The following is a 69,531-nucleotide window of genomic DNA, read 5'->3' as shown; positions in this document are numbered from 1 at the left end:
GCAGGTGGCACCTGGGCCACAAAACACACACACACACCCCACACACATGCACAGGTTTAGACGGTGCAGACACACAGACACACAGACAGAGGTACAGATGTTACATGATTCTCATATATAGCTCTTTATTTTCAGGCACACAGAGAGACACATTCAGCAGTAGAGGGAAGTCTCCTGATTCTGCCTCTTACTGGTGATCTGACTTTGGGTCAATTATCGGATCTCTCCAACCCTATGGCCCTAGCTGTAAAATGGGGATAGCTAGAATATCTTTCTTAAAGGATTGTCCTGAGGATTAAAGGAAACAACACCTGGAAAGTACATTGAAATAATAAATGGTAGCTATGATGATCTCCCCCACAGATATATCCACACACACACAGGCATGGACACATGCAGATTTACACACACACAAAACCTCAGACATCAATACATGTATAGGAGCAGGCACATATCAACACAGGTGTATTTGCACAAAGATACAAAGACACAAACAGACCCCCCCCACCCCCACCACAAAGGAAAACAACCCCCGCAACAACCATGAAAGCAAGTTTTACTGCCCAGGGTGTGATGGGAGCAGGCAGCCCAGCTGGGTTGGGGGTGGAGGCCTCCGCGTTGGGCGGTGCCCTCCCTGCTCAGGTTCCCACTCAGCCCCAGGGACAGGACGCCTTCATTCTTCCAACACGCCACTCTCTGTCCCCAAGAGCAGTCACCCCATCGTTTCTCCACTGTCACCTGAAATCAGACCCTACCCTCTCCCAACAGCATGAGCTCCAGGGTGGGGGCCCCCAGGGTGGTTGTGGTTGGTGGGAGGGCACAGTGGTCTGGTTCTCCAGGGACGGTTAGGGGGTCAGCAGGGGCGGTGGTCCTCTGAGTTGGTGGATTCCAGTTTTGGGGATTTGGCTGCTTGGCCTGGGAAGTAGCCCGAGGGGGACCGCCAGCCCCTGGGAATGGCCCTCTGGGCCCTGGACAGTTTTAGGCAGCTCTGCTCTATTTTGCCTTGTGCAGCTCCCCAGCTCTTGCCTGATCTCCTCCCTGGAGCTGGGGGCATTTGGAAATGGTGCTCTAGAGTCAGGGAGAGCTAGAAGACATCCCTGCTCCTGACCCTGGCAGTAAGAATCTTTTCCTGTTCAATGACCGCCACAACAGCCTGGTCTTCCAAGTAGTGTTTTCCCATTGCCCTGGTGTTTCCCCTGACAATGAACCCTCGGTTACTAGATAATCCTAGTATCAGAGACTGCAAAGGACCCCCAAGGCTACTGGGTCTAGATTCGAGGTTGAAAATTTCACATCTGAGGTCACACGGTGATTCTGTAGCAGCAGCAGCGGGATTGAACCTGGGGCTCCTGCCTCCCCATCCAGAGAAGCCCCGAGTCTCAGGGCTCCCACCACCTCCCCCACTGCCCATTTTCACAGGGAGCAGGTTTGCGCCCCTCCCGTGGACTATGTGGTCCTAAGGGCTTTTGTTGGAGACCAGAGCAAGGAGACGCTTGGGCCCTGGCCTCTGGGACTCCCAGCCTGATAGGGGAAGAGAGTGTCAGATCCAGGCAACAGTGGAGTACCTGAACACACCAGGCCAGGAGGCTGGCACAGATTCTGGGAGGTTTATCACGCAGTTGCCTGCAGAAAAGTTTTGAGGGAGAGGAAGGGCATGGACAGGCCTCTGGACTGTGGGGCGAGGGGTCGTGAGGGAAGGTGCCTGAGGCTTGCTCTGTCCCCTTCATAGAGTAAACTTGCTGCTTCCAGTTCCGGGGACTATATTCTGGGGGTTGGCCATAAGATACCAGGTGACTCTTTGCTTAGAATGTTGAGTACAACTGAAATGGCCCAAATGTTTCACCCAAGCCTGGACCTGATATAATGTCCTGTAGTATGACCTCCAGGGCTGACCCTGGCCAAGCTCAGGGGCTGGTCTCCTCGGGGGAGCTGGGGAAAGCGGTGATTTCTCTGATGCCTTGCCAACCTCCATTCTCTTGCTCTGAATCAACTCAGTCCAAGCTTCCCAGGGGCCAACTGACTCTCAAATATGACCACGTCCTTCCTGAGGGTCCTCCAGAGGACTGGGAAGCCTTCTCAAATGCCCAGGCTTTCAACAACCCCCTTCCTGACTCTCAGATTTCGTGCCCCCACTCCTGCCCCCAGGGCCTGGATGAGTCAGAATGGTGGGGCTCCCAGTTGGCAGGACTCAATTTTGCTGGCTGGGAGTTTTTTCAGGGTGCTAATTAAAAGGAGCCACCCAGAGAGAATGACTTCACTTGTTCACACACACACCCTTCTGCCCTGCCCTCCCTTCTGCCCCCATTCACACGCTGAGCCAAGGCAGGGGCGGTGGGTGGAGGGAACCCAATGGCAAAAGCGTGAGCATCTGTGTATGTCAACAAGCAAACTGCAGGCTCAGAGCATTTTTGACGTTTTTTTTCCCCCTTAGTCAAATGTTGCAGTCGCTGCATTTCCCCTGCTGTTTCCCTCCCGGCTGAACTGGACAGGCAGAACTGCCTCTGGGTGGGAAGGGAACTAGGTATCTCCCAGTGGGCACCAAATAACGCCACTGTGGTGGGGAATCCCTCCCTGGCCTGACTTCAGTCCCACCAGCTGCAGTCTATTCCCACCGGCATCGTCCTCTGTGGATGGGACCCCAGCTGGAGAAACCTCGGTGGGTCCACCTTAAGTACAGGCTGCGTGAGGTTCTCTCCAGTCCTTCACAATCCTCTCTGTTCCCTAAATTCTTCCCCAAGTAAAATCACAATCCTTTCCAGTGCTGGGTGGCAGGATGGGGCTGTGGCACCCAGGGTAGGCGCTGGTGCAGGTCCAGTGGTATCTGGATGGTGTTGCTGATGGCCTAGAACCCCCAGATATTCCTGCTTTGACGCTTGGTACAACCCACATTGACCCCCTTTGTTTTAGCTAATTGAGGCAGCTGTGAGTTTCTGGATTCTATCTGGCCCGGGTCGGTGGACTGCCTTCAGACTTCAGGGTGCCAGGGAGCATAGGGCGTGTTGGAGGTAAAAGGGCCAGGCTGGTGCCACCCTAGGAGCTGGGGGGAGCCCGAGCTCACCTCTCCGCCTCCTCCCTCCATTCTAGGATTGCCCTGCAGGGGTCACCCTAAGCCAGGCTTCCAGGCGGCCAAAGCACCTACCCTCTTCAGACTCTGGGTCCTCCCTCAGGCTCCTTGACCCCCAAACTCGGGGTTCCCTTCTCTCTGTGGGGTCCCCTCAGCCCTCGGGAATCCAGGAAGGGACATGAGGAAGGGACAGAGACAATGTGTGACCCAGAGGCTCTGAAGCGACAGGAGTGACAAGTGTCAGAGCACATGCAAACGACATGCAAATGAGCCTGGCCAGTGCCAGAGGGTGTCTGGGCCCAGGCACTGTCTCCAGCAGCCCTGCAATTGTCTGCCTCTTCTCTACCCGTCTGTGTGCGTTAGGGTCCGTTTCTCTGCCCCTCCCCACAAGTAACCAACTGCGCCAGGCATGTGCTAAGTACTTGGAAACCTCAATTGTCACCATAACCCATGGCAGGGACCATTATCCTCATTTTTCATATGGTTTCTGTATGGTTCCTGTGGGGTTGGATTAGTATTTCCCAGTCTTCCTGCCCCCTACAAATTAATAGGTGTTCAGTGAGTCTGAAAATAATGTAACAGGGGCCCCACCCCCACCCCCTAGAGAGCAGAGTTCCTCTGAGAGGTCCCTGAGAATGGGGGCTCTGGGCTGTGGTTTGGCACAAAAAGACTGGGGCAGAGGGTCAAATGTGGGAGGGGGATCTAGAGAAGACATTTTGACTATTTCCCAGCTTCCATGGGGCCACCTCTCCCTGTCTGACCAGGGTCCCTGGACCTAGTCCTTCTGTATATTGACTTTGTCTTTTCAGAGATGGCTGTAGCCACCTAACTTCAGTCCCCTTTGTGGCAGCACCAGCCTATTACCCTGTGGTGGGTCAGGCTTGCCAAGAAACTTTTAAAGGGGGTTTGATGTAGTTCTGTGCCTCCCTCTTGCAAAAGGCCTTCATGAGGCCTGGGGGCTTCGAGTGACACTTGTCCCCTCTCCTTTCTGGAATAGAGCTCCAGAGACCTGGAAAGGGCTGTGAGAAACTGACACCCTGCTCCTCCTTGCATTTGACACCGCTTCTCCCTGGCACTTAGCAGGGCCTGGGGAAGCTGGGATGGGGCTGGGGGTGGTGGCCCTACGTGAGGTTTGCTCTGTCTCCTCCTCAAAGTGTTCTGCTCCAGCCCCAGTTGGCACTTTCATTCCAGTTTCCTCCTGGCACATTCTTCATTTCCCCTCCCCTGCTGTCTCTGCTGCTTTCCGCACCTTCCCTGGTCCCTGCCCATCTCCTGTCTCCTGAATCTCCAGCCAGGTGCCCCTCTTCTCTGTGTCTGCCCCTCTGGGAACCTTCTTGGCTGGTCACTCTGGAGTCCTACTGAGTTTCTCTTCCCTGGAGACCCTTGGGGCTTGAGCACTCCTCTCTGTGGCTGGGAATGAGGTGGCTCCAGGATTGAAACCCTGGCACGTTCCAGAGTTTAGAGGCTCTTGGTTGCCCAGGAAGCTCCCAGCATGTACACTCCTTGGGGTCTGAGGCCCCTGGCCCACCACTGGCTTTGAGGCAAATGGCCCAGGCCTCCCTGGGGCAGTGACAGCACAGGGAAGTAGGCACCTGGGCTCAGCCACAGGCCTCCTTTCCACCATCTCTGCACCCTATTCCCTCCCACACTGCATGCAACCATGCGCCTGACCTCTCAATCAGGTGGCACAGAGGCCTGGCCCCCCTCCTCATCCCTTCTTTCACTTAACAATCTCTCTCCCTTTCTTCCCGAGGCCCCTTACACTCCCCTTCACTGGAGCCTTCGCCAGCTGCCCAGCCCATGGCTCTGCTAGTTGCCCCATCTGGCCTGAGTGCATTCTCTCTTTGGATTCCTCCATCCCCTTTGGTGGAGGGGTGGCTATTCCGGCTGGAGAACAGACAGATGCAGGCATAGACCTGAGAAATGCTTTACAGATAGACCTGGGTTCAAATTCTTACTCTGCCACTATTGGTTGTGTGATCTAGGACAACCAAGCCTCAGTTTCCCCATCTATAACATGCGGTTAATCAGAGGTATGCTATGTAAAGCACCTAGCATGTAGTAGTTGCACATTAAGTGATAATTCTACTTCTTTTTTTTTTTGAGACAGGGTCTCCCTCAGTCTCCCAGGCTGAGTGCAGTGCAGTGGTGCGATCATGGCTTACTGCAGCCTCAAACTCTTGGGTTCAAGTGATCCTCCTGCCTCAGCCTTCCAAGTAGCTAGGACTATAGGCATGCATCACTACAGCCAGCAAATTTTCATTTTTTTTTTTGTAGAGACCGGTATGGGGGGGGTCTCACTTTGTTGCCCAGGCTGGTCTTGAATGCCTGGGCTCAAGTAGATTCACCTGCCCCGGCCTCCCAAAGTGCTGAGATTACTGGTGTAAGCCACTGCACCTGGCCTAATTATTCTTGATACATATAATACTACTGACAACTGAGACAACTTCCTGGAAGAATGGTCTTCTTTGGGACCCTTGAATGAAAGAAAGGGACATTCTTGACATTCAAACCCTGCCTCTAAGTGGCCCTTTCCTCCTGAGATGCCCTCCCCACCCAGCCCTCTTTCCTGATTTTGTCTTCTTGAAGAGACGCAGGGTGGGGTGGAGTGCCTGCCTCCCGGGAAGGGGGTTGGTTGTGTGCTCTGAAGCTGTCACCCCCTACCCCCCACCTCTCAGTTCCCCCTGGCAGGGAGTGGCCTGCTTGCCCCGGGGTAGTGCCTGCCTGGGCAGGTAGCAAAGTGCTCCCAAAGCCTGGAGAGGGGCTTAAACTTTTGTTGGTGGTTGGGAGCTGCCCTGGGCACCCTGAGTGGCTGGGGAGAGCATGTGGGCCCAAGCAGGGAGAGAGAAATGGGGGGCGTGGCATGCGTTCTGCTGGCATAGAGCATTCCCGGGCAGGGGTGGGGGTGCAGGGCGGGGGTGGCTGGTGCTGGTTTCCTTCCTTAGTTTCGATCAGAGAGGCGGGTTTAAGGCTGAGCTTGGTTGAGCTAGCAGCTCTTCTTCAGGAAACCTGAAAGCTTTGAAAGAGGAAAACATTGTTTGTTCCAGAGTCAGGAACACTGTCCTCTCAGCCTGGGGTACTTTTGTCTCTGATGAAGCCCCCTCACCAAGAGATATGTGTTTGGGGTGGAGGTGGGGAAGGTGAACATTCACACACAACCTTCACACATCCGCACCTGCACATTTATAACACACGCCCATACACACTCACATGCCTAGCTTCTGTCTTTCTCACACACACCCGTACACACTGATACATGCAAGCATCCACTATACCCATCCACAGAAGGTATACATTCCCACCCCACCCTTCCACATACACTGATGCCTGGCGCACTCATACATACTGTGTTACTTTCATAGCCCCTATGATTTTACTGGTCCGCACACGCCCCTGCATGATCACAGATGATCTCTGCACCTTTGTACTCATGCCCCCCCATTTATTTACACACATCCTACAAGCTCCCTGTATACCCTTGTCCCTACACATTTTCTTTCTTTCTCTCTGTCTCTTCCCCTCTCATCTCAGGGAGCCAGAAGGGATGGTTGTCCTCAGATGACAGTGAGAGCAAGAGGAGATCCAGGCAAGTTAGCATCTAGTAGGCCAAGCCTGGTGGGGAGTGGGGCTCAGAAGATAGTAATAATAATAATAATAATAATAATAATAATAATAATAATAAAATCGAGGCTGGGTGCGGTGGCTCACGCCTGTAATCCCAGCACTTTGGGAGGCCGAGGCGGACAGATCACGAGATCAGGAGACCGAGACCATCCTGGCTAACACGGTGAAACCCCATCTCTACTAAAATACAAAAAATTAGCCGGGCCTGGGGGTGGGCGCCCATAGTCCCAGCTACTCCGGAGGCTGAGGCAGGAGAATAGCATGAACCCAGGAGGCGGAGCTTGCAGTGAGCCGAGATAGCGCCACTGCACTCCAGCCTGGGTGACAGAGCGAGACTCTGTCTCAAAAAAAAAAAAAAAAAAAAAAAAAAAAAATCGAATAGTTGGTGGGCACTGCCGTGCTAAGCACTGTTCTGAGCACTCTGCATGTGTCATCTTGGTTAACACACACAGTAGCCCTAGGAAATAGGAATGATTATCCCTCCTTATTTATTTATTTTTTTTTGAGACCGAGTTTCGCTCTTGTTGCCCAGGCTGGAGTGCAATGGCTTGATCTCGGCTCACTGCAACCTCTGCTTCCCGGGTTCAAGCGATTCTCCTGTCTCAGCCTCCGGAGTAGCCAGGATTACAGGCATGCACCACCACGCCCAGCTAATTTTGTATTTTTAGTAGAGATGGGATTTCTCCATGTTGGTCAGGCTGGTCTCGAACTTCAGACCTTAGGTGATCCACCCGCCTCAGCCTCCCAAAGTACTGGGATTACAGGCATGAGCCACCATGCCCGGATTTTTTTTTTTTGTTGTTGTTTTTGTTTTTCTTTTAGACTGAGTCTTGCTCTATCGCCCAGGCTGGAGTGCAGTGGGGCGATCTTGGCTCACTGCAACCCGAGCCTCCCAGGTTCAAGTGATTCTTGTGCCTCAGTCTCCTGAATAGCTGGGATTACAGGTGCCTGCCACCATGCCTGGCTAATTTTTGTATTTGTAGTAGAGATGGGGTTTTGCCATGTTGGCCAGGCTGGTCTTGAACTCCTGACCTCAGGTAATCCACCTGCCTCAGCCTCCCAAAGTGCTGGGATTACAGGCATGAGCCACCGCGCCTGGCTGATTATCCCCTTATGATAGCTGGAAAATGGAGGAAGGCACAGAGAGGTTAAGTCGCTAGCTTGAGGCCACACGGCTAGGCCGTAGTGGAGACAGTGTCTGAACCCATGCAGTCAGACCCCTGACCTGATCTTGACCATCAGCCCCTAGGACCCCTCTCTCCCTGATTCTCAGCCTCATTTTGTGGTCTGCCCAAGGCATCTCCAGGATCCCAAGAGTTAGCTTCCAAGAGAGTCTATGCACTGTGAATTTTCCCAGGTTGGCCCAGGGCCTACTCGGACTTCTCAAGGTCCAGAAAAAGGCCTGGGAATCACCAGCGCTCTGAGTTCCCATATGGGGGCCTCTGGCCTTATCCCCACATCAGGCACCAGGGAGGTGGTGGCAGAGAAGAGGCTTCCAGGAAGATCATGAACTGCTCCTTGCTTCCATTCCAGGCGTCCAGCCCAGCTCTCAGGCATCTGGGTTGCAAGAATCCTGGCCACCTGCAGGGGGAGTCAAGAGTGGGAGAAACTGGCTCCTGCTCTGCTCCTGCTTGCAAGGGAATACCGGGAATGGGTCTGGGCCCTGGAAAATCCTGGACAGGTGTCTGAGAGCAGGACTGGATTAGACTGCGCTGCCTGGTGAGCCACCATCTGGCTCCTATGGACTCCAGCGTGTGTATGCATGATCGTGTGCCTGTGCGTGTGTGTGTCTGTGATCAGATGAGGCTTCTAGAGCAAGGCTCAGATCTCCTCTGGGAAAGAAATCAGGCGGTGGACTTGTGAAAACCCCTGAGAATCTTGCAAGAGAATATTCTGAGCCTTTCACAGTAATCTAAGGATGTGTTTATTGACAGAGATGGGGGAAAGCCTGCTTAAATTCATATGTGTAATATGATCCCACTTATGGGAAATATATATATATATATTTGAAACAGAGTCTCACTCTGTTGCCCAGGCTGGAATGCAGTGGCACAATCTTGGCTTACCGCAACCTCCGCCTCCTGGATTCAATCAATTCTCCTGCCTCAGCCTCCTGAGTAGCTGGGATTACAGGCGTGTGCCACCATGCCTGGCTAATTTTATATTTTTAGTAGATACAAAAAATATATTTTTATATTGTAGTAGGGTTTCACCATGTTGGTCAGGCTGGTCTTGAACTCCTGACCTCGTATTGTGATCCACCCATCCCAGCCTCCTAAAGTGTTGGGATTACAGGCGTGAGCCGCTGTGCCTGGCTTTTTTTTTTTTTTTTGAGATGGAGACTCACTCTGTCACCCAGGCTGGAGTGCAATGGCATGATCTCAGCTCACTGCAACCTCTGTCTCCCGGGTTCAAGTGATTCTCCTGCTTCAGCTTCCCCAGTAGCTGGGATTATAGGCACCCGTCACCATGTCTGGCTAATTTTTGTATTTTTAGTAGAGACAGGGTTTCACCATGTTGGCCATGCTGGCCTCGAACTCCTGACTTCAAGTGATCCACCTGCCTCGGCCTCCCAAAGTGTTGGGATTACAGGAGTGAGCCACCACACCGGGCCTGGAAATACGTATTAATATGAATAGATGATGCATCTATTGCAGCAGAATATACTGCTATACCAGACACATGAGTAATTGCATAACGAGGTCTCTGTTGTACATATGGTGCATATATGACAATGGTTCCATACATTATAATGGAACTGAAAAATTCCTTTTGCCTATTGACATCATAGCCATCATAATGTATCAAAAGGCATTACTCACGTGTTTGTGAAGATGCTGGTGTAAAAGACCTACTGTGCTGCCAATTGTATCAATATATAGCACATGAAATTACATACAGTACCTAATACTTGATCATGATAGTAAAGGACTATGTTACTGGCTTGCATATTTACTCTACTTTTTATCATTATTTTAGAATGTATTCCTTCTACTTTTTTTTTTTTTGAGATGGAGTCTCACTCTGTTGCCCAGGCCGGAATGCAATGGCGTGATCTCGGCTCACTGCAACCTCTGCCTCCCGGGTTCAAGCGATTCTCTTGCCTCAGCCTCCTGAGTAGCTGGCACTACAGGCATGTGCCACCATATCTGGCTAATTTTTTTGCATTTTTAGTAGAGATGGGGTTTCACTGTGTTAACCACGATGGTCTCGATCTCCTGACCTTGTGATCCGCCCACCTTGGCCTCCCAAAGCGCTGGGATTACAGGTGTGAGCCACTGCACCCGGCCTTTCTACTTATTTATGTTTTTTTTAGAGGCAGGGTCTCACTCTGCTGTCCAGGCTGGAGGGCAGTGGTGCAATCATAGCTCAGTGCAGCCTTGAAAGGGCTCAAGTGATCCTCCCACCTCAGTCTTGCAAGTAACTGGGGCTACAGGTGTGTGCCACCATGCCCAGCTAATTTTTGATTTTTTGTAGAGACAGAGTCTCAATATGTTGCTTAGGCCGGCCTCAAACTCTTGGACTCAAGCCATCCTCCTGCCTTGCCCTCCCAAAGTGCTGGGATTACAGGCATGAGCCACTGCACTCAGCAATGATCTGTTTTGTTTACTGCTATATCCCCGTTGTTAGAATAGTGCCTGACACATAGTAAGTGTCCAATAAATATGTGCTGACTGAATAAATTGAAAGATATTCGTATATAGAAACACTTGGAAGGTTAAACACTAAAATGTAAATAGTGGCTACTTCTAGGTGACAGTATTTTAGAAGAGTTTTATTTTTTTCTGATTTTATTTTATTGTCTGTTGATTTAACATTTTTAATTCTGAGTATTATTTATATAAAGAGAAGGAAGCACCACAAGGCTTAGGATCTTCTCCCTCTACATCTTTTTTTTTTTTTTTGAGATGGAGTCTCACTCTGTTACCCAGACTGGAGTGCAATGGTGCGATTTCGGCTCACTGCAAACTGCCTCCTGGGTTCAAGCAATTCTCCTGCCTCAGCCTCCTGAGTAGCTGGGAATAGGGGCGTGCACCACCACACCTGGCTAACTTTTTGGTATTTTTAGTAGAGACGGGGTTTCACCATATTGGTTAGGCTGGTCTTGAACTCCTGATCTCAGGTGATCCACCCACCTCGGCCTCCCAAAGTGCTGGGATTACAGGTGTGAACTGCTGTGCCAAGCCCCCTTCTACATCTTTAAAACTACAAACTTTCTGCCGGGAGTGGTGGCTCATGCTTGTAATCCCAGCACTTTGGGAGGCTGAGGTGGGCGGATCACCTGAGGTTGGGAGTTGAAGACCAGCCTGACCAACATGGAGAAACCCCATCTCTACTAAAAATACAAAATTAGCCGGGCGTGGTGGCACATGCCTGTAATCCCAGCTACACCAGAGGCTGAGGCAGGAGAATTGCTTGAACCCGGGAGACAGAGGTTGTGGGAAGCCGCGATCGTGTTATTGCACTCCAGCCTGGGCAACAAGAGCGAAAACTCCATCTCAAAACAGACAAACAACAACAGAAAAACAAAACAAAACAAAACAATAAAAAACCAACTAAACAACAAGAAAAAGCCCTATAAACTTTGACTTTAAGAAGCCAGGCAGTGGGTGAGACCTGCCTGTTCTATCCCCTCTCTTCCCCACCCAACATCAGCCTTCCTCAGTTCTCCCTCTCTCTGCCCCTTCTTCACTCACAAGCTTCAGCTGGCAGGGCTCGCTGGGCTTTCAAGCCACCTTAGCAGGCAGAGTCATTGGAACAATGGATCAGGCTGACTCAGGAGCTGGGAGAGGGCCCTGGGCCATACAAGCACCCTCCCCACCTGCCAGGTCAGGCCAGCAAGCAGTGCCTCTGGGGCCAAGGGGAACTGGGCTGATGTTGCAGCAGGAAGGAGTGAGGTTAGACCTGAGAGCTTCCTGATGGTAAAGGAGGCTGCAGCAGGTCAGCGAGGTCACAGAGCCCGTGTTCGTTCCTGGAGGGCAACAGGTGCACTCCACTCTCCCCTAGATGGGATTATTCGTTGCATCTGAAGCACCCAGCACAGTGCTTGGCACTGAGAAGTGCCCAGTCAATGTTGATGGGTGGATAATAGTATGAATGAGCTTGTCTGAAGTGGGGTGTTGAGGTCCCCCTCCCTGTGTCTCCATCCTAGTCTCAGGGTTTGTTCCAGGCTGTCCATATTGCAAGATGAAATGAGTCCTGGCCTAGTGGGCTCTAGTCCCATCTTTCTTATGTGCCCTTGGCCTGTTGCTCTTCCTCTCTGGGCTTCAGTTTCTTGTGCAGTGAAACAGCATGTTGGACGAGATGATCTGCAAGATCTCACTGCTCTGCCATTTTGCACTGGCAAGTGTTACGCCCCTGTGGGATGCTTTTGATGTTGGCGTGCTCTAGGTGTGTGTTACTTTGGTCTTTTTTTTTTTTTTGAGACAGAGTCTTGCTCTGTCACCCAGGGTGGAGTGCAATGGTGCGATCTTGGCTCATGCAACTTCCGCCTCCCGAGTTCAAGCGATTCTCCTGCCTCAGCCTCCCAAGTAGCTGGGACTACAGGCACATGCCACCACACCTGGCTAATTTTTGTATTTTTAGTAGAGATGGGCTTTCGCCATGTTGGCCAGGCTGGTCTCGAACTCCTGACCTCGTGATCCGTTCACCTTGGCCTCCCAAAGTGCTGGTATTATAGGCGTGAGCCACCGCACCCGGCCTACTTTGGTCTTCTTAACTACAGTCTACGTTTCCCAAGGACAGGCATGAATCTGGTATGGTTCTGTGTTGCCCCAGCACCTGCAGCATTGGGCCCTCCTGCCTGGCTGTGCCCAGCATGTTGCTGTCTGTGCCCCCGAGTCCAGCTCACTCCACCCTCCCTAGCCCCAACCAGCTGTGTCACTGTCATGACCCAGGAAAGGTGGTTACCTGGAGGAGGGACCTGTGGGTTTTCCTTTTGAGGAGTGGGTGGGCTTCAGGGAAGAGCACATCAGTGGGTTTAGGGATTAGATTAGATATTAAGAGAATTTCCTCTCCCTTCCAGGATAGATTGGGAGAGATGCCTCAGTTTCTTGTTTCCCCTTTCTAACTCTGCTTTTCATCACTTCTCTCCTTTGGAAAAGTTTCCCAGATTAAACCTCTATGTTCTATCCCCAAGTCCTGACACCTAACGCTGCTCCTGTTTCTGGTCTTATTTTCTTGGGTTTGTGTGTGTTTGGGTGTGGGTACCACTTCCTCTGTCAGGGAATTTCTGAAACTTTTTTTGAACAATGACCTCTAATAATAAATTCATTTTATATTACAGTTCTGCACATGCGTGCGCACACACACACACACACCGAACAAAATTTCGTGGTGCAATATTACCCTTACTACCTGTGATGCACACTCATGTGCTGGTAAAGACTCATGCAATTGATTTCACAATCCACTAGTGGGTTTAGCTTGCAGTTTTGAAAATACAGATCTCCTCTCAGATGGAAGTTCCTTGAAGACGGGCAGGACCTTACTTGCAACACCCAGGGCACAGCACTCAGATGGCCACAGGAGAGAAGCTGGTGAGATGGTTGAGGGGGAGGGAGCTGCTCCATGTAATCCCCCACCCTGTCTCTCATTCCAGGAGTTCCTGCTGCAGCTTTGACTGAACATCCCCAGGGTGTAGGAATCCTGGCAACTTTCCCCTGGAAGTTGCCCTTCACCCTCTGGGGTGTTGGGAGGCTGTCCTTAGTAACAGGCCTCATAATAGTTGCCAAATCAGGAGCCATTGCTAGCAGCAGGGCACCCAACTGGCTGAACCTGATTGGGTCAGGGTTGCAGTGGCTGGGTACTAAGCCCTGGACGGGCGTGTCTGGACTCTCAACTCAAGTTGTTATCTGAACACTTCCCTCTTCCCCTCTCAGGGGCCCCCAGAGTTGGAAGCTCTGTCCAATCCCCTTCTGCTCTCAGGCACCAGCAGTTTGTTCCTGGATATGTGTTCCTGACTCCCAGCCTGGGACAGTCTCCCTTTCTTTACCCCTGGCCCATGGTGTGCTGGGCCTGCTTGAGCAAACTCAGGAGACCTGATTGTGTGCATCTCTTCCCAGCTCTGCATTTAGTGACATCACGGTGGCAGCTTGAAATCAGCCATGGAATATTTGCACCATGGAAAATGGCAAACGCTACAGAACAGACTTATCTTCCCTCCCTGACAGAGATCCCCTTGTGTAACAATAACATGCCATTGCCCCATCCCTGAGCAGAGTGCTGTGTGTTGCAGCAGAGTGGGAGCGGGTGTCTTCTCCCTTGGGCTCTCCCCATAGCCCCCAGCACCAGGGAAGCTTCTGGTCTCTTTGTTATACAGGAAACACGTACATATACATACCACATGAAGGCTGTACAGTGTTCCTGGGAAGACTATTGGGGCAGTGTATGTTTAGAAGATCTGGGTTTTCATCCTAACTTGGCCTGTTTCCATCTTTGAGATCTTGGACAATTGCTTTGTTTCTGTGTCTGTAGAGCGAGGAAAAATAATACTCACATCTCAGATTGTGGTGAAGATAAAAGAAGATGAAGGATCTGCACAGGCCCAGCAGAGTGATTGGCACTCAGAGAGTTCCCAATAGTATTTTTATTTATTTATTTATTTGAGATGGAGTCTCACTCTGTTGCCCAGGCTGGAGTGCGGTGACATGATCTCTGCTCACCGCAACCTCCACCTCTGGGGTTCGAGTGATTCTCCCGCCTCAGCCTCCTGAATAGCTGGGATTACAGGTATGTGCCATCACACCCAGCTAATTTTGTGTTTTTAGTAGAGATGGGGTTTCACCATGTTGGCCATGTTGGTCTTGAACTCCTGGTCTCAAGTGATCTGCCCTCTTTGGCCTCCCAAAGTGCTGGGATAACAGGCGTGAACCACTGAGCCGGGCCCCCAGTAGTATTTTTCAAAGTGTGTTGTAGAACATGATCATGTTTAGCCACCATGGGTAAAAGGGCCATTATTATTCCAAAGTTTGGCATCATCCCTCACTCCCACCCTCAACTTGGAATTTGGAGACATATACTTCAGTTCTGGACTCCCAGGCAATGTTTTACTAATCCTTTCTCTCCAAGGTCTCTGCCTTAGGAATGCCCTCCTTGTGGGTTTCGGGGCCTCTCTACCTGGGCATGGGGGGGCTGCAGAGGCAGCAGCTTGGCTTACCTGTGGGGCACCCTTTCCCTGTTGCAGTGAACCCGTTGCCTGGGTGGGTGCCACTTTCCTTCACTGCCAGTTCAGTGAGGGGAGCGGGGGCTACCTGCTGCAGCCCAGCAGGCAGGAGGGTACCAGGGGCAGAGAATGCCAGAGTGTGCTTTGCCTGGGTATGGAATAGAGAAGGGGTGCACTCTGTAATCTGCTCCCTCCTTTCTCTCTTGCCCGACAGGCCAAGATTGGTGCTAGAAGTCAGGGAATAGCCACATTCATCTTTGCCCTTCCTGGCTTTGGAGGAACTTAGAGCCCTTCCTCAAGGGTTTTTAGTAGAGAGTACTCAAGGGTACTGTGTAAGCCACTGAAGAAACACAAGATGGACTCAGATGACACAAAGACAAACGTCTTACATTTTTTTTTTTTTTTGAGATGGAGTTTCGCTCTTGTTGCCCAGGCTGGAGTGCAATGGCATGATCTTGGCTCACTGCAAACTCTGCCTCCCGGGTTCAGGCGATTCTCCTGCCTCAGCCTCGCTAGTAGGTGGGATTACAGGCATGCTAATTATGTATTTTTTTTTAGTAGAGATGGGGTTTCTCCACGTTGGTCAGGCTGGTCTCGAACTCCTGACCTCAGGTGATCTGCCCGCCTCGGCCTCCCAAAGTGCTGGGATCACAGGCATGAGCCACCGCGCCGGGCCTTTTTTTTATTTTGAGATGGAGTTTTGCTCTGTTGCCCAGGCTGGATTGCAATGGCGTGATCTCTGCTCACCGCAACCTCTGCCTCCCGGGTTCAAGCAATTCTCCTGCCTCAGCCTCCTGAGGAGCTGGGATTACAGGCATGTGCCACCATGCCTGGCTAGTTTTGTATTTTTAGTAGAGACTAGGTTTCTCCATGTTGGTCAGACTGGTCTTGAACTCCCGACCTCAGGTGATCCACCCGCCTTGGCCTCCCAAAGTGTTGGGATTACAGGCGTGAGCCACCGCGCCCGGCCAAATGTCATACATTTTAATAGTTATGTTTTATTTGAATATGAATTAGAGCATTAAGAATTATCACACAGAAGCCAAGATTTCAAGGCTGTTATTGTTTAGGGTCAGGATAAGAAAAAAGTGAACTAATTTAGATTTGATTTAAAGAAAAATCTTAAGTACACCATAATACCTATGGAATGTCAATGCGGCTTGATGGTAAAGGTTGAATGCAAATGACTCATGTTCAGGATAGTCAGGATATCCTGGGTTAGAATTCGGCATGTACTTCTCAGCTGCAAAAGCCAAAACCTGAGAGAAGCTTCCATGGTGCCTGGATCAGGGAGGTCACCGGGGTGTCAATGGTGAGGGAGGGGAGGCTGACCAAAGACAGGGACAGGACACAGCAGCCTTTTCTGTGCAGTCCCTCTCAAACAACACAACAGTAGCCAAGCGCTTCATTGGCCTGTGAAAGCCAGGGGACCTGAACATGTGTGGGTGGGCCAGCCTCCCCTTCGCCCAGGCAGAACTCCATCCTCACCTCCCAGCCTGCACTCTTCTCCCTTTGTTCCTGGAGGCTCTAGACCCCAGGAGATGACTTTTGTTTTTTCTTGGAGCATGCCAAGAATAAGAATGCCTGCTGCTTCTGCTTCAAGAAAAACCGCTGCCTTCCGCAGTCTCTGAATTGGTACCTCCGACACTCTATTGCCCTTACTGGTTTTCATGTAGGTTCCCCAGTTCCCCAACCCTTCCTCTCCCTCACCAGACTGCAAGTTCCTCCAATGCAGAGACTTTGATTAATCTTCATTGAACCTGGGCTCCCATGGTGCCTGGCACCTGGTGGTGCTTACTAAATGTTGAGTGAATGATTGTTGAGGGATGAGTTTCAGTTTGGGATCTGCTGTGTGATCTTAGGTACATTGCTCCACTTCTCTGGGCTTCAGTTAGCTAAGGTATCCTTTAACACTGACATTCCTGGGTCTCTGAGAGGAGCACAGTGTGGTGGTGAAGTGCAAAGACTCTGAAGCCTGCAGCATGTGTCCAAATCCTGGCTCTGCCATTTACCATTATTGTTCTCTTTGTGCCCCTTTCTGTAAGTTTCTCCTTCTGTAAGATGGTGATGATAAAGTACCTACTTCATAGGGTTGTTAGCATTAAATGTTTTAAAGTTGGAATGTAAATGTAAACACTAAATGCTTATGATATGTAAGCTCTGAGAACTGGGCCTGTCGTAAATGCCCCGTTTATTGTTTGATCTTTGGATAAAATAGCTCACTGACAATGTTCTCTTTAAAAAATTTTTTTATTATTATACTTTATGTTCTAGGGTACATGTATACAATGTGCAGCTATGTTACACAGGTATACATGTGCCATGATGGTTTGATGCATCATCACCTCATCATTTACATGAGGTATTTCTCCTAAGGCTATCCCTCCCCCAGCCCCCATCCCGCAATAGGCCCCGGTGTGTGATGTTCCCCTCCCTGTGTCCATGTGTTCTCATTGTTCAACTCCCACTTATGAGTGAGAACATGTGGTGTTTGGTTTTCTGTCCTTGTGATATTTTGCTGAGAATGATGGTTTCCAGCTTCATCCATGTCCCTGCAAAGGATATGAACTCATCCTTTTTTATGGCTGCATAGTATTCTATGGTGTATATGTGCCACATTTTCTTTATCCAGGTCTATTATTGATGGACATTTGGGTTGGTTCCAAGTCTTTGCTATTGTGAATAGTGCCACAATAAACATATGTGTGCATGTGTCTTTATAGTAGCATGATTTGTAATCCTTTGGGTATATACCCAGTAATGGGATTGTTGGGTCAAATGGTATTTCTAGTTCTAGATCCTTGAGGAATCGCCACACTGTCTTCCACAATGGTTGAACTAGTTTACATTTCCACCAACAGTGTAAAAATGTTCCCATTTCTCCACATCCTCTCCAGCATCTGCTGTTTCCTGACTTTTTAATGATTGCCATCCTAACTGGCATGAGATGGTATCTCATTGTGGTTTTGATTTGCATTTCTCTGATGACCAGTGATGATGAGCATTTTTTCATGTGTCTGTTGGCTTCATAAATGTCTTCTTTTGAGAAGTGTTTGTTCATATCCTTTTCCCACTTTTTGATGGGGTTGTTTGTTTTTTTCTTGTAAATTTGTTTAAGTTCTTTGTAGATTCTGGATATTAGCCCTTTGTCAGATGGATAGATTGCAAAAATTTTCTCCCATTCTGTAGGTTGCCTGTTCACTCTGATGATAGTTTTTTTTTTTTTTTTTTTTTTTTGCTGTGCAGAAGCTCTTTAGTTTAATTAGATCCCATTTATCTATTTTGGCTTTTGTTGCCATTGCTTTTGGTGTTTCAGTCATGAAGTCTTTGCCCATGCCTATGTCCTGAATGGTATTGCTTAGTTTTTATTCTAGGGTTCTTATGGTTTTAGGTCTTACATTTAAGTATTTAATCCATCTTGAGTTAATTTTTGTGTAAGGCGTAAGGAAGGGATCCAGTTTCAGCTTTCTATATATGGCTAGCCAGTTTTCCCAGCACCATTTATTAAATAGGGAATCCTTTCCCCATTTCTTGTTTTTGTCAGGTTTGTCAAAAATCAGATGGTTTTAGATGTATGGTGTTATTTCTGAGGGCTCTGTTCTGTTCCATTGGTCTATATATCTGTTTTGGTACCAGTACCATGCTGTTTTGGTTACTGTAGCCTTGTAGTATAGTTTGAAGTCAGGTAGTGTGATGCCTCCAGCTTTGTTCTTTTTGGTTAGGATTGTCTTGGCTATGCAGGCTCTTTTTTGGTTCCATATGAAATTTAAAGTAGTTTTTTTTTTCCAATTCTGTGAAGAAAGTCAGTGGTAGCTTGATGGGGAGAGCATTGAATCTGTAAATTACCTTGGGCAGTATGGCCATTTTCATGATATTGATTCTTCCTATCCATGAGCATAGAATGTTTTTCCATTTGTTTGTGTCCTCTCTTATTTCCTTGAGCAGTGGTTTGTAGATCTCCTTGAAGAGGTCCTTCACCTCCCTTGTAAGTTGGATTCCTAGGTATTTTATTCTCTTTGTAGTAATTGTGAATGAGAGTTTACTCATGATTTGGCTGTTTGTCTGTTCTTGGTGTATAGGAATGCTTGTGATTTTTGTACATTGATTTTGTATCCTGAGACTTTGCTGAAGTTGCTTATCAGCTTAAGGAGATTTTGGGCTGAGACGATGGGGTTTTCTAAATATACAATCATGTCATCTGCAAACAGACAATTTGACTTCCTCTTTTCCTAATTGAATACCCTTTATTTCTTTCTCTTGCCTGATTGTCCTGGCCAGAACTTCCAATACTATGTTGAATAGGAGTGGTGAGAAAGGGCATCCTTGTCTTGTGCCAGTTTTCAAAGGGAATGCTTCCAGTTTTTGCCCATTCAGTACTGTTATTTTATTTTATTTTTTGACAGAGTCTAGCTCTGTGGCCCAGACTGGAGTGGAGTGGGGTGATCGTGGCTCACTGCAACCACCACTTCCTGGGCTCAAGCCATCCTTCCACCTCTATCTCCTTAGTAGCTGGAACTACAGGCGTGCGCCACCATGCCTGGCTAATTTTTGTATTTTTTGTAGGGATGGGGTTTTGCCATGTTGCCCAGGCTGGTCTTGAACTCCTGAGCTCAAGCGATCCACCTGCCTTGGCCTCCCAAAGTGCTGGGATTACAGTTGTGAGCCACGGTGCCCAGTGACAATGTTATCTTGATAGTTATTGTAGGTCAGAGAGAGGCTCTCTGGGATTCAATGAGACATTTGACAAATTTTCTGATGTTCTTGAAGGCAAGATGGGAAAAATGGGATCTGGAGAAGAGTACAGCTGGGTAGATTCCCAAACAGAGGGAGGTTTTTTAAGAAGAGTACACCACGGGGCCCTGTCCTTGCTCTTCTTCAAGACCAGGCCACTGGAGCAATAGGAACTCCCCCACCACACCAACATGCCAACTTGCAATCAGGACAGACCCACTCAGCTACTTCCTCCTCTTGGTTTCTGTGCTCATGTGTGTATCTGCCATGTGACTGGACACTCCTTCAGGTTGGGGAGGTGGCTTATGCATTGTGTATCTCCTGTATCACTTAGCTGAGTGTTCAGCCAATAGTAGATGCCCAATAACACACACTCATGTGCACATAGAGTAATGAAACCACATTTCCCAAATGAATTGGATGCTCCCAGCTTGGGTGGGCAGGTTGCGGGGGATGACTATTGTTTCAGAGAAGATAATTGAGAATCAGAAGGATCTCCAGAGATTGGCAGGAAATCACCAAGATGAAACTGAATGGGGACTCATTCATTCAACTAATATGTACTGAGCACCTACTGGCTGCCAGGCACCGTTCTTAAGTGCAGAGAAGACAGAGGTGAGCAAAAGCGACAAAATCTCTGCCCTCATGGAGCTCACATTCTAGTGCAGGAAAGCTGCCAAACAGAATGAGTGAGTAGTATACACGGTGTATGAGGAAGAGATCGATGCCAAGTAGAAAGAAAGCAGGGAAGGGGAGAAGAGTGGCAAAGGAGGGTTGGTCTCAAGGTTGCAGTTTTGGTTTGGGGCAGCCAGAGAAGGTGGATGAAGGCCAGAAGGAGATGGGGAGCAAGCTAGGAGGGTATCTGGGGAGGAGCATTCCAGGAAGAGGACACAGCGAGTGCCAAAGCCCTGAGGCTGGAGTGTTCTGGAGTGTTGGAGAATAAATTAGGGGATAAACGAGGTTAGCCTTATTTTGTGCCTTATACTTTTCTTTTCCTGTTGTAATTACAATTAAAGACTTGTTTTGTATCTGTTTCCCCAATAGACTCTAAGGTCTCTTAGTTCAGTGGCTGGGGCTTGGTCTCAGGTAAATTTCTGTTTTTTTTTTTGAGACAAAGTCTCCCTGTGTTGCCCAGGCTGGAGTGCAGTGGCGTCATCTCGGCTCACTGCAACTGCTGCCTCCTGGGTTCAAGCAATTCTCCTGCCTCAGCCTCCTGAGTAGCTGGGACTACAGGCACCTGCCACCACTCCCAGCTAATTTTTGTATTTTTAGTAGGGACAGCGTTTCACCATGTTGGCCAGGATAGCCTCCAACTCCTGACCTCAGGTGATCTGCCTGCCTTGGTCTCCAAAAGTGCTGGGATCACAGGCGTGAGCCACCGTGCCTGGCCTGGTCTCAGGTAAATTTCTTATTTTATTTTATTTTATTTTATTGTTATTATACTTAAAGTTTTAGGGTACATGTGCACAATGTGGAGGTTAGTTACATATGTATACATGTGCCATGCTGGTGTGCTGCACCAATTAACTCGCCATTTAGCATTAGGTATATCTCCTAATGCTATCCCTCCCACCTCCCCCCACCCCACAACAGTCCCCAGAGTGTGATGTTCCCCTTCCTGTGTCCATGTGTTCTCATTGTTCAATTCCCATCTATGAGTGAGAACATGCGGTGTTTGGTTTTTTGTCCTTGTGATAGTTTACTGAGAATGATGATTTCCAATTTCATCCATGTCCCTACAAAGGACATGAACTCATCATTTTTTATGGCTGCATAGTACTCCATGGTGTATATGTGCCACATTTTCTTAATCCAGTCTATCATTGTTGGACATTTGGGTTGGTTCCAAGTCTTTGCTATTGTGAATAGTGCCGCAATAAACATACGCGTGCATGTGTCTTTATAGCAGCATGATTTATAGTCCTTTGGGTATATACCCAGTAATGGGATGGCTGGGTCAAATGGTATTTCTAGTTCTAGATCCCTGAGGAATCGCCACACTGACTTCCACAATGGTTGAACTAGTTTACAGTCCCACCAACAGTGTAAAAGTGTTCCTATTTCTCCACATCCTCTCCAGCACCTGTTGTTTCCTGACTTTTTAATGATTGCCATTCTAACCGGTGTGAGATGGTATCTCATTGTGATTTTGATTTGCATTTCTCTGATGGCCAGTGATGATGAGCATTTTTTCATGTGTCTTTTGGCTGCATAAATGTCTTCTTTTGAGAAGTGTCTGTTCATATCCTTTGCCCACTTTTTGATGGGGTTGTTTTTTTCTTGTAAATTTGTTTGAGCTCATTGTAGATTCTGGATATTAGCCCTTTGTCAGATGAGTAGGTTGCGAAAATTTTCTCCCATTTTGTAAGTTGCCTGTTCACTCTGATGGTAGTTTCTTTTGCTGTGCAGAAGCTCTTTAGTTTAATTAGATCCCATTTGTCAATTTTGGCTTTTGTTGTCATTGCTTTTGGTGTTTTGGACGTGAAGTCCTTGCCCATGCCTATGTCCTGAATGGTAATGCCTAGGTTTTCTTCTAGGGTTTTTATGGTTTTAGGTCTAACGTTTAAGTCTTTAATCCACCTTGAATTAATTTTTGTATAAGGTGTAAGGAAGGGATCCAGTTTCAGCTTTCTACATATGGCTAGCCAGTTTTCCCAGCACCATTTATTAAATAGGGAATCCTTTCCCCATTGCTTGTTTTTGTCAGGTTTGTCAAAGATGAGATAGTTGTAGACATGAGGCGTTATTTCTGAGGGCTCTGTTCTGTTCCATTGATCTATATCTCTGTTTTGGTACCAGTACCATGCTGTTTTGGTTACTGTAGCCTTGTAGTATAGTTTGAAGTCAGGTAGCGTGATGCCTCCAGCTTTGTTCTTTTGGCTTAGGATTGACTTGGTGGTGTGGGCTCTTTTTTGGTTCCATATGAACTTTAAAGTAGTTTTTTCCAATTCTGTGAAGAAAGTCATTGGTAGCTTGATGGGGATGGCATTGAATCTATAAATTACCTTGGGCAGTATGGCCATTTTCACGATATTGATTCTTCCTACCCATGAGCATGGAATGTTCTTCCATTTGTTTGTATCCTCTTTTATTTCATTGAGCAGTGGTTTATAGTTCTCCTTGAAGAGGTCCTTCACGTCCCTTGTAAGTTGGGTTCCTAAGTATTTTATTCACTTTGAAGCAATTGTGAATGGGAGTTCACTCATGATTTGGCTCTCTGTTTGTCTGTTATTGGTGTATAAGAATGCTTGTGATTTTTGTACATAGATTTTGTATCCTGAGACTTTGCTGAAGTTGCTTATCAGCTTAAGGAGATTTTGGGCTGAGACGATGGGGTTTTCTGGATAGACAATCATGTCGTCTGCAAACAGGGACAATTTGATTTCCTCTTTTCCTAATTGAATACCCTTTATTTCCTTCTCCTGACTAATTGCCCTGGCCAGAACTTCCAACACTATGTTGAATAGGAGTGGTGAGAGAGGGCATCCCTTTCTTGTGCCAGTTTTCAAAGGGAATGCTCCCAGTTTTTGTCCATTCAGTATGATATTGGCTGTGGGTTTGTCATAGATAGCTCTTATTATTTTGAGATACGTCCCATCAATACCTAATTTATTGAGCGTTTTTAGCATGAAGGGTTGTTGAATTTTGTCAAAGGCCTTTTCTGCATCTATTGAGATAATCATGTGGTTTTTGTCTTTGGTTCTGTTTATATGCTGGATTACATTTATTGATTTGCTTATATTGAACCAGCCTTGCATCCCAGGGGTGAAGCCCACTTGATCATGGTGGATAAGCTTTTTGATGTGCTGCTGGATTCAGTTTTCCAGTATTTTATTGAGGATTTTTGCATCAATGTTCATCGAGGATATTGGTCTAAAATTCTCTTTTTTGGTTGTGTCTCTGCCCGGCTTTGGTATCAGGATGATGCTGGCCTCATAAAATGAGTTAGGGAGGATTCCCTCTTTTTCTATTGACTGGAATAGTTTCAGAAGGAATGGTACCAGTTCCTCCTTGTACCTCTGGTAGAATTCGGCTGTGAATCCATCTGGTCCCGGACTCTTTTTGGTTGGTAAGCTATTGATTATTGCCACAATTTGAGATCCTGTTATTGGTCTATTCAGAGATTCAACTTCTTCCTGGTTTAGTCTTGGCAGAGTGTATGTGTCGAGGAATTTATCCATTTCTTCTAGATTTTCTAGTTTATTTGCGTAGAGGTGTTTGTAGTATTCTCTGATGGTAGTTTGTATTTCTGTGGGATTGGTGGTGATATCCCCTTTATCATTTTTTATTGCATCTATTTGATTCTTCTCTCTTTTTTTCTTTATTAATCTTGCTAGCGGTCTATCAATTTTGTTGATCCTTTCAAAAAACCAGCTCCTGGATTCATTAATTTTTTGAAGGGTTTTTTTTTGTCTCTATTTCCCTCAGTTCTGCTCTGATTTTAGTTATTTCTTGCCTTCTGCTAGCTTTTGAATGTGTTTGCTCTTGCTTTTCTAGTTCTTTTAATTGTGATGTTAAGGTGTCAATTTTGGATCTTTCCTGCTTTCTCTTGTGGGCAGTTAGTGCTATAAAATTCCCTCTACACACTGATTTGAATGTGTCCCAGAGATTCTGGTATGTTGTGTCTTGGTTCTCGTTGGTTTCAAAGAACATCTTTATTTCTGCCTTCATTTCGTTATGTACCCAGTAGTCATTCAGGAGCAGGTTGTTCAGTTTCCATGTAGTTGAGCGGTTTTGAGTGAGTTTCTTAATCCTGAGTTCTAGTTTGATTGCACTGTGGTTTGAGAGACAGTTTGTTATAATTTCTGTTCTTTTACATTTGCTGAGGAGAGCTTTACTTCCAAGTATGTGGTCAATTTTGGAATAGGTGTGGTGTGGTGCTGAAAAAAATGTATATTCTGTTGATTTTGGGTGGAGAGTTCTGTAGATGTCTATTAGGTCTGCTTGGTGCAGAGCTGAGTTCAATTCCTGGGTATCCTTGTTAACTTTCTGTCTGGTTGATCTGTCTAATGTTGACAGTGGGGTGTTAAAGTCTCCCATTATTATTGTGTGGGAGTCTAAGTCTCTTTGTAGGTCACTGAGGACTTGCTTTTTAAATCTGGGTGCTCCTGTATTGGGTGCATATATATTTAGGATAGTTAGCTCTTCTTGTTGAATTGATCCTTTTACCATTATGTAATGGCCTTCTTTGTCTCTTTTGATCTCTGTTGGTTTAAAGTCTGTTTTATCAGAGACTAGGATTGCAACCTCTGCCTTTTTTTGTTTTCCATTTGCTTGGTAGATCTTCCTCCATCCTTTTATTTTGAGCCTATGTGTGTCTCTGCACGTGAGATGGGCTTCCTGAATACAGCACACTAATGGGTCTTGACTCTTTATCCAATTTGCCAGTCTGTGTCTTTTAATTGGAGCATTTAGTCCATTTACATTTAAAGTTAATATTGTTATGTGTGAATTTGATCCTGTCATTATGATGTTAACTGGTTATTTTGCTCGTTAGTTGATGCAGTCTCTTCCTAGTCTCCATGGTCTTTACGTTTTGGCATGATTTTGCAGCGGCTGGTACCGGTTGTGCCTTTCCATGTTTAGAGCTTCCTTCAGGAGCTCTTTTAGGGCAGGCCTGGTGGTGACAAAATCTCTCAGCATTTGCTTGTCTGTAAAGTATTTTATTTCTCCTTCACTTATGAAGTTTAGTTTGGCTGGATATGAAATTCTGGGTTGAAAATTCTTTTCTTTAAGAATGTTGAATATCGGCCCCCACTCTCTTCTGGCTTGTAGAGTTTCTGCCGAGAGATCCGCTTAGTCTGATGGGCTTCCCTTTGTGGGTAACCCAACCTTCCTCTCTAGCTGCCCTTAACATTTTTTCCTTCATTTCAACTTTGGTGAATCTGACAATTATGTGTCTTGGGGTTGCTCTTCTCGAGGAGTATCTTTGTGGTGTTCTCTGTATTTCCTGAATCTGAATGTTGGCCTGTCTTGCTAGATTGGGGAAGTTCTCCTGGATAATATCCTGCAGAGTGTTTTCCAACTTGGTTCCATTCTCCCCATCACTTTCAGGTACACCAATCAGACGCAGATTTGGTCTTTTCACATAGTCCCATATTTCTTGGAGGCTTTGTTCGTTTCTTTTTATTCTTTTTTCTCTAAACTTCCCTTCTTGCTTCATTTCATTCATTTCATCTTCCATCACTGATACCCTTTCTTCCAGTTGGTCGCATGAGCTCCTGAGGCTTCTGCATTCTTCACGTAGTTCTCGAGCCTTGGCTTTCAGCTCCATCAGCTCCTTTAAGCACTTCTCTGTATTGGTTATTCTAGTTATACATTCTTCTAAAGTTTTTTCAAAGTTTTCAACTTCTTTGCCTTTGGTTTGAATTTCCTCCTGTAGCTTGAAGTAGTTTGATCGTCTGAAGCCTTCTTCTCTCAACTTGTCAAAGTCATTCTCTGTCCAGCTTTGTTCCATTGCTGGTGAGGAACTGCATTCCTTTGGAGGAGGAGAGGTGGTCTGCTTTTTAGAATTTCCAGTTTTTCTGCTCTGTTTTTTCCCCATCTTTGTGGTTTTAACTACTTTTGGTCTTTGATGATGGTGTTGTACAGATGGGTTTTTGGTGTGGATGTCCTTTCTGTTTGTTAGTTTTCCTTCTAACAGACAGGACCCTCAGCTGCAGGTCTGTTGGAGTTTGCTAGAGGTCCACTCCAGACCCTTTTTGCCTGGGTATCAGCAGCAGTGTCTGCAGAACCACGGATTTTCGGGATCTGCGAATGCTGCTGTCTGATTGTTCCTCTGGAAGTTTTGTCTCAGAGGAGTACCCGGCCGTGTGAGGTGTCAGTCTGCCCCTACTGGGGGGTGCCTCCCGGTTATGCTGCTCGGGGGTCAGGGGTCAGGGACCCACTTGAGGAGGCAGTCTGCCTGTTCTCAGATCTCCAGCTGCGTGCTGGGAGAACCACTGCACTCCTCAATGCTGTCAGACAGGGATGTTTAAGTCTGCAGAGGTTACTGCTGTCTTTTTGTTTGTCTGTGCCCTGCCCCCAGAGGTGGAGCCTACAGAGGCAGGCAGGCCTCCTTGAGCTGTGGTGGGCTCCACCCAGTTCGAGCTTCCCCGCTGCTTTGTTTACCTAAGCGAGCCTGGGCAATGGCGGGTGCCCCTCCCCCAGCCTCGCTGCCGCCTTGCAGTTTGATCTTAGACTGCTGTGCTGTGCTAGGCGTAGGACCCTCTGAGCCAGGTGCGGGATATAATCTCCTGGTGCGCTGTTTTTTAAGCCCGTTGGAAAAGCGCAGTATTCGGGTGGGAGTGACCCAATTTTCCAGGTGCCATCTGTCACCCCTTTCTTTGACTAGGAAAGGGAATTCCCTGACCCCTTGCACTTTCCTAGTGAGGCAATGCCTCGCCCTGTTTCAGCTGGTGCACGGTGCGCTGCACTCACTGTCCTGCACCCACTGTCTGGCACTCCCTAGTGAGATGAACCCGGTACCTCAGATGGAAATGCAGAAATCACCCGTCTTCTGCGTCGCTCATGCTGGGAGCTGTAGACCCGAGCTGTTCCTATTCGGCCATCTTGGCTCCTCCTCCGGTCTCAGGTAAATTTCTAACTCTCAGCACAGGGCCTGAAATATGGTAAGTGCTCAAACATATGTTGTTGAATAAATGAATAAATGTGAATAAATGACTTTTGGGTGAAAAGATCGACTGCACAAGCAAGAACTGGCTTGACAGCAATTAGAGAGAAAGGTTGGGGAGTTGTAGCTGCAGCCAGTGGTGAACTTATGGTGGTAGAACGAGAGAAGGGGCCACAGGAAAGCCACAAGAAGTTGTGCTGAGATGCCGGGCATGGTGGCTCATGCCTGTAAACTCAGCACTTTGGGAGGCTGAGGTGGGCGGTTCACTTGAACCCAGGAGTTCAACATGGGCAACATGACGAAACCCCATCTCTACCAAAAATGCAAAAATTAACCAGATGCGGTGGTGTGTGGCTGTAGTCCCAGCTATTCGGGAGGCTGAGGTGGGAGGATAGATTGAGCCTGGGAAGTTGAGGCTGCAGTGAGTGGAGATTGTGCCACTGCACTCTAGCTTGGGCGACAGAGCAAGAACCTGTCAAAAAAAAAAAAAAAAAAAGCTGTGCTGGCAGGGGTTTTCCCATTGACAAGGGCCAAGGTTGGGAAAGGCTGCAGAGCATGAGGTGTGGTTGAGAAGGGTTAACCTGGAGCAGGGGAAACTGAGGAAATATATACCCATTAGAGCCTTGACACTGCAGGATTTAATATTAAGTCCATGATGTGAGCCAATTATACTTTTGCTGCTGCATGAATTGGGATCTCTGTGCACCTTTGTGTGCAAAACCAAGTCACTTGGCTGCTGAGGGGCCTGGTTCAATCTCCAGACTGTTTTGTCATTCTCTCCATCACTGCATGACCATCTTTCTAAGTAGGGGAATTATTTCTAAGTAGGGGCAGTATCTGTTACAGCAGCATTTGCAAATCTGGGGATTTTGCAAGGTCCCTGGGTATAATGGTCATGGATAAAAATTCATCTCTTTAAACAAATAGTTATTGATGCCTAGTGTATGCCAGACGCTGAGCTGGATAGAGGGGTGGACAGGACATACATCATGGCGCTGTGATTCAGTGTTTAGTGGTGCTGTCTTGGAAAGTTTGAAGGGCGGGCATGTGGAACAGGGAGGAGGTTCATTGTGCTCCATGGGGCAGTGGTCTGAGTTGCGTACAAGTGGTGCCTCCAGCCTGAGGAGCTCTGTGGTTGGCCTTGAGCAAGTCCCTAAGATCACAGAGGGATGGGCCAGAGCAGACTTAGAGGTCACCTGGCAACCTCTTAGGTTGCCCAAGGGTATATTCTCTATGCCCTGCTCCACACCTATGGGGACTCAGGGTCCTCGAGTGTAAAACAAAGGCATTGGCTCAGATGACCTTGAAGAGCCTTTCTGGCTCTATTATCTATAAAATTACAAATATGGGGAAGTTCCATGGAGGTGGATTGGGCCCCATCCCAAATGTGGCCTCTGTCCTCCACCCTTAATCCTGAGAGGGAGGGATGGTAGAGTTCAGTTCACGGAGATCTTTCTCAAGCACATTTGTGGGGTCTGGAAGGCAGGCACAGAACTTTGCCCCTGCACAGTGGTCCGCAGTGGGTAGGGCTTGGATTCCCCTGAGGAATCAGCAGAATTCAATGCATTTCCCAGCCCTCTTCTGGACTCTGGGGCTGCTCCGCATTGCCTCCTCTCTCATTGTTGCACCTAATTCTCCTCCTGGGTCTTTTCTCTCCTCTTCTCTTCCTTACCTGGTCTGTTGCTCCTTGAACTCCTTTGTTCTCCCCACTAAAGGCCCTGCCTCTTCTTCCTCTTGAGGTCACCTGCTATTCAGTTTCATTCAGGCGTGCTGCTGGTTGGGGCCAGGGGAAGGAGGAAGGGGCTTTTAATCCTCTGGAGGGAGGTGAGGCACACTCACTGCTATCTGGCCTTGGGGTGGAGTATCTGTGGGATTGTTCAAATTGCTAAGAGTGACTTCCTCATAGCTCATCTCTTGAGTGTTCAGTATTCTGAGCCCTCGTTTGTCCTAGCTTTGAGTTGCATTGTCAAAGACCCTGGTGTCCTTGCTTGAGAATGTGCCAGGCTGTAGAAAAGGGGAGGAGGACAGGGAGAAATAGCCCCCTTGCCATGTTAATAAGAAATTTAAATACTTCCCCAAATCGGAGTGGTCCAACTCTGCCGGCCAGTGGTGGAGGAGCTTAAGTGGAGGCTACTGGATGCCTTCCTTCCAAGAGTCCTGCCACTCAGGAGAGGTTGTACTGAAGTATCAGATGAACCCTAGAGTTCTCCTCCACCCACCAGACTTTCAGGCCAGAGGCAGAGGCTGTCCTGTGGGGAACCCCAAATGTCCTGTTTCTGCTCCCAGTCCATCAGGAGTATTTTTCCTTTTTTTTTTTTTTTTTGGAGACAGGGTCTCGCTCTACCACTCAGGCTGGAGTGTAGTGGCACGATCTCAGCTCACTGCAGCCGCTGCCTTCTGGGATCAAGCGATTCTCCTGCCTCATCCTCCTGATTAGCTGGGATTACAGGCGCCCGCCACCACGCGTGGCTAATTTTTCGTATTTTTAATAGAGATGGGGTTTCATGGTGTTAGCCAGGATGGTCTCGATCTCCTGACCTCGTGATCCGCCCGCCTTGGCCTCCCAAAGTGCTGGGATTACAGGCGTGAGCCACTGTGCCCGGTTTAGGAGTATTTTTCTAAATGCACCTTGCTTTTTTTTTGAGATGGGGTCTCGCTCTGTTGCCCAGGCTGGAGTGCAGTGGTACGATCTTGGCTCACTGCTCAACCCCTGCCTCCTGGGTTCAAGCAATTCTCCTGCCTCAGCCTTGTATGTAGCTGGGATTACAGGTGTGCACCATCACACCTGGCCAATTTTTGTATTTTTAGTAGAGATGGGGTTTCACCATGTTGGTCAGGTTGGTCTCAAACTCCTGACCTCCAATGATCCACCCACCTCGGTCTTCCAAAGTGCTGGGATTACAGGCATGAGCTACTGTGCCCGGCCCTAAATGCACATTTCATTTTAGAGCCTGGGTGGCTCTGATTTGTAACCTGAGGAAGCAGAGCCTGATGGCAGGTGGATGGGCCTGGCCCCAAGTGCTTGTGGAAGGAGCAGAGCCACCGACTGGGTCAGAAACATGCTGTCCCATGCGATCCTGGATGGAGATGCCTGATTTCAGCGGGTGGTGCCTTATGGATGATTGCTGGGTTGGGCAAGAGGAAGGACTTGGAAACCCTGTTTTTCTGTTTCATTTCCAAATCCTGGAGTGTCTTTTAGCCAACGATGGCAATAACACCTCCACTAACCTCCTCTCCTTGTGGCGCTGCAAGTGCCTTCCTTCTCCAACTCCTTGAGGCAGATTCTCCCTTGAGAATCCAGGGCACTCTGATGCTTCCTCTGAACCCCTTCTAGCTTTCTTCCCTCTTCAACCTCCCCTCGCTTCCCTGTCTCCTTCAGGAAGCCTTCCCTGAGGGCCTCAGTGACTTTGCTGCATCCATCCCTGCCTGTCCCTCAGCACTGACATCCCAGTCTCCTGCCTGCTTCCTTGTCTTTGGGCATGCCTATTTCTCCAACAGCCTGGGAGCTCTGAGGGCAGGGTCTGGGTTTCTTTCTCCCTTGGCTCTGCACGTGCCAGACACTTATTCTCCAGGCACGTCAGAGTAAGTCAGCTGGAGCCAAGTGACAGACACAGTCAGGTCAAGAGTATCTTGCTCTCCAAGGCCCAGCCCAGGTACGGGAGTGGATAAAAGTCTCGTGCTGGGGCCCCAGGGCAGAAACTCACACACCTTGACAATCTGTCTGTCCGTCTGCAGCTGCGTGACTGTCTGTCTCTGCCATGTCTCTCTCCCCATGCCGGGCCCAGAGGGGCTTCAGTGCTCGCTCAGCCTGTTCTGCTCGCTTAAGGAGCCGCAGCAGGGGAGGCTTCAGCAACAGGGGCGGCTTCAGCAGCAGGAGCCTTAATTCCTTTGGGGGGTGCCCGGAAGGCTCTCGTGGGAGCACCTGGGGGTCAGAGGGTAGGCTGGGGGTGCGGTCTGGGGAGTGGAGTGGTGGGCCTGGGCTCTCCCTGTGCCCTCCGGGGGGCATCCAAGAAGTAACCATCAACCAGAATCTGCTGACCCCACTGAAGATTGAGATCGATCCCCAGTTCCAGGTGGTGCGGACGCAGGAGACCCAGGAGATCAGAACTCTCAACAACCAGTTTGCTTCCTTCATTGACAAGGTGAGGGTCAACTCAGCCAAGCCCCTGTCTCTGTGCCTCCCTTGGAGGAGCTGCTCTTGATGGACTTGGAAATGGGAAGTTTGGCCTCCTTCTACCACTTTTCTAATAACTTCTGCAGCAAAGAAGTCCCTCCTGTGGACTAACTGGACTCTCTCTGGCTATGCTGAGGCCCTGTTGTTCCATGATTGGGGCTCAGGGACAGAGAACTGCCAGACAGCAGGGGGGAAGGCCCTGCCCCATTAGTCTGTCAAGTCATTTTGTTGTGTTCAGTGTCACGGAAGGTCATGAGGCTTCCCCTGCCCAGGTTGGGCAGGGGGACAGGGGAAAGGTGAGGCTGATGGGAGGGTCCCTCAGGCTTTACTTTCTTGAGGCTGTGCACAGGGAGTCCCACGGGAGCCTCAGGAATCCTCTGCTTCTGCTGCAGGTGCGGTTCCTGGAGCAGCAGAACAAGGTCCTGGAGACCAAGTGGCACCTGCTGCAGCAACAGGGGTCGAGTGGCAGCCAGCAGGACCTGGAGCCTGTCTTTGAGGCCTGCCTGGATCAGCTCAGGAAGCAGCTGGAGCAGCTCCAGGGAGAACGAGGGGCTCTGGATGCTGAGTTGAAGGCCTGCCGGGACCAGGAGGAGGAGTATAAGTCCAGGTAGGCACACTGAAATTTCCCCATGCCATGTGGGCGGAGTCTGGGATGACTCAGATTGGGTCTGTCAGCAAGGAGGTGTCCCACATACTGAGCACCCAGAGGCACATGACTGGCCTCCCCTCTACCCCTCCGCGTCCCCATTCCCCAGGCTCTCAGGTGCCCACCTGCTACAGGTAAACGAGGTGTCCCACAGTCCCCACCCAGGTCTGGAGAACCTTGGAGGAAAGGCAGGGAGACCGGTGTCCTACACGCCCCAGCTACAAAGGCCCGTGTTTCCAGTCAAGGCTGGGAAGGGCTTATTTAAACAATGCCCCAGTGGCTTTTTTTTTTTTTTTTTCTTGAGAAATTCCTGTTCAGCGGGCTGTGGGCTAAAGTGATTCAGATGTTCTCTGGTTCCAAGGAGGGAAGGGAATCAATTTAGTGGGGCCGTCCCCAGGCCTGTGACACAATTCACAGATGGGCTGTGGTTCTGGGCTCCATGCCTAGGTCACCTGGTGGAGTGGAGAGAGCCCTGGACTAATAGGGGGCTTGGGTTGGGGCGACTGTGAGTGAGGGGTAGCTGTGCGGCCTGGGCAAGGCATCTCATCTCTCCTGGACTTGGTTTCCCTTCTGTAAACTTGGGGAATGTCACCTGCCCTTCTGGCCTCCCAGGGCTGTTGGGATGATGGGATGTGAGGTGGAGGAAGGAAGGTTCTGGAAGGAGCCCTGGATTGGGGTCAGGAGACCTGGGTTGGCTCTGCTTTGTCTACCTAGTCATCTGTGGGGTCTTGGTCAAATCATCTAATCTCTCTGATAAAACCCAAACTGCCTGCCTCAAGTGATGGGTGTGAGTAGCAAGTAGGAAAAAGTATTCGAATGTGCCTTATAAACTGAAACAATGCGGCTGTCATCATCAAAAGGACATGGGGTGAAAGGGTGGCACAGGTACATAGCTAGGACGTGGCAGGAAAGGAGATAAGGGCTGGTTATTGTCCTGTTTGGGGGCATTCTAAGGCAAGGAGTCCTTTTCAGGGAGGTCATGCTCGGACATGGGGGCATGAGCTCTGACTGTGGAGCCTCAAACTGCGTCCTTCTCTACTTATTTGGCAGGTATGAGGAGGAGGCCCACAGGCGCGCCACACTTGAGAATGACTTTGTGGTCCTCAAGAAGGTGAGGATGGAGGCCAGTGCTCCACTTACGTTCTGAGCATCCACTGTGCACGGAGCCTAGTCCTAGGCTGGGAGGGAAAAGGCGGGAGGTCCTGATTTAGGACAGGCTATCACTCTGCCTGCAGGGGTCCCCTGGGGAAATGGGACATCTGCCTAGACACAGGGACCCCAAGACAAGATCTGACTAAAGGACTGCTTGACAAGCTCTTGATGTCACTGCAGGAGAGGGTGGGGAGGGAGAGGAAGAAGCAGAACTGGTTGCGATTAATCAGGGAAGACTTCCTGAAGGTGATGTTAGGTCAATGTTGGGCAAAGGAGAGAGCAGGACAGCATGGGGCTGGAGGAGGAAGGAGGGGGTCTTGGGAGGCATGGTGGATGGGTGTCGAGCAGTGCATGAACAGAATTCCTGAGACAGAGTAGGGCCCCCAAAGGGGAAGAGGGGGTTACATGTTTTCTCTCCCCCTGTCTCCAGGATGTGGATGGAGTTTTCCTGAGCAAGATGGAGTTGGAGGGCAAGCTGGAGACTCTGAGAGAGTACATCTACTTCTTGAAGCATCTGAATGAAGAAGTGAGGCTCAACCAAAGGGCAGGCGGGAGCCAAGAGAGGGGACTGGGTGGGCAGGCTCCCCGTGGCCATGAGGAGAGTGGCCAAGAGGGGAAGTCTGTTAGGATGGCTTAGATTCTGGATCATTCAGTCACTCGACAACCAATCACTGTAAACTTACTGTGTGAATTGCTAGGTCCTGGGGATACATCAACGAATAACCAGAAAAAAATCACTACAGGTAAAAAAATTGCTTTCTTTTTTTTTTTGAGATGGAGTCTTGCTCAGTTGCCCAGGCTGGAGTGCAGTGGTGCTATCTCAGCTCACTGCAACCTCCGCCTTCTGGGTTCAAGCAATTCTCTGCCTCAGCTTCGATTACAGGCACCCACCACTGTGGCCAGCTAATTTTTGTATTTTTAGTAGAGATGGGGTTTCACCATCTTAGCTAGGGTGGTCTTGAACTCCTGACCTCGTGATCCACCTGCCTCGGCCTCCCAAAGTGCTGGGATTACAGGCATGCGCCACCACGCCTGGCTAAGTTTGCTTTCTATTGGGAGACAAACAATAAGCAACAGAGTTAGTAAATAAGGAAATTATATAGTATGCAAGAAGGTGATAAACGCAATGGAAAAAAGGAAAATGAGAACAGGGAAAGGAGGATTGGGAACATGGAGCAGGTGCCAATTTCAAATCCTGTGGCCAGGGTAGGCCTTATTTAGGAGATAAAATCTGAGCAAAGATTTGGAGGAGGTGAGGAAGGTCACCACGCAGGTGGGTTTCTGGGATTCCAGGCAGTGGCTGCAGCCCACAGCGGGAGTGTGCTGTCTGAGGAAATGCAGGAAGGTCAGTGTGGCCAGAATAGTAGGAGCGAGAGGGAGAGGAGTGTGATAAGAGGTCTGAAGATGGCAGGGCACGGTGGCTCACGCCTATAATCCCAGCACTTTGGGAGGCTGAGGCAGGTGGATCACCTGAGGTCAGGAGTTTGAGACCAGCCTAGTGAAACATTGTCTCTACAAAAAACACAAAAATTAGCCAGGCTTGGTGGCAGGTGCTTGTAATCCCAGCTACTAGGGAGGCTGAGGGAGAAGAATGGCTTGAACCTGGAAGGCGGAGGTTACAGTGAGCCGAGATCGCACCACTGCACTCCAGCCTGGGCAACAGAGTAAGACTCCACCTTAAAAAAAAAGAAGAAGAAGAAGAAAAAAAGAGGCCTGAGGAGTGATGGGGGCTGGGTGATTTCAGGCCTTGCAGGCCATTTTCCATTAATGTCCAAGCTGCAAGAGACCTCAGAGACCACCTCCTATGGCTCTCATTTTTGAATGAGGAGATCGAGTCCCATGGTGAGCAGGGCATACTCAAAGCCACCTGGGATGAATGGGGGTCATGGCGTGTAAGCAGAAATTCACCATCCTGCTCAACCATCCTAGGCTTCAAGGGGAGAAGGAGCTGGGGGTGGGTGGACACTGAGTCTGTCTTCCTTGCAGGAGCTGGGCCAGCTCCAGACCCAGGCCAGCGACACGTCTGTGGTGCTGTCCATGGACAACAACCGTTACCTGGACTTCAGCAGCATCATCACTGAGGTCCGCGCCCGGTATGAGGAGATCGCCCGGACCAGCAAGGCTGAGGCTGAGGCCCTGTACCAGACCAAGGTGGTGGGACCTGGGGGGCAGCAGCATGCTGGAAATGGCTAGGTCTCCATGCCCAAACTCTAGGGTGGTCACCCACCTCGATCCCATTGGGGCAATTCCAGTTACCTCCCTGAAGGTCTGGGGCTGGGTGGGCAGGGCCATTTCCCCTCCAGGAGGGAGGCGATGCAGAGGAACTGTGGGAGATAAGCTTGGACTTCTGGAAGTACATCCCACTGTGTCCTGGCTCAGGCATTTAACCCACACTCCAAATATGGAGTGAGAGGTGGCTTTTCAACCATGAGGAGATGGTCAAAGGTGGTGGTCCTCTCAACTAATGGTGTCCCATCTGTTCCCCTCTCAGTACCAGGAGCTTCAGGTGTCTGCCCAGCTTCATGGGGACAGGATGCAGGAAACGAAAGTCCAGATCTCTCAGCTGCACCAAGAGATTCAGAGGCTGCAGAGTCAGATTGAGAACCTCAAGAAGCAGGTAGATTCCCAGAGCCCCCCAAATGTCCTCTCATTGCCTTTGTGCCTTCAACCACTTCCTAGTTCCTAGCTTCTCTCTCCAGTTGGGTTGCCAGTGGGTTTGTGTCGAGGACCTTGATAACTGGCTGGAGCTTTGGATAATTTGGGGGGAAGAGAACTTCAAGCCCCATCTAGGGTGAATTCAGCCTTCCTGCTGTGACTTCTAGCCACATGTTGGCTTTTGTGGGATAGTGCCACTGCATTGCACTCCCCTGGCGTTGGGGAGGGGGCTGACAGCATTGTAGCCTATGTCCAGGTGTACATCTTGCTTTCAGCCCCTTGAGGAGATGGTTAATTCATCTGTTTTCTCTTTTCTTATCTTTTTCTTTTTTTCTTTTTTTTTTTTTTTGAGACAGAGTCTTACTCCACTGCCCAGGCTGGAGTACAGTGGCGTGATCTTGGCTCACTGCATCCTCTGCCTCCGGGTTCAAGGGATTCTCCTGCCTCAGCCTCCTGAGTAGCTGGAATTACACGCATGTGCCACCATGCTTGGCTAATTTTTGCATTTTCAGTAGGGATGGGGTTTCACCATGTTGGCCAGGCTGGTCTCAAACTCCTGACCTCAAGTGATCTGCCCGCCTCAGCCTCCCAAAGTGGTAGGATTACAGGTGTGAGCCACTGTACCCAGCCTCATCTCTTTTCTTTTTCTTTCTCTCTCTCTCTCTCTTTTTTTTTTTTTTTTTTTTTTGAGACAAGGCTGGAGGGCAGTGGCACAGTGTTGGCTCACTGCAACCTCTGCCTCCGGGTTCAAGGGATTCTCCTGCCTCAGCCTCCTGAGTAGCTGGAATTACAGGCGCTTGCCACCATGCTTGGCTAATTTTTGCATTTTTAGTAGAGATGGGATTTCACCATGTTGGCCAGGCTGGTCTCAAACTCCTGACCTCAAGTGATCTGCCCGCCTCGGCCTCCCAAAGTGCTGGGATTACAGTCGTGAGCCACTGCACCCAGCCTCATCTCTTTTTCTTTCTTTCTTTCTTTCTTTCTTTCTTTCTTTCTTTCTTTCTTTCTTTCTTTCTTTCTTTCTTTCTTTCTTTCTTTCTTCTTTCCTCTTTCTCTCTTTCTCTCTTTCTTTCTTTCATGGAGTTTCACTGTTGTCGGCCCAGACTGGAGTGCAATGGCGTGATCTTGGCTTAATGCAACCTCCACCTCCCGGGTTCCAGCAGTTCTGCCTCAGCCTCCCGAGTAGCTGAGATTACAGGTGCCCGCCACCACACCCGGCTAATTTTTGTATTTTTAGTAGAGACAGGCTTTCACCATGTTGTCCAGGCTGGTCTCGAACTCCTGATATCAGGTGATCCACCAGCTTCAGCCTCCCAAAGTGCTGGGATTACAGGTGTGAGCCACCATGCTCAGCCCACATGTCTTTTCTTAACTCTTCTTTTGACTCTTAATTCTCAAGCCCAGCAGGGACTTTAAGGTCAAACACTGAAGGTCCTGGTGCCCTGTGGGGGAAGTTGGGAGCCAGGGCCTCAGAGAGTAGGTGAGGTGGGCGGCAGGGTGGGGCTAACTTCTCCTTAGGTAGATGCATTACAAGAGTCAGAAATAGAGGAAGGGATTGGCAAGGGGAGGGAGGCTGTTTGCTGCTCCTCCTGCGGTGTAGAGACCTCACTTCTAGATGTGAAGTGTTATGAATTCTCAAACTGTTAAGTATTCTTGCACTTATATTTCCTAAACCCAAAATATCAATTTGGGGATCAATGGAGGATGGAGAGCAGAGACCACAGAGTCAGGCCATTTCCTCAAGCACTACAGCTTGATTCGAAAGTCACATGCGATCCCTTGACTCCCAAGCAGAGCCCTCTGGGGAGGGTTCTTGGAGTATCCAGAACACACACTTCATCCCAAACCATCCTTCTGGTTCTTGTCTGCAATGAGAAGCAGGGCTTGAGATGAATGTGATGAATCCTCTTACTCAATTTGCTGCCACTATGTTTTGCCAACAAATTTGGACCCCTTGCTTTGGAGTCCTCTGGGGTGGCTGTTAAGATCCTGATTCCTGGCCTCCTGGCAGAGCTGAGTAGTCAGAATCTCTAAGGATGGGGCCCAGAAACCTGCTTTTTAAATGAGGTTGCCCAGCTGGTTCTGAAGCATGTGGTCTTGAGAGTCCAGTGGCAGCACGCAGGAGTGTGTACGGGGTACCTGGGCCTGGGAATCACAGCTCCTCACACAGCAATGTGCCTTTCCCAGGAGAATCCCTCCTGGGGATATAGCACTGTCCCCTGCTGCTTTTCCTGCACAAACATGATGAACTGCGCTCCCCTGTGCAGGCCCACGTGGGTTAGGATCCCAGTTCTGCCACTCTTCTTTCTGAGCCTCAGTTTCTTCATCTATAGAGTAGAGATTATGTTTCTATCCACAGAGTGGGAATCAAATAATAACAGCCTTTAGACAATTCCTTCTTTCCTGAGTCAGATGTGAGGGCAAATCAACTGTAAGGCTGATAAAGACAGGGATCTTATCCTTCCTCTAGCTTTCTATTGTAAGCAAAAGGATTATATTTTCCTTTTTTTTTTTTTTTTGAGAAGGAGTCTCGCTCTGTCACCCAGGCTGGAATGCAGTGGCGCGATCTCGGCTCACTGCAACCTCCGCCTCCCGGGTTCAAGCGATTCTCCTGCCTCAGCCTCCTGAGTAGCTGGGACTATAGGCGCGTGCCACCACGCCCGGCTAATGTTTTTTTTTTTTGTATTTTTAGTAAAGACAGGGTTTCGTCGTATTAGCCAGGGTGGTCTCTATCTCCGGACCTAGTGATCTGCCCACCTCAGCCTCCCAAAGTGCTGGAATTACAGGTGTGAGCCACTACGCCCAGTAGAGATTATATTTTTCAAGTCCCAAATTGAGGCACATGGTTTGATGTACTCTGACAATAGGACAAAGTATTTGAAATGGGACTGTCTGAAAAAAATGAGAACCATTGTGGCCCTCAGGGGCAGCCTTGCAGATAGTGATCCATGGTACAGGAAGAGCTTTAAGCACCCTGGGAGAGGTGCCGAGGCCTGGGGGTGGGAAGAAATAGGGAAAGAGCACTTGGGGAGATGGCACAGGAGTTGTACTAGTGTCCTAGGCCTGTCATGACAAATCACCACAAATTGGGTGGCTTAAAACAACAGAAATGTAATCTCTCCCAGTCCTGGAGCCTTGAAGTCTGAAGTCAAGGTGTTGGCAGGGCCGTGCTCCCTCTGAAGGTGCAGCGAGAGTCCTCCCTGGGTCTTGCTAGCTTCTGCAGGCTCCAGGAACTCCTTGGCATTCTTCGTCTTATTGCTGCATCATTACCATCTCTGCCTCTCTCTCCTTCTTCTATTTTTTGAGACGGAGTCTTGCTCTGTTGCCAGGCTGGAGTGCAGTGGCATGATCTTGGCTCACTGCAACCACCACCTCCCGGGTTCAGGCAATTCTCCTGCCTCAGCCTCCCGAGCAGCTGGGACTACAGGCGCATGCCACCATGGTCAGCTAATTTTTTTAAATTTTATTTTTAGTAGAGATGGGGTTTTACCGTGTTAGCCAGGATGGTCTCGAACTCCTGACCTTGTAATCCACCTGCCTCATCCTCCTAAAGTGCTGGGATTACAGGCGTGAGCCACCACGCCCAGCCCTGCCTCTCTCTTCTGATGAGCTCTTCTCTCTGTGTTCTCTCTTCTATTCATAAGGACACCAGTCATTGGATTTAGGGCTCACCCTAAATATGGTATGATATGATCATGAGATCCTTAATTAATTACATCTGTAAAGACCCTACTTCCAAAAAGATCACATTCTGGGGTCCTAGGTGGACATGAAAGTTTTGGGGATACTCTTCAACCTACTGCAGGAGGTAAGGAAGTGAGGGAAGCAATACCTTCCCTTAGAATGAGAGGAGCCTGTTGCAGGGGTGGTGTTGGTACAGACGGCCATACATAATTTTGAGCTCATAAGATTATGATCCGCCCCAGCCCTCAAGTGATATCCACAGTGGGTGCTTTGAGAGGCTATGTTGGACTTACAACCACCTTCTCGCTCATTTCTACCCCGCTTCCAGAACGCCAGCCTGCAGGCCGCCATCACTGATGCTGAGCAGCATGGGGAGCTGGCCCTCAAGGATGCTCAGGCCAAGGTCGACGAGCTGGAGGCTGCTCTGAGGACGGCCAAGCAGAACCTGGCCCGGCTGCTGTGCGAGTACCAGGAGCTGATGAGCACGAAGCTTTCCCTGGATGTGGAGATTGCCACTTACCGCAGGCTGCTGGAGGGCGAGGAGTGCAGGTGAGGGAGGCTTGGAGGGACCTGGGAATATGAGGTTGGGGAGGAGGATGGGATGCCAACACAGTGAGCTGCTTGCTAAAGAGGATTCTGAGAGATTTCCTGACATTGTGAGTTGCTAAGGGCAATCGACGCTGCAGAGAGAGATTTTAAGTTGGGGACTGTGGATTTTATCTGCTGAGAGGGTGGGTGACCTGCTTTGAGGGGCTTAAAAGCTCGTGGGGATGCATTCTTTGCAGTATTTCTTAGCGCATCCCCCTCTTGTCCTTTTTCCCCTAGGATGTCTGCGGAGTGCCCCAGCCAGGTCACTATCTGTGAGTATCAGGGGACTTTAGGGATGGGATCCCCATGGGGAGCTGAGGACCCTGCTCTGACCCGGTGCGTTTCTTGGCAGCCTCGGTGGGAGGCAGCGCTGTCATGTCTGGAGGAGTTGGTGGAGGCTTGGGGAGCACTTGTGGACTCGGTAGTGGGAAAGGTAGCCCTGGGTCCTGCTGCATCAGCATCGTGACTGAAGGCTCCAACATCATCCTGGGCTCTGGGAAGGACCCTGTTTTGGGTTCCTGCTCTGTGTCTGGCTCCAGCTCTGGCTCCAGCTGCCACACCATCCTGAAGAAGACAGTCGAGTCGAGTCTGAAGACATCCATCACCTACTGAGAGACCCAGCAGCCACCTCCTTCCTGAACACATTTGGCCTGCTCCCTCCATTAGCCAGCTCTGCAAGGCCAACTCCGTGTTCGCTGCTCACAGCCCAAGCCAGCCCACAGTGGATGCTGCAAAAATCAATAAAGTCTCCCCTCCTTCTGTTCTGAATGCTCTAAGTGCTTGCACACCTCACCTGGCAAAACAAAAGCTGTATGGCTCCCCAGCTTCCTCTCCTCAGAAGGCAATTGTGGCATATCTGTGTCCAAACGTGTCCTATTGGCATCTCACTCCACATCCCAGCCACTCTATCAAGGGATCCTTCAAGCTCTCCAGTGTGTTCCTTGGGGTGCCCTCCATCTCCCACACCTCCACTGATGTTTTAGCTGTGCTTGTAGCTCACTTCCTCATCAATTGCCTGTTTTAAGAGGTTCTAGTCCTGACCGGGGGCAGCTGCCTTCCTTCTTGTTCCTCCTTGTTCCTGACTGTGCACCAAACTTTTCTCCTTCTAGGAACCTTCTCTAATTCCCATGTCTAAACTACTGGGCCCTTCCTGTCCCTGGCAGTCTGGCTGCACCTGTTGCTGTCCCGGGCTCTGTGTCTGTCTGGTGCTGGTAAGGGACTCAGCTTCTCTATTAGCCTGGCACTCCTGCATCCAGGATGAGGATGTGCTCAGCTTGTGCCTGGAGGCTCTGATGGAGATTGGGGTTCAAACCCTACCCCTACCCCCTTATCTGTTGGCTCTCATCTTATCCTTGGGCAAGTCTGAACATGAGGCTGGAAACTTCTCCTCCTTCCTCTCTGCAGGAAGCCAGGAGTGTGGGAATCGGGTGGGGTGCCAGGAGGGGCTGGAAGGATTGCCTTTTCTACACACCCCTAGCAGCCTCATGGGTGCCTGCAGTTGCTCTTTCCCCATTCTTGCTTTCCAGACCCAGGTGGGGGACCTGGCTCAACCCCAAACTCCATAGTCTGGGCTGCAGGAGGTCGCACTATGCCTCTCCTTGCTTTAGAGGGAGGGCAGACCTTTCCTCACATCCATGAATTACTCCATCCAAATTATGCAAGAAGGCTTTTCAGCTTTGTGTGAAGGAGACCGGAGCCGGTGAGGATGTGGCTTGAATCCCAGCTCTGCCGTTTCCTAGTGGTGCGACCTTGATCAAGCAGCTTGACCTCTTCAGTTACCTCATCTGTAAAAAGAGATTAATAATAATACGTACCTCACAGGGCTGTGTGGCGACAGTGCCACTAGGATCCCAGAAGGAAACTAAATTCATCCAAGGTAGTTCAATTAAATTGACTTTTTGAAAAAGTATAATTTCCGTTTTCTTTTTTCCCCAGAGGATAGTCTTTTCTTTAGTGCTGAGGGATTCAGCCCCTTACATGGGCTTTGGCGGAGATCGTGGGCAGCACCGGCTGTTCTGACTGGGGATATGTGTTGGGTCCTTCTGGGCTTCACAAGGCTGCTTCCTGCCTGGCCTGCTATGAGTGACTCACCTCACATGGTAATGCAGTTTCACATACAGCCTGGGAAGCACCCAGACATCCAAGACACTCGCTTTGGAAATGTTCCTGATGGCGGTGGCCTCTACCACGTTTTTCAGACTAAGACCTCCTTAATGGCCTTGCCCTCGGGCACGTGTCAGGTGGAGTTTGTGCAGCGAATAGGCTGCACGTGGTCGTGGGCGTGATTGTTGTTCCTTCTTTTCTTTGTCTTCTTGGAAGTGAGGACCTGAGAGGGCTAAATTGACTTTAAGGAAAGGATTACTTACAGAGGTGTGGATAGGGCTGAGGGAACAGGGATGGAGAGGCCAGGGACCAGCAATGGCAAGAAGCCGTTACCACACCTAGAGTGAGGTCCTCCCTCTCAGTGTGTCCAAGACTGAGAGGACTTGCAGTGCTAAAGCCGGGCAGTCCTGAGAAAATCAGGATGGGCTGGTCACCTTATGTAGAGCTGAAGATCACGAGAAGCAGTGAGGTGGCAGAAGCTGTAATCATGGGGAGATGCAGCCATGTCCCCAGACAGTGGTCTGAAGTGGTTGGAAGCAGGGAGGGAGCCGGGAAGAAGTATCTGACCTCTCTCCTCCTCCCTCTGATCTCCTGCTGGTGTCTCCCTTTGGTCAACTCAACTGGAAGCCAGAGTGCCAGGGAGCAGCCCACAAGGGTCAGAGGAGGGCGGAGAATGGAACGGGAGGGAGGCAGATGGAGCATCACTGCCATTGCGGATGCAGAGACTCAACATGCCATTGCAGGGAAGGCACCCAGGCCATTCTGCTGCATAGTACGTGCTCAGTAAGTGCTGACTATAATAATGATGATAATTAGCTCAGAAAGCCCTACCCTCTGGGGGCTCCTTTGTCCCTGTAACTTTCCTATTGCTCGACACCCAGGCTGATCCATGGTAGGTGCTAGGTTGGCAGTATCCACTCTCTTGCCCCCTCCCTTTGGTGGCAGCAACCTTCAGTCCCCTCTGCTTTTGTGTCCTGCCATCAGGGAGGGACTCTGGGCAGGTGACAGTCTCCAGAGATGGAGCCCCTCAGTAATGAGTATAGCAGCGCACAGCAGCTCTTCCTCTCTGTGGAGGGCAGGAGGGAAGGAAACTGCTCCTCCCTGGGCTGCAGAAAGAAGGTCTGAGCTTGCATGTCCTGTCTGAAGGTAGAGTGGAGAGTAAGGGCTGGTGGAGGCAAAGTGCCCTCCCAGGCTTCTGTCTGGGCCTTGGCTGTGAACCTGGGTGGGAGGGAGGCTGTCTCCAAGCAGCGAGCCGGGAGCTCCACGAGAGTGTGCCCTGGGCCCTGTGCGCCTGTCACCAGCTCCCAGCACAAAGCGTGGCCCAGAGGGCGTGCTTGGTAAATGTGTGCGAGGGACTGGCGTGAGTGTCTGTGTCTGGGGTGAGGTGAGACTTGTGTTTATCGACTGCCTCTCACTCCCACCAGCCTGGCTGCCCTGTGACTCAGAGGGCTGACAACACTCCCTTGCCCAGGGGGCCCACAGCCGCATCCTGGAGGCTAGGGCCCACTCATGACTGTTTCCTCCTCCCACGCCGCCCAGGGAGAGATAAGGGAGGCTGAGAAAGTGACCTCAGTCTGGGGAAAGGAGACGAAGGTCAGTGGGAAAGGGCGGCTTCATCCAGGGATCACTTTTCCAAAGGGCTTCCACGGAGGGCCCTGCTTATAAGCAGAGGAAATGGGGCTCAGAGAAGTTTCGAATTGCCCCAGGACACACAGCTCAGTGTGGGAGACGACTTGGCTTGGCTCCCTGAAATGCCCAGTGTCCTAACTCCAAAATCTCCTCTTGGCTATTAAGGGACTAGTTCTGCAAGTGCTCTCACTCCCATTCCTTGTGGGAGCTGGGTTCAACTTCTTCAAGCAACTGGGAGCCACTTACAGCCTCCCAGGGGCCCTAGGAGAAGATTCCACAGCTCCCTCTGGTCCTGGAGCAGGCTGTCTCTTCACTTGCCCTCCCTGGGCTATGGGGAACATGGGAGGGAGGCCAAGCCTTCTCCGTGGCAGTCCCATGTCGTCTCTGTTGGGATCCTGGGGACGCAGGCTGGCTGGTTGTCCTGCTCATCTGATGGGGGTGGGAAGCACAGCGATGCTGTCTTCGCTCCTTTTTTTCAGGCAAGTCTCTGTTCACTTTGAGCCCATCTTCTTGCTGAGAGAAGTGGGTGGGGAGGGCCAGTGTCTAAAGTCACCTCCTCAATCACCCCTCGGCCCTGACAGTTGATGTCTCTGTCTTTGCTTGGGGCTGTGTTTGGTCCAAGCAGACTGAGGTGAATAGGAAGTGGGGGGGCCCATATGAGGTGATTTAAGGAGCTCCCCTGGCCCCTCTGAATCAGACACATGGGCTCCTGCCTGTGAGGCGGGGGAAGATGGGAGTGACGGGCTGCTGCGTGGCCCTCCTGGGGCTTTTTCGGAACACCTGCTTTTTGGAGCTGTGCCTGTCTCCACCCAGGGTGGTCTGTGTCCTTGACCCACCTCCAGCTCCCTCCAAAGTGGCTGAACCTTTCTGTGGGGACTCTGCTGTGGGGTAGAGGGTCAGGGATCTCAGGTATTGGTTCTACCCCCTGCCCTCTCTTCAACCTCCATAAGAATGTCCTTTACTCCCAGGCTTCTGGGCCCTTCCTGAGGACCCCAAGCCTTTTCTACCGCCTGATCAAGTGCCTGGGCCCCACGGTTGGGCAGGGATCCTCTTTCTGTCCTTGAATTCACTTTGCCAGCGCAGGCTCACTTCCCAGAAGGCTCTGACACTGTACGGCAGAGGCACAGGCTATCCCCACTCTCACCCTGTCGACTGTGTCACCCACCCTGGACCTGCGAGGAGCGGTGGGCCGTGGGCCGGGGGTGGGATGGGAGCAGGCCTGGATGCTCTCTCTGGCAGCCCATTGCCCAGTGCTCCTTCTCCTACCACCTGCACAGCCCCAGGCTCTGCAGCCTTGGCTTACAACAGGGGCCTGGGACAAACCCTGTAGAACAGAGCCCTATTGACAGTGGCCACTGGGGCTGGGTGGGAGGACAGCAAGCCAGCCACTGGGTGGTGGGGGTGGCCGTGGGAGCCCGTATCATCCTGTGCCAACTGAGGAGAGCCTGGGGGCAGGGGGAGAAGGTGGCATCCTGCCTCAGACAGTCTCGGCTCAGCCCCAGCTCTGGAGCACAGGTGATAACAGGGAAGGCCCCTCCCTCCTGCTGGGGGAGAGGGCACTCCCCGTGACCCACAGGACCCCTCCCTCTCCCCCTGGGGCGATGGGGCAGGAGTGTCTGTGGAGCTGGGGAGCCGGCCCAGCTGGGAAAAGATAAAAAGCCCACAATGGCCCAGCAGCTCACGGCACTCCCTTCCTGCCCTCTCGTCCTGCCCTCCGGCCCCTCTGCAGCTATGAGGTCCTCCATCTCTCGGCAAACATACTCCACCAAAGGGGGCTTCAGCTCCAACTCTGCCAGCGAAGGGAGTGGGTCCCAGGCCCGCACCAGCTTCAGCTCAGTGGCGGTGTCCCGGAGCAGTGGCAGTGGTGGCGGGGCCCGCTGTGGCCCCGGCACAGGTGGCTTTGGCAGCCGAAGCCTCTATAACTTGGGGGGCCACAAGAGTATCTCTGTCAGTGTGGCTGGAGGGGCCTCGTCGGGGCAGGCTCTGGGGGGCTTTGGCTTTGGCAGCGGCAGCAGGGCATTTATGGGACAGGGGGCTGGCAGGCAGACGTTTGGGCCTGCCTGTCCTCCTGGGGGGATCCAGGAGGTCACTGTCAACCAGAGCCTGCTGACCCCCCTCCATGTGGAGATTGACCCCGAGATCCAGCGAGTGCGCACTCAGGAGCGGGAGCAGATCAAGACCCTCAACAACAAGTTCGCCTCCTTCATCGACAAGGTGGGCCAAGCAGGAAGGAGGAAGGGAGCTCTTGGGGAAGAAGGGGACCTCTAATAGAGGGTGGGCAGGGCCAGGGCTGCTGTAGCCCACTTCTACTAGTGTGGTGGTTGATAGAGCTCTGGAGCTCTCCTGGTCTGAGCCTGGGATGCTGAGACGTGGGTGGCTGGAGGCGGCCTTCAGGTCTTCACTGTACCTGTGCGGGGGGAGTCTCCAGCCTACTCATGAGTCCTGTTTGCCAAGCCCACCTTGCCCATGTTGAAGCCTGTCCTACCACCATGATTAATACGATTGATTACACAGTAGCCTTACCTCATCATCAAAAAATGGATTGTCCTCATAGCTCCTCTTAGTGGGGTGGTCTGCATTGCTTTTTGTCATTTTACAGCTGGGGAAACGATGGCTCAGGAGTTGAAAGAGTTGTTCCAGGCTAAGAGCATGGAGCCCTGTTTGTTCCATTCTTTCAGGCTTGGAGGAGGCTTAAGGGCAAGATGTGATCAAAACACAGTTGTGTGTGTGTGGGGTCCTAGGGGTAGGCTCCCTTTCGCTTCTCCTTTTTTTTTTACTCTCTGTTTGAGTGAAGAAGCTCAGTTTGGGGTGGACAATGAGGAGGGTGGTCGCCAGGTCACCAAGCTCTGGGCATGTGGAATATGACCTGTTGCCCATAGGCGTGCCCTGAACCTTGCCCTTACCTCCAGATGGATGGGAGCAACACTTGTGCTGGGATTTCCTGGTCTGTTTCGCTGGCACTGTCCACCTCGATCCTGAGCCAAGGCGGCGGGTCATGATGGGGAAGGTCTAGCCGACAAATGTACCTTGGTTCAGTGATTTGTGTGTTTCCAAAGAACATGCACATCCCTTTTCTCCTGAGGTACCCACAGTGCTTCTATGAAGAGTCAGAAATGGTGATATTGTGCCCATTTTTGAGATGAGAAAATTGAGGTCTAGAGAGCTCAAGTGACTTTCCTAGGATGATACAAGGAGTTGGAGGCAGAGGCGGGACTGGGACCCAGGCCCCTGGACTCTGTGGTTCTTGGCACTAAGAGGTGTTACTGTTCACGATAGGCACACCTGCTGCATGGTGCTCCCAGGGCATGTGACTGAGGCCCAGGTGGTGTGGAGGTGGGATCTGGAGAGATTGGATGACAGAATATGAAGCAAGCCATCTTGCCTGCCTCCTCACCCTCTCCCCTAGTGACTTTTGGTTTTCCTGTGGGACTGTCCCAGAGGCCAAACAAGCCAAAACCTTTCTCAGGATTGCAGAATCACAGCCTGGGAGGTGGAGGTCTGAGAGATTGTCTTGGAACCCCAGCTGGGCCAAGAACTCCCGGGGGTCATGTTAAACCCACACCATAAGCCTCCTTCTGAGTCTATAGAGGAAGGGCTCAGACATTGGTATTTTAAAAACACTTTTTTTGGGAAAAAATGTTGAATTTACAGAAAAGTTGCAAGAATAGTACAACATACTCCTGTATACTCTTTCACCCAGTTCACCAATTTTCTTAATTTATTATTATTATTTTTTGAGACAGGGTCTTGCTCTGTTTCCCAGACGGGAGTGCAGTCATAGCTCACTGCAGCCTCCATCTCTCGGGCTCAAGTGATCCTCCCACTTCAGCCCCCTGAGTAGCTGGGACTACTGGTGCATGCCACTACACCTGGCTAATTGTCTTGATTTTTAGTGGAGACAGTCTTTCTATGTTGCCCAGGCTGGTCTTGAACTCCTGAGCTCAAGCACTCCTCCAGCTTCAGGCTCCCAAAGTGTGTGATTTTAAACAGTTGATTTACATTTTAAACAGATGATTTTAATGCAGAATTAGGGGTCAGAAACATAGATCTAGTCCAGTTTATGCAGGACAAGTGAGAGAGGGAGACTCAGAGAGAAATGATTGGACCAAGGTTACCAACTAGTAAACTGGTACTGCTACTGAGCTGGGCTTTTGTGCTTATTAACTTGGTAGAGTTCTTTCCATCAGATTGGACGGTCATTTCCAGCAGTCTATTCCCTTAAGGAATGCCTCCCCACAGCAAAGTGTAGGTGCGGCTGCAGCATCCCTATGGTGCCTTGGCCTTGGAGGGGAGGTGGCAGTGGACCCCATCCTTGGCTCCTCTGGTGACCGGAGGATGACGTCAGGCCACCCTTTCTGCTCTGGCTCAGGTGCGGTTCCTGGAGCAACAGAATAAGGTGCTGGAGACCAAGTGGGCACTGCTGCAGGAGCAGGGCCAGAACTTGGGTGTCACCAGGAACAACCTGGAGCCCCTCTTTGAGGCCTACCTGGGTAGCATGCGGAGCACGCTGGACAGACTTCAGAGCGAGCGGGGAAGGCTGGACTCAGAGCTCAGGAACATGCAGGACCTTGTGGAGGACTTCAAGAACAAGTGAGGAGAGCAGGCCAGGCGGGGCCATGTGGCGGTGAGGAGGGACAGTGGGAAACCTGCCAAGAGGGCCACCCCATTCCCAGGGTCCCAGGCCCACCTGGGGGATGCGCAGACACAGCTGGCTCCCTCAGGTGCTCAGGTCCAGCACCTGCTGCCACCTGGAGAACTGGCAGGTTTGTTTGTAATTTAAAAACGTTTTTAAAGTAGGTGGAATAGTATAATGAACCCCATGTTCCTGTCACCCAGCTTTAATCATTATCGACTCATAGCCAATCTTGTTGCATTTTTTATACCTCCCCACTTCCCTTCTTCCCGTGTAGTCTTTTTTTTTTAACTTTGCCTTTTTCTACGTGCTCTGATTCTCTTGTAGTCTTGAAGCAAATCCCAGACATCTTGTCATTGCATTCACTAATATTTTACAAGTTATATTCATATATCTGCATGTGAATGTAGTTCATCTATGACTCAATAAAACATACAGTGCCATAATCACACCTAAAAAATTTTAAAACAATAATTCCTCAATATCATTAAATATCCAGCCAGTTTTGAATTTCCAGTGATCCCATACATGTCATAAATTTAAAAAATACAGCTTGTTTGACTCAAGTTCCAAATAAGGTTTATATATTATAATTGGTTGATATGCGTATTTATAACTTTTAAACACGCACATTTAAAAATGACTTTTCCCATAAATTGACCAGGGCAATTTCTAAACCTTAAAATCTCATCAAAAGTAGTTGGGGAGGAGTTAGCTGGTTTGAATGACACTGTGTTGTTGAAAGTGACAGTAAAGGTCAGCCACTGTTGACACATCTTCACTTGTCCCTCTAAAGTCTCCTAAGGGCTTGGATCCAAAGAGATGGCAGCTCTTGATTGCCATATTATTGCACAAATTCTGTGCCTCTTTCCCTAAAATGGGGTGGGGAGAGAGAAAGTTTAAATCAAGGCAGACCCCATGTTTCTTCACTGGTTGGCTACATTAAAGAACTGCTCCCCAGAGGTGTTCTTGATCAGTGAGGGACCCATCAGGGCTTCCGTAAGGCTGAGTGGGTCCCATGCCTGAAAGGCAGAGCCAGGCTGAGCCTGGCCTGAGTCTCCCGTGTGTAACAGGTACGAGGATGAAATCAACAAGCGCACTGCTGCGGAGAACAAGTTTGTGGTGCTCAAGAAGGTGAGCCGAGTGGAGTGGGGGAGGTGGTCCTTTGGCTGCCAGTGTACTGGGCTGATTCGGGGAGAGGTGACATCCCTGGGGGCTGAGGGTCTGTCTTGCTCTCTCGTCCCCAGGATGTGGATGCAGCGTACATGGGCCGGATGGATCTGCATGGCAAAGTGGGTACCTTGACCCAGGAGATTGACTTCCTGCAGCAACTCTATGAAATGGTGAGGTGGCCAATGGGCAGGGAGAGTTTGCATACACTATAAACAGCACTGGGGGTTTTCCATGGAGGTCTGACCTGAATTCACCAGTGCAACCTCATTGGTGGAAGATGAAACCTTAACACTTTTTTTTTTTGAATCCGAGTTTTGCTGTGTTACCCAGGCTGGAGTATAGTGGCACAATCTCGGCTCACTGCAACCTCCGCCCCCCTGGGTTCAAGCGATTCTCCTGCTTCAGCCACTGGAGTAGCTGGGACTACAGGTGCCTGCCACCAGGCTCGGCTAATTTTTGTATTTTTAGTAGAGATGGAGTTTTGCCATGTTGGCCAGGCTGGTCTTGAACTCCTGACCTCAGGTGATCCACCCACCTCGGCCTCCCAAAGTGCTGGGATTACAGGTGTGAGCCACTGCACCCAGCCTAAAACATTGACACTTTAATTAATACTAGCTTCCACGTATTAAGTGCTTTTGACGGGCCAGGCACTGGGGCAAACTTTTAACATAATCTTCTCAATAACCCCAGAATGCAAGTACTATTATTGTCTCAATTTTATAGTCAAGGACCCTGGGGCTCAGAGTTACTTGCTCATGGTCACATAACTAGGAAGAAGCACGCTAGAATTCAAATCTGGCTCTTGAACTCCGAAGTCTAACTCTTACCACTGTTATATTGCCCTCTTCCTGCCTGGTTTGTAACGGAGCAAGGGATGAGGGAGCAGGAATGGGCAGAGAGGAGGGACTGGGATTCCAGATTAGAGTAGAGGGTGAGGTTTGGGTAGATTAAAGAATCCAGGAGGGGTTCCAGGAGACAAGAGGGCTTTGGAGACTAGAGTGAGAGGGTTGAACTTAACATGAATTGACCGCAGAATCATAGACTTTTAGGGTCCTCAGGGACCTCAAGACAAACCTTCCATCCAGTGCAAGAACACTTTCTATGATATCCCTGACATAATCCTATCATATGTAACCTCTACTCAAATACTTCCTGTGGCAGTGAGCTCACTACTTTTTAGGGCAGGCATTACCATTGTTGAACAACTTTATTAGAGCACTGACTTGGATCTCCTTCTCATGACTTCTGCCGTTGACTTTGCCCAATTGTCTTCCATGTGACTTATGCCTTTCACATGACAGCCCTTTAGAAGTCATGATGATGACAGGATAAAAATCTGTGGCATGTGAGGACGTTCAGGAAACCTGGCTCTTAGTGAAGTATTCAGAAGATAGAGGGGTGGGGAGGGAGGTTCCAGATACAAACTTCTATTGATGCAGCCTAATAGTGCACTAGTTTATGTGTTGTTTTAGAAGTCGTTTCACAATGTTGGCTTCTTAGAACCCTTTCTGGACTTTTTCACATAAATCCTTTCAAATGAGACATGCATCTACTCTCCTCCAACTTCCTGTATTTGGGTAGCTGAATTTTGAAATTGGAATAGTTAACCATTCCTTCTTTCCTATGAAATGCCATTGTGGTGTCATCCCAACATTTTAAGCTATGTGGGCTCTTAGTAACTTGATTCTTTTATCCAGTGTATTAGTGATGCATAGCTTTGTGTTATCTGCAGATAGGATAAACTTTCAGTCTAGGTATTTGATAGCATCTCGGTGTAAATCATTTGTACACATATTAAGGCAATCAGGGCCTAAAACAAAGTCCTGTGGGTCTTCAGTGGTGATTTTCCAAGGGACTGTTAGTCTGTTAACCAATAATTTGTGGTTAAAGAGCCTCAGCTACTTTAAAATCCCCTTAACAGTACTGTTACCAGGATCACATTTTTCTGTCTTCTTTCAAGAATGCTATGAAAGGCTTGGTCAAACATTGTCCATGGCAGGCCTTTAGCAGTTTAATATTATAATCATGAAGGAAAATGAAATCCACTTGGTTCCACTTTTCCTTAGGGAACACATGATGGCTTCATGCCTCTCACACACATTTAGGAATTCATTCTATGGGTCTGGAGGAGGTTGATGTCAGCCTTATTTGAAAAATTCCAAATCTCTCCTGTTTGAAAATCAGGCCATTTGCTGCGTTTGGGGTTTTGGGGTCTCCTCCTCTCCATATCTCTCAAGGATGACCAGGGCGTTCCTCCCCTTGGCAGTCCCTGGAGCCTCTGAGTGTATGCTTTTCTGGCCTGGATCCCTGTGATCTCCAACAAGGCCAAAGCCTCTCATCTACCCTGTTTTGGGTTCCCATTTCCTCTCAAGCATATTTCTTGTGCTTTCCACTTTGATGACCAGTTTGTTCTTGATGGAAAAGAGGCAAATGACAAAGCAGCTGAGCGATTGGCCTTTCCTGGATCTTCTGTAGGGATCAGCCCAAAGGGACCTCCGTGTTATTTCTGCCTAGAGTTCATCTAGCAGCCTCTGACCCCTGGCTTTGGTGTTTCCCAGGCTTATCCTTGGCTGGATTGCTTGCCTTCCAGCATCTCTGCACGGCCTATCTGGATGGAACTTGCTGGGAGGTGTTCTGGGCTTCCATGCTGAGTTTTTAGGTGCTTCCCCAGTTTCTACTTTGCCAGGGTCATTGATGGTCATTCATGGTCTGGGGCCTCCTTGTGGTCCGTTAGGTTCCATTCTCTCTCCCCCTCTTTTCTGAATGTTTAGGAATTGGCTTTTCTTTGGTCTAAGGACATGACTGGCACACTCAGCATTCCTTTCCATGTTTCCCTATGCCTTGTTTATTTAACAAACATTTACTGAGCACCTTCCACATAGCAACAAAGACAAAGTCTCAGTTCTTGTGGGGCCAGGTTATCAAGTGATGAGAGCTGTGGGGGACAGGCACAGGTGCAAAGGCACATGGGGACGCCATGGCTGACTGTTCCTGGGAGGGCTGCGGAAGCCTTCGAGGGAGATGACATCTGAGTTGGATTTTGATGGAAGGGCTAGACTTCTAGAGGGGGAGCAGGAAGGACTTGGCAGCCTGGGGCCCAGCCTGTGCAGTGTCACGGAGGCATGAAGGAGCATGGTGCTTGGGGACCAGTGGGTGGTGAGTGCCCACATCGAGTGTGTGGGCACAGTTAGGTGAGCAGGAGGCAAGGGAAAGAGAGGTAGGGACCAAGCCTGGGCCCTTTCCTGTCAGAGGTCCTCACGGCCCAGCAATGCCTCCGTGGGGTTAGAAAAAAGATCAGCACAGTCGTTCCCTTGCTGCCTCATGGGCTCGATCAGTCACGGAACCAGCATGGTTCTCAGGAACCAATGCCATGGTCTGGTTTTGGCCAAGCCAGATCCCACCGCAATCTGGGGGGTGAACCACCTATCACTGGGTGTCTCATAGGGCAGGAAGGCAGCCTCCATGGTGGCCTCCCTCTGGCCTGGGATGTCTGTGGAACCCAGTCCCTCTTCCGCTTGTGCCACTTCTGCCCTCTGGCTCCCTTTACCCTTGCCTAGAAGTCTCCACTATCTTTCCCCCTTAGAGTCCCTGGTGTCTAAGGAGACACACACCTTGGTGATTCACAGAGCTCTTTCTGCTCTGATTTCACGAGCTCCCTTTCATTGGAAAGCCTGACTTTTTCTTTTCTTTTCTTTTTTTTTTTTTTGAGACAGGGTCTCATTCTGTCACTCATGTTGGAGGGCAGTGGCGCAATCACAGCTCACCACAGTCTCGACCTCCTGGGCTCAAGCGATCCTCCCACCTCAGCCTCCCAAGTAGCTGGGATTACAGGCGCGCATCACAATGCCTGGCTAATTTTTGTATTTTTTGTAGCGACAGCATTCACCATTTTTCCCAGGCTAGCCATGAACTCCTGAGCTCAAGTGATTGGCCCACCTTGGCCTCCCAAAATGCTGGGATTACAGGTGTGAGCCACTGTACCTGGCCAAGCCTGACCTTTCTATCCCCTTGTTCCAGCAAGACTATTGCATCACCTCATCCATTCTTGATGCCATCCAGTGGAGAGATTTTGCCTCCTTGTCTTAAAAGTTTCGGGTTGATTTTCCTCAGGACTATGCTCTGACATGGGGCTAGAGAGAGACCCTGAGCTGAGGAGGGCAGGGGCAGGATGCTTCAAGATGATGCTGACAGTTCATCTCAGTGGGGAAGGAGACAAAGCAGCTGTGACAACACAATCTTATCTGTGACAAATAGGCCTTACGGGCACCTCCAATGGCCTTCAGAGAAGTCTGGGCAAGTAAGAATGCACTTTACTCAGCACATGCTGTGGGTCCTACATGGATCTTAAGCCCCACAACCACCACAGGAAGAAAGTATGATCAGGCCGTGTTACAGAAGAGGGAACTGAGGCATCGCAAGGCTTAGCTGCTACATCAGCTACACAGCCAGTGCGCGTCAGGCTGGGGACTTGATCTCAGGCTTGTCTATCTCCAAAACTCATATCTTCCCAAAACCCACAAGTTTTTGTAGTGACTGGATTGATTAGATCCCTAAACTCCTCATCCCACTTTTTGAAAGACAATCTAATTTAACAATCTACATCTACATCAGTATGGATATCAGTTTTCCCTTTGGTATTTCTCTTTTCCCCCTGTCTCTCTTTGTTCCTGCCTATCTGTATTTTAGTCTATGTCCTCTCAGCTTCTGATGTCAGACTCCTGGGGTTTGAAACTGAGCTCCTCACTTACTGGCTTGTGATCTGGGGCAAGTTACTTAATCTCTTTGTGCTACTGGAAAAGGGCTTATAATGAGTTAGTACCTGCCACGTGCCTAACGCAGAGCCTGAACCACAGTGATGCTAAGCATGCGAGGGTTGTTATTATTATTCTATTATAATTCCCTGGGCTGCCATGAAGGGCCAGTGTTTGAGAAAGGATGGAGACAAGACCAGAATATGGGAGGTGTTGGGTTTTAGGGGGAAGGTTCTTCACCCATCAGGGAGACTCTGGGGACTACTGAGTGAATGAATGATTTGTCAGAGCTGGAGTTTAGGGCATTCTATGGGCAGCCCAGAGCAGGAAGGACCACGGGAGAGAAGGAGGCAGAGCCCCACATGGGAGCCATCACAGTCCTGGCCCAGTGATCCAGCTGGTCCCAAGGCCAGAACAGAGATCTTTGATTCCCCATCACCTAACCTGCCATTCACAGCATCCTGAAGCCTACTTATGTGTGAAAGACGATGGTTCTAGAAACAGGAGGGCCCAAGAACATCATGAAAGTCTATACCTTTCAGTGTGCTCTATAGGAAACCACTTGGGCTTTGTGGTGCAATTGACTGGTCCCAGGCTGGGTCCCACCCTGGACCTGGTGCCCTTGGATGCATCACTTCTCCTCTCCAAACCTCTATCCTCACTTGACCATGGTCAGGACCACTGTGGATGGTGGTGCAGTTGGTGACTTGGCTGGTGCTGGACATGATGCTTCCACCTGAAGGGGTGTCTTTCCCCAGTTTGCACAAAGGCACCCTGTGAGCCTGCCATGGGCCCACCTGCTGCACAGGGTGTTCTGAGGCCTAGAGGGGTTAGTGAATGTGCTAACACAGTGCCAGGCACCAGTGTTAGTGCAGAGAGTACACATTCTCTTTTCCCTCTCTAATCTTTTGGAAGCCTGCAAACCCATAAAAATAAATGAAGTCTGTAAAAATGGGAGCTTCATTTTACAGCTGGGGAGACTGAGGCCTTTCCTTGCAGTTTTCCTTACTTTGCTCTAGGCTGGAGCCTGGACAAGAGCACAGGCCTCCTGACGCTACCTGGGGGCCCATGTCCTTCACCCTCTGATGCTTCCTGGGGCCTGGAGCAGGAGTTCTGGTGGCAGCTGTCTCTGTTTCTTCAGGAGCTGAGCCAAGTGCAGACCCACGTGTCTGACACCAATGTGGTGCTGTCCATGGACAACAACCGCAACCTGGACCTGGACAGCATCATTGCCGAGGTCAAGGCCCAGTATGAGCTGATTGCCCAGATGAGCCGGGCTGAGGCCGAGGCCTGGTACCAGACCAAGGTGAGAGGCATAGCTGGCTCAGGTGTGAGGCCTGGGGTCGGATCAGATCTTCTCCCATCGTGAGAGGCTTGGGCCTCTGGGAACCTTGGAGTCCGGGGGGCCAGATATGCTCAACCAGCATGGGGCCTCCAGCTGTGAGGGTGGGCTGGGGCCATTTGAAAGCTCACTGCCACTTCTTTGGTCCCCAGTACGAGGAGCTGCAGGTGACGGCTGGGAAGCATGGGGACAACCTGCGGGACACCAAGAACGAGATTGCTGAGCTCACCCGCACTATCCAGAGGCTGCAGGGGGAGGCAGATGCAGCCAAGAAGCAGGTGGGACTCTACCTGGGGGCTCGGGGGTCTGGCCTGGGTGTTGGCAGGGCCTTCTCATTGTCATCCCGAGGGGCTAGGCCTGCTCTTCTCCTGACGGACACAATAGAATGCTAGGCCATTGATCACAGGCTCCTTTTACGGGGGGGAAACTGAGGCACAGAGAGGGAAGGGGCTTGTCCAACGTCACATGGTATATGAGTGGTAGAGCAGGTGGGACAACCTTCTCCAAGGAAACTGATCCATCCCATCTCCAGGAAGTCAGAACAGGAAGTAAAGGGTTCAAGGGGCCAGGTCACAGATGCTGATGCCAACTCCATCTTGAGGACAGCTAAAAAGTGTGGGTTCTTTCACAGATTAGAATGAAGCACCTGGTTACTAATAAGGCTGTGTTATTTATTTCATCTCTTCTGAGGCATTGGGCTGATCTGTAGCAGGAGGGGTTGAGGTTAGACTTCAGTAAGGACTTTCCCAGTGGCCTTACATGATCCTGCTTGCGTAATAGCATCTCTTCAGATGAATATCTCTCTCTTCTCTCTTTCCCAGTTGGTTGGTGGCAGGGATGTGGGAATGATGATGCCTCCATGGCTTGAGGGCAGAGAGATGAATGGGATGACCCCGGAGGATGCTTCCAACACCTTTCTCCCCTGGGCAGTGTCAGCAGCTGCAGATGGCCATTGCGGATGCGGAGCAGCGTGGGGAGCTGGCGCTCAAGGATGCTCAGAAGAAGCTTGGGGATCTGGATGTGGCCCTGCACCAGGCCAAGGAGGACTTGACACGGCTGCTGCGTGACTACCAGGAGCTGATGAATGTCAAGCTGGCCTTGGACGTGGAGATTGCCACTTACCGCAAGCTTCTGGAGAGCGAGGAGAGCAGGTGGTGGCCCCTCCTGCCCGACCCAGAGAGCTGCTCAGGCTGCCCTGGGGGAGAGCCCAAGGAGTCTGCTCTGGGGCCAAGAGGGAGAGGGAGGAACCAGGGAGCAAGATCCTGACTCAGGTGGGGGGATAATCTGCTTGTGTCCACTGCCTCCACCACTCCTCTCCTTGGTTGGCACAACTCTTGTTAATCCTTACTGTGGCTGACAGCCCGGTAGGAATGGAACTTCCTCTTCCACCAGCAGATTTCACCAGCAGTGGAAGCTTTGGAAAAAAATCCACCATCTCTGTCCTTAGGAAAGGCATGAAATAGAGAGAAAGTGGGCAGAAACTAGGCAGCTCTGTCTGGTCGTGGGCTTGTTTCCATTGGGGCAGGGATGCTGTCCGTAGCCCACATGGGCAGAGAGGAAAGAAAAGGGGAGGATGGGAGTTGACATAGCCTACTGGTGGCTCTGCCTTTTCTGCAGCACTGGCTTTTGGACCTGGGCACAGCCCTATACACATACTTCTCATGTTTCCTGGTCTTGTCATCAGGATTCACTGAGTTGATCCAATGTAAAGGCAGAGGGAAGGAGAGGGTTTTCGTGTGGGCGCCAGGGACCACTGACTGCTCTCCCGGCCTTTCTGTGTCCCCTAGGATGTCTGGAGAATGTCCCAGTGCAGTCAGCATTTGTGAGTATTTACTACCCACTTTCTGCTCCACCCCTGGCCAGGCACCAGAACTCTGCTCAGTTTGTGCAACCTGTCCCTGTCCTAAAGCATGCTCTCCTCCATTCGAGCCCCTGGAGACAGGTTCAGAGGGTCCTAGTTCTGGGCTTCTCTATCCATTTCCCATAGCTCTGCTGCCTGATTTTGTTCTGATTCCCCACTGATTTCTGGGTGTCCCCCAGCCCTCTCCTGGCATGGCCACCCTGACTAATCCAGACCCTTTGCTTTGCAGCTGTGACTGGCAACTCCACCACTGTGTGCGGAGGTGGCGCAGCCAGCTTTGGAGGTGGCATCTCCGTGGGTGGGAGTGGGGGGGCCACCAAGGGTGGATTCAGCACAAAAGTGGGCTACAGTACCGTCAAGGGAGGGCCAGTCTCTGGGGGCCCCTGCATCCTGCGGAAGACCACCACGGTCAAGACGTCCAGCCAGAGGTATTAGCTGCTGAGCCCTGCAAGGGCCCCTGCAATCCTGTCCTTGCCCTCCTCACCCCACCTCTGCTGCCCTTTCCAGCCATTTCTCAGGAGCAGGAACAGCCAGGGGACCTCAGACCCAGGGTATTTTCATACCAGACTATTTGCATCTTGGGAAGTGCTCAAATCTACTCAGGTTTTCTCCTTGGTCCTGCGGTAGGATGGGAGGGGAGGTTAAAGTTGCCAGCTTGAGTGATGTGCTTGGGTGACTTGGGGGTGACCTTTTGACCACTGAGAGGAGGCTGAATTTCCCAAGCCATTAGGAGAGAGAGAAATTGGGAGTGGTCCCCAAAGACCCTTCAACCTCCCCAGTCCCCCACCAGACCCACCCTCTCCCTGAATCTACCCACATCCCCCTTCCCTGTCTGTGTCTCAATAAATGGTGCAACTGCAGCTAGCTGTCTGTGGCTGTAGTCTGTCCTGCCTGGGGAACTGAAATTGTGTCCATTGATTAACATCCTGATGCCTGACACAGCAATAATCACACACTCACCACATCCCAATCGCCATGCTTACTTAGGTACATTAGTTTGATACCATCGCCACTCCAGGGCTGTACATGGCTCACAAGAGGAGACCAAGGCTCAGAGGGAATATGTAAGCTGCTCAAGACCAGACCTGGCTAAGTGGCTGCCTATTAACCAGCCACCCCTGGTGCCTGTTCAGCCTCCCACTAACTCTGTAGGGGCAGACAGCATGCTTTGTTCAGTGGAGAGATCTTAGGCTTCAGAACTAGGCAACTTGGGTTTAAATCCAAGTTCTGCCACTTACTAGCTGTATGACCTTGGTCAAGTTACCTAACCTCTCTGAGCCTTAGTTTCCTCCTTTGTAAAAGTGGGTTGTGATAAGAACATGTGTAAAGCATCTGGCTTATAGAGGCCCTTTCAGGAATCAGGTTTCTTTGCTTCCCCACTCCCTGACTTCTGGATTCCCAGCTTATCCTCTTGGCCTCAGTGATGTCTCTCTTAGCCCCCACATCCAGTCGGCAAGAAAAATCCACACTTAATTGGATTTTGTGGTTTACATATATATTACTTTGCCTGTGACCATCACCACAGCCCTAGGTTCAATAGTGGGCACGTGGTGTTCCAGTTTACAGGTGAGGTGATTCACGCTCACAGAAGTGACCTCTCACGCTGCAGTTGTCCAACTGGCTGGAGGCGGGTCAGTCGTGTCCAGGGCTGCAATTTCAAGCCCTCTGTCCTGTCACCCCAGAAGCTACCTCCGTTCTCCTCCTGCCTCCATCACTCGCCAAATCTTACTGCTCCTCCCTCCGTGCGTCTCTTGGTATCACCTCCTTTCCTCTTCATCTCCACAGTTCTCTACTCTGAGTCTGGACCCCACCCCTCAAGCTGTACCCAAGTGATTCCCCAATTGGCTGGCCTCTCAACCCTGCACCTCTCAGGCCCTCCCCACCCTGCTACCAAACCAGTTGGCCCGACCCGAGGCTGTCACCACTCTGCTCGCTTCCTTGGCAACCTTAGGGCTCCTGGCGGTTGCTGGGATGCATCCCGCACTCTCCCAGCCTGATCACTCTGTCCTCCTCAGAGGAGCCCTGAAGAGCCCTGAGAAAGCTTCCTCCAGGGCTGTGGAAGGCCAGCAGAGGGATTTTTAGCCAAACCCTAACCTCCAGCTTAGGAACACAAAGGCCTAGCGGTTTACGGTCAGCTCTGCCTCACCAGCCTGGGTGGTCTCTAGCTTCCCTTCTCAGACAGATGGAGTATAGTCCACCCCATGTACAACACTTTGAGGAATACTTGCTAATGCTCATTGGGTGCCAACTGTGTGCCAGAACTGCTGTCAAGCCTTTAACGGATTCTCTTCACAGCAGCCTATAATATAAATACTATTATCATTCTAATTTTGCCTATAAGGAAAATAAGGCACAGAGTGGTTAAGTAACTTGCCTAAGATCACACAGCTAGTAAGTAGCAGAGCTAGGTGTGGAATCCAAGCAATCTGGTTCCATAGCCCGAGCTCTTAACCACCAGGCTGTTTTGCTTATATAGAAGAAGGAATAGAGAGCTGGGGATGCTGGAGCTAGAAGGGGCATTGGATGTAATCGACTCCAAACTTTTTATTTCGTAGATAAGAAAACAGTTTGATGAAGGGGAAGAATGTATCCAAAGCCACAGTAACTTAGTGGCAGTGTTAAAAAAATCAGTTTTACTGAGATCATAGGCCAGGTGTGGTGGCTCTTGCCCGTAATTCCAGCACTTCGGGAGGCTGAGGCAGGTGGATCACTTGAGCCCAGGAGTTCAAGACAAGCCTGGGCAACATGGTGAGACTCTGCCTCTACAAAAAAATACAAAAATTAGCTGGGTTTGATAATGCATACCTGTAAGTCCCAGCTGCTTGGGAGGCTGAGGTGGGAGGATCACTTGAGGCTGTTGAGGCTGCGGTGAGCTGTGATTGCACCATTGCACTCCAGCCTGGGTGACAGAGGGAGACCCTGTCTCAAAAAAATTATATTTAGGGCTCAAAAACTGAACAATAGAAACTTTTAATTGTCATGGAAAAAAGCCTCAGAAATTATATTGCAGCCCAGGGGGGCCCATCAACAACAACATGCTGTTTAGACATACTTGTCGAAGGATGGGAATGGCCCAGACCCAGGGGTTTCCAAACTGAGGACCCTAAGGGCTGCTTTCAGGGGTGCAGGGGGAGGTCAGCAGGTGAGAAGGATCATGGTCCCTCCTCTGCACCAACTGGATCATCTCTCCTTATCTGTTTTGCTCATGAGGCTGTACCTGTGATTTTGTTTATGAGGGTGCTTTTGCTGCCAGAACATGCTGGGAAGCCCCTGCCTGTATATGCCTGGGGTAGGAGGCCAGCAGGGGCAGCTCTCTGGCCCGGGGAAATAGAAGCCCTTGGGTACAGACCCCCACGCCTTGCTCTCAGGAGTGCCCTTCCTCTCATTGCCCTCACTGGCCTCTCCCTAAAATGCTGATGGCCCTTTTCTGCAGAATCTCTGATCCCCATATTGGCTCTGGCTCCCCAAGAATGACTCAGGCCCAGTGGGGCAGTTGAGGTTGGGTGACCGAATGGGGTGAGGGTGCCTGCCTGGCCAGGGAGGGCAGGAGCACTTTCCCACACCACACAGTGGGTTTGGAGATGAGAGTGACAGAAGCCCTCAGGATCCCTTAATCCCAGGGCTGAATGTAAGGGCTTGCCTCCCTTACCCAGAAAGCCCCGAGCAAACACTCCCTCCACCTGGCTCCACACCCCTGTCAGCTGCTCATCCCTCTGTGAAAAGATTGGGAACAGCTGCCAAACAAGGAAGGGTCACAGAGGGCAGTAGCAGAATCTGCGTGTGGAGGTCTGGGGAGGGGCAAGGGACCAGCTTTTAGCTGTGGCTGCTGGGTAGTGGCACCTTGTTCTGCCACCTGCCTCTGGCCCAGATATGAAGGCAATGTCTTTCCCATTTTCAGGGAAAGAAACTCATCTCTCTTTCTCTCTCACTCTAGGGTGTAAAGGCGCTCTTGCATAGGAAGTTCTTCCTTATGTCTACCTTCGGTTTCTCAGGCTCAGTTTGAAGATTTTGTGAGCTTCTTGCAATTCTGATCGAATAATAAGGACACAGAATGTGGCTCTAGACTAGAACTTTCTTCCTGTTTGGATTGGGTTTATTGTAGGGTTTGTCATGAAATTAATTTGGATTTAGTTAATTGGAGGATACAAAACTGGCCCCTCAGGACAGTGTCATATCTTGTTGGGTACTTGTAAGGACAGGGCCACATCAACCAAGCAACTGACCATGTGCCGAGGGTAAGGACAAAAAGGAGCGGAGCTGCATCTGCAGAGCTTGCAGCCTGTTGGCCAGACCCCATGGCTGCCCTGGTGGACCATGAGCTACACGGCTGTATAAGTTGCTGTGTATCTTTTTCCCTGCATATTCTGTGCGGGCCAGTCACTCATATAAAACATTGTACCTACCGTTTTATACATTGTAAGGTCACAAGCTTTGAAGTCAGACAGATAGGACTGACTTCCCATCTCTACCACTTCCTGGCTGTGTGATCTCAGGCAAGTTACATACCCCTCTGAGCCTCAATGTCTGTAGCTCCAAACTGGACATAGCAAAGCACCTCTTTGGCTGGGTTGTTGGAAGAAGCACCTAGTGTTCAGCATATAGCAGTAGTTCCAAGAGAGAATCCCTTCTACCCAAGAGGGACCGCTGCCTTTCCTTCATCTTCCTTCTTGTATCAGGGATGGCACACCTCAAGTCTCCTTCATGAGAAGTACCTCAATCGTAGCTCCATGGTTTGGGTGCCTTACAGGCACAAAATAAGACTGATTACATATTCTATATTGTTTCCCTGAAAATCCCCTTGGCTCCTGGCTTGCTTTTTGTTCTAAGCAGTAGACACAACTCTAGGAGCAGTGAACCCACGCCATTTTCTCCTAGTGTTGGAGTGTTACAGCCATAGAGTAAAAGACCCAATAAGCACACTATGAGCCATCTCAGGGATTCACCTGTGCTCAGGCAAAGCCTCTACCCCGGCCTGTGATAGCCCCCATCAAACCCCAGGGGCTACCAGAGAAGAAAGCAGTGAATGGCAGGTGCAGAGGCTAAGGTGAGGCAGCTGGGGGGCTGAGCTCCGGCCATCGCTCAGGGTGAGATCCTGATGGCCCTGCCATGTCCTCTGGGGCAGGTAACCAGTCAATTGGACCTCAGCTTCCCAAGAGGGAGGCTCACATGTCTCCTCAGCTCCTGCAGCTGCAGCCCCCAAAGACCTGCAGTAGTTCCCACCCTCCTTCCAAGCCATGCCCACCTTAGGAACAACAGTGGAAATCGATAGACCCTGGGATGCTAGTGCCCCCAGAGCCCCTTTGACCCAAACAGCCAGTTCCATCAGGTTTATTCAGGTGCCCATTCTGGATTGGTTGTGACACAATTTAGACAGAGTGGCTTTATACCAGGCAGAACAGTGTGAGTGAGAGGCTATAGAATATGGAGCCTTTGGGCCAGGCGCAGTGGCTCACGCCTGTAATCCCAGCACTTTGGGAGGCCGAGGTGGGCAGATCACGAGGTCAGGAGATGGAGACCACGGTGAAACCCCGTCTCTACTAAAAATACAAAAAAAAAAAAAAAAAAAAATTAGCCGGGCACGGTGGCGGGCTCCTGTAGTCCCAGCTACTTGGGAGGCTGAGGCAGGAGAATGGCGTGAAGCTCTGCCAGGAGGCGGAGCTTGCAGTGAGCCGAGATCGCGCCACTGCTCTCCAGCCTGCGTGACAGAGTGAGACTCTGTCTGAAAAAAAACCAAAACCAAAACCAAAACCAAAAAAAAAGAATATGGAACCTTTGGGACCAGAGTGATGTGAGTTTAAATCCTGGCTCCACCACGTGCTGCTGTGTGACCCTGGGAGCTACTTTACTTCTCTGAGTTTCTGTAAGGAAGGTTAATGGTGCTGATTGCATAGAGCCTCTAAGTAGACTAGTCGATCAAGCATAGGTAAGGCATCCAGCACAGGGCTTGGCACAAAGTCGGCGCTTGGTGAATCTGGGCAGAAAGGATAAGTGAAAGTCCAACCCCTTCCTTCTAGGAGATGGTTCTGGCTCTAGAATGCTCACCTACTGCAGGTGGACTGACCCATGACCCGGGCCTTCTCCTGTGATGGGGCCTGGGGCCTCCAGTCCTCATGGCCACAGCCCCTCCACCCTCTCTCCACTTACTTAGAGGCCATCTTGGCAGAGACAGACCAGAGGTAGGGGAAGGAGGGGTTGAGGGAATGGGGACAAGGGAGGAAGTGGCTGGAGAAGGAGCTGGCTGAACTCCCAGCCAGCCTGGCCTTCCCTGCAGCCCTGCGTCTGGGGTGGGATCTCCTGACCACTCTGTCCTCAGCACTGGCCTCTGCCCTTTCTCTGTGCATGGAGGCAGCCGTTCACTCTCTCCCTGGCCAGCTTTCATTCAGCTAGGGGCAGCTTTGGTCTGTGGGATTATCCAGGTGCTGGTGACCGCTCTTCCTCAGACCTGGGGTCATTTCATCTATGAGGAATTGAGGAAAGGAGGGAGAACAAAGACACCAGATTTCTCCCGTAAATGGCAATGGCAAAGCCTGGGAAAGAAGAGAATGAATGCCTGCTGACCTCCTATATGCCAGGCACCATGGGGACATTGTCTAATTCCTTGTGAGGCAGGTGTCCCATTTGGTAGATGAGAAGATGGATTGGATGGTGTATTAGTCCATTATTACACTGCTGATAAAGACATGCCTGAGTCTGGGCAATTTACAAAAGAAAGAGATTTATTGGACTTACAGTTCCATGTGGCTGGGGAGGCCTCGAAATCATGGCAGAAAGCGAAAGGCACATGTTACATGGTGGTGGCAAGAGAGAGAATGAGAGCCAAGTGAAATGGGTTTTTCCTTATTAAACATCAGATCTTGTGAGACTTATTCACTACCACAAGAACAGTAATGGGGGAAACCGCCCCCATGATTCAATCATCTCCCACCGGGGCCCTCCCACAACGTGTGGGAATTATGGGAGTACAATTCAAGATGAGATTTGGGTGGGGACACAGAGCCAAACCATATCGGATGGGTTCAGAGTGCTTAGATGGCCCACCCAAGGTTACACAGCTAGTTAGTGGCAACAGGAGGGATTTGAACACAGATCTGTTACACTCAGCTGGGAAGAATTTAAGTTATGGCTTAAAACTAGGATTTTGCGTTTAAAAACATTGCTCTGAGAAGGGATCCATAGGTTTCATCATTCTGCCAAAGGGATCCCCAGCAGCAAAAAAGTTATGAACTCCTGCCCTGAATTCTGCACCATTACAGAAAACTAGAATGGCCTAGCAAACAAGTGGACAGCAAATGGAGGAGCTGAGTGCATATCACCAGGCCCCGCTGGAGAACGCCCGTCTAGAATTGTGCAAGCACAGATTGAAGGGAGGCCTATGGGGCAGCATGGGTACCCAGGGCTGAGAAAGACAGTCACGGTTTTCTTAGGGGAGGTGTTTTGTCTTCCCCCATCTCCTTAGTACCTAGCTCCATGCCTAGCAGTTTCTCAGTAGCTGTTGGCCAAGTTGGAGTGAATCTGGATCTAGGTTGGAAGGCTAAGGCTGGAATACAGAATATTTCCCCTTTTTATAGGTACATGGAGCCAAGTACATGTGGAGGAATAAGAATGCTAAGAATGACAAATATACATGTGGCTTTTGACAGTTTGCAGAGCACTCCATTAATCACTAGCTCACTCTATCCTGAGAAGTGGCAAGGCAAATATTTGTATTACTTCCAATTTACAGGGAAAGCAACTGGGCCTCAGAGGGTGACTTGCTCCGGTTTGCAGAGCTAGGAGGTGGCAGGCTGTGCACTCAAACTCAGGCTGTCTAACTCCACATTCTGTGGGGTGAGAGGATGGGTGATGGGGTGTCTTTTCTGGAGGAGGGAGGTGCCGTGAGCCTAGCGAGATGGAGGTACAGTGGGTGTGGGCCTGGAGGGCTGGGCCCAGGCAGGGGCTTCTGATTAGGAGGCCCTGGGGCACCGGTTCAGGTTCTCCCAGAGAGGAGTGTGATGGGATCCAGTAACCTGTGCCCTCCAGATGACTTCTGTAGGTGTGTTTAGTGACAGGCTCAACAGGTGCGGGAAGGATGGGCTTGTGCCAAGGGCCAAGCCCAGAGATGTTTCAGATTTTTCCCTTTATGCCCCTGCAACCAAGCCCTGCTGCTCCAGGACATATAAGAGACCAAGGCTGAGGGCTCCAGCACTCACAGGCCTGGGCCCTCTCACTTCTCTGATAGCTCCCAGCTCGCTCTCTGCAGCCATGATTGCCAGACAGCAGTGTGTCCGAGGCGGGCCCCGGAGCTTCAGTTGTGGCTCGGCCATTGTAGGCAGTGGCAAGAGAGGTGCCTTCAGCTCAGTCTCCATGTCTGGAGGTGCCGGCCGATGCTCTTCTGGGGGATTTGGCAGCAGAAGCCTCTACAACCTCGGGGGGAAGAAAAGCATCTCCATGAGTGTGGCTGGGTCACGACAAGGCGCCTGCTTTGGGGGTGCTGGAGGCCTTGGCGCTGGTGGCTTTGGTGCCGGCGGCTTTGGAGCTGGTTTCAGCACTGGTGGCTTTGGTGGTGGATTTGGGGGCTCCTTCAGTGGTAAGGGTGGCCCTGGCTTCCTTGTCTGCCCCGCTGGGGGAATTCAGGAGGTCACCATCAACCAGAGCTTGCTCACCCCCCTCCACGTGGAGATTGACCCTGAGATCCAGAAAGTCCGGACAGAAGAGCGAGAACAGATCAAGCTCCTCAACAACAAGTTTGCCTCCTTCATCGACAAGGTGAGCTGTGTCCTCGGCCGGAGAGGGGCAATTAGAAGAGAGGGGTCCTGAGTCCTGGAGTCTCAGACCTGAGCCTGCCACAGGTGCTGGGGAGACCACTGAACGTCCCTGGGCCCCAATTCTCCAGCTGTTGAAGGAGCATCATGACTTTGAGCCTTCCTTTTTGTCCCGTGGCTGGTGGGAAGGTGGGATGCTCAAGGCAGTTAAGTGTTTGGAATTCCCTAGACAGACTGTGGGATACTGGACAAATCATTTGGCTTTTCTGACTTTAGTCATCCCAGCTATAAAGAGGGTTCATTATTTCTCTGCTTTTTCTCAGATTTTGGTTTTGAATATAATGCAGTTAACTCCATTAATCACTTAACAGTGGCCACTTCTGTTCTTAGAACAGAAGAAAACTAAGCTGATTTTGCAAATGAGAAAGGGACTGGCTCCAGTGGCAGATTCTAGGTCTCGCTGGGGCCTTGGAAATTTACCTTTTTCATTCCTGTGACTGGACAACACTGCTCATGTCTGGGTCTGTTCAAAGAAAGGAGACAGGTCTCTTTTCTTTTTGTAGTCCAACTTCCTTTTTCATGCAACGTCTAGAAGTTCAAGTTCTTTAAGCTCAGTTATGGTCATGCATGATGGATGGTAGTGAGCAGTGCAGCCCCAGAGAGCCAAGTCGTCCAAAGATTGATGACTGGGTGGATGAGTGCCGCCCTTTGGTCCAGGTTGCCCTGGTTCACCAGGTATCAAAGTCTTAGGCAGCTTCAACATATGGGGCAAGAATGAACACTCTTGGAGTAGAATAAGGTGCATATTTGTTCTTCTTGCTGGTTTGAATAAACCCATAGTAACTTAAAGAGGTTTTACTGTGACTATAGGACATGCAGATATGACAGCAAGAACTCAGGGCTCTTTGATGCATCCTTGTCTCATCTCATCTCATTTTACCTTTTGGGTTCAAAATGTGATTGGTCTCCCTTACCTGCTTTCCTTTCAATTCTGAGGCTTATAACATGGAAATGTCATGCTAAGCTGCTGTCCTGGTTTGTCTGGCTAGATTTTTTCGTAGAGGGAGGGAAAGTTCAGGGAAGTCCTTTGCAGAATGGAGTTTAGGTGAGACAATGTGTACAGGGCCCTGGTTTTCAATATCTATACTCAGTTGTTCACAGGTTCACAGGGGCACACCAGGTCCATTGATAAGTAAGCTTATTTAAAAAGTCTGTAGTGACTTTACCTTTCATTTGCCTTGGGTCTGGATCACTTTGAATGCAAGAGCCTCCAGATTGTGATGTCTCCTAATTTTATTTTGTTATTTCATAGAAGTTTAATGTTCTTCTTTGGGACTTTGGGTGACTGCGGCTAGGAAGTTGTTCTTGCTGCACTGTTAGGCCCTGCTTCTCTGGCTGTGCTCTGTTCTCCACAACCTATGTGACCCCCTTGGTGCTATGGGCTCGAGGATGGGGCCATCATGTCGACCCAAGTGAACGGTGCCCTGGAGATGCAACATAGTGGCCCTACTTGGGTGGTTCTTGGGCCATGTGGTTCCCTGGGATTGACTGGGTTGGTGTTGCCTTGGCTGGCCCTCCTACCACACTTCAGGCCCTCATCACTTGGCTGGTGCCTTTATCAACACAGGTGCGGTTCTTAGAGCAACAGAATAAGGTCCTGGAGACCAAATGGAACCTGCTCCAGCAGCAGACGACCACCACCTCCAGCAAAAACCTTGAGCCCCTCTTTGAGACCTACCTCAGTGTCCTGAGGAAGCAGCTAGATACCTTGGGTAATGACAAAGGGCGCCTGCAGTCTGAGCTGAAGACCATGCAGGACAGCGTGGAGGACTTCAAGACCAAGTACGTGGGGAGGAAGGTGGGGATGCCATCTGACATATGTGCCCAGCCATGCCCAGGCTCCTGGGGCTCTCTCCAGTGGCTTAGAATCTCAGACTCTGAAGGGGACAAGGAAGGCCCTCTAGTATGTTTTCTTATATCCACATAGTCACGTTTTCACAGGGTGAGTTCTGGGTCTGGTAACCACAAGTAACCACAAGTTCTTCCAAATGGAAATTTAATGATAGATTCAGGGATTTGGGTCTGCCATATACGAACAAGATCAGAACCCAAACAGATGAAAAGCAGTATAGTATGGTCAGAAGAATACAGGCTGTAGAGACAGATGGAGCTGGTTTGCACACTGAGTCCTCACTAGCTGTGTGACCTTGAGTAAGTTGCTGAACCTCTCTGAGCTTCAGTTTTATTCATCTTTGAAATGGGGACAATATTCCTACCTTATGGGTTGTGAGAATTAAATTGAATTAAATGAAATAGAGAAAGCATTTGGCATATTTCAGGACACAGAGTGAACACTGAATACATAGCATCTCTCATTAAACTCACTATGGGATAGGACTGACAAAATAAATACCAACCCTCTCTCTCAATTCACTCACCCACCAAACAAAGGGAAATGGAGTGTGCTGATGACATTGCTGAGAATTTAATCTGCCAAAATGGCCAAAAGGGCAGCCCTTTCATGGACATTAAATCAACTACATAATTGCTGGGTTTTCTATTGAAAACAGTCTCTTTAAAGTTTGGTTTTCATGTCTCTGAATAAACCCTGGCCTAAACTGGTACTTCCTATATTCAATGAATGTAGGTTAAATGAATATCTGTATGAATACGGGAAATGTAACTAATTATGTGGATATTTCCAAATTTGTTTGGAAATGCTTGAAAACAAGCAGCAGAGATCTGAGAAACACTAGCTCACTGTGGGCTTTTGTCTTTTTCTCCCTGTGCCCACCCCCAGGTATGAAGAGGAGATCAACAAACGCACAGCAGCTGAGAATGACTTTGTGGTCCTCAAGAAGGTAAGAGACGAAGGATGGTAGGGAGTGCCTTCAGGGTGCCCCTTCCCTTGGGGAGTGGTCTTTGGCTGAAGTCATGGGTTTGGTCCATCTCTGCCTCATCTCTGCTTCACTTGGAACTATCTAGATCTATACAGTCAAAGAAAGTGGGCAACCAAACCAGGTTCTAAGTAATTAAGATTGGGAAGAAAGCCTATTTGCTTTTTTTTTTTTTTTTTTTTTTGAGATGGAGTTTCACTCTTGTTGCCCAGGCTGCAGTGCAATGGCTCAATCTTGGGCCACCGCAAGCTCCACCTCCCAGGTTCAAGCGATTCTCCTGCCTCAGCCTCCCGAGTAGCTGGGATTA

At 50.1% G+C, this 69,531-nt stretch overlaps 3 protein-coding genes across 3 annotated transcripts in view; all 3 read left to right on the top strand.

Moving 5' to 3' along the window:
• The first annotated feature begins 30,889 nt into the window (after positions 1 to 30,889).
• On the top strand, positions 30,890 to 42,003 carry KRT78 (keratin 78). The gene is made up of 9 exons (XM_054443632.1): positions 30,890 to 31,337; positions 31,762 to 31,976; positions 33,066 to 33,126; positions 33,598 to 33,693; positions 35,154 to 35,318; positions 35,659 to 35,784; positions 39,835 to 40,055; positions 40,332 to 40,366; positions 40,447 to 42,003. The coding sequence occupies exons 1-9, from the start codon at positions 30,954 to 30,956 to the stop codon at positions 40,704 to 40,706; spliced, it is 1,563 nt and encodes a 520-aa protein (XP_054299607.1). The 5' UTR covers positions 30,890 to 30,953; the 3' UTR covers positions 40,707 to 42,003.
• Positions 42,004 to 45,506: 3,503 nt separating this feature from the next.
• On the top strand, positions 45,507 to 58,425 carry KRT79 (keratin 79). The gene is made up of 9 exons (XM_054443306.1): positions 45,507 to 46,040; positions 48,196 to 48,416; positions 49,533 to 49,593; positions 49,707 to 49,802; positions 55,525 to 55,689; positions 55,878 to 56,003; positions 56,656 to 56,876; positions 57,513 to 57,547; positions 57,816 to 58,425. The coding sequence occupies exons 1-9, from the start codon at positions 45,558 to 45,560 to the stop codon at positions 58,019 to 58,021; spliced, it is 1,614 nt and encodes a 537-aa protein (XP_054299281.1). The 5' UTR covers positions 45,507 to 45,557; the 3' UTR covers positions 58,022 to 58,425.
• A 7,025-nt stretch (positions 58,426 to 65,450) lies between these two features.
• KRT4 (keratin 4) overlaps positions 65,451 to 69,531 on the top strand; it is an 8,034-nt gene continuing 3,953 nt past the window's right edge. The window contains exons 1-3 of the mRNA XM_054443343.2: positions 65,451 to 66,331; positions 67,955 to 68,169; positions 69,128 to 69,188. Coding sequence (XP_054299318.2) covers positions 65,606 to 66,331; positions 67,955 to 68,169; positions 69,128 to 69,188 — 1,002 coding nt within the window. The 5' untranslated portion in view covers positions 65,451 to 65,605. The remainder of the gene's footprint in view (positions 66,332 to 67,954; positions 68,170 to 69,127; positions 69,189 to 69,531) is intronic.

This window comes from Pongo pygmaeus, chromosome 10, assembly GCF_028885625.2.
Source record: "Pongo pygmaeus isolate AG05252 chromosome 10, NHGRI_mPonPyg2-v2.0_pri, whole genome shotgun sequence".
In the NCBI taxonomy this organism is placed as follows: domain Eukaryota; kingdom Metazoa; phylum Chordata; class Mammalia; order Primates; family Hominidae; genus Pongo; species Pongo pygmaeus.
The sequence above is the reverse complement of the archived record's forward strand: the minus strand, read 5'-3'. Positions and strand labels throughout refer to the sequence as shown.

Excerpts from the sequence above, each read along its gene's own strand:
- KRT78 (XM_054443632.1), top strand. The coding sequence starts at position 30,954 with ATGTCTCTCTCCCCATGCCGGGCCCAGAGGGGCTTCAGTGCTCGCTCA. Across the intron at positions 33,127-33,597 it reads ACTTTGTGGTCCTCAAGAAG|GATGTGGATGGAGTTTTCCT; the intron begins GTGAGGATGGAG and ends CCCTGTCTCCAG. Across the intron at positions 40,056-40,331 it reads CTGGAGGGCGAGGAGTGCAG|GATGTCTGCGGAGTGCCCCA; the intron begins GTGAGGGAGGCT and ends TTTTTCCCCTAG.
- KRT79 (XM_054443306.1), top strand. The coding sequence starts at position 45,558 with ATGAGGTCCTCCATCTCTCGGCAAACATACTCCACCAAAGGGGGCTTC. Across the intron at positions 46,041-48,195 it reads TCGCCTCCTTCATCGACAAG|GTGCGGTTCCTGGAGCAACA; the intron begins GTGGGCCAAGCA and ends GCTCTGGCTCAG. Across the intron at positions 55,690-55,877 it reads AGGCCTGGTACCAGACCAAG|TACGAGGAGCTGCAGGTGAC; the intron begins GTGAGAGGCATA and ends TTTGGTCCCCAG.